The sequence below is a fragment of the Medicago sativa genome, chromosome 6 (assembly GCF_051527215.1).
Source record: "Medicago sativa cultivar Bolivia chromosome 6, Bolivia_mono, whole genome shotgun sequence".
Lineage (NCBI taxonomy): Eukaryota > Viridiplantae > Streptophyta > Magnoliopsida > Fabales > Fabaceae > Medicago > Medicago sativa.
In genome coordinates, this window is record NC_140754.1 from 3,904,305 (window position 1) to 3,976,393 (window position 72,089).

The following is a 72,089-nucleotide window of genomic DNA, read 5'->3' on the forward strand; positions in this document are numbered from 1 at the left end:
GCATCTGGACAAGAAATTAACTTATCAAAGTCTGAGGTGTTTTTTAGTTGCAATATGAGTGAGGCGGCGCAAAAGGATTTGTCACACATTATTGGTGTCCGACATGTGATGGGTACCGGAAAGTATTTGGGGTTACCTTCGATGATTGGTAGAGATAAGAGGTCTGTTTTTTCTTTTATCAAGGATCGTATTTGGAAACGAATAAATGCATGGAGGGGACGAGCATTATCGAAGACGGGAAAGGAAGTTATGATCAAATCTGTGTTACAATCTATTCCTTCATACATAATGAGTATTTATCTTTTGCCGAATTCAATCATAGATGATATTGAAAAGATGATCAATGCATTTGGTGGGGAGGAAGGAGTAACAACCGAGGGATTAAATGGATGGCATGGGAACGTGTGGCATGCCCCAAAGAATTTGGTGGAATGGGGTTTCGGAATTTCAAAGCTTTTAATCTCGCTATGGTAGCTAAGCAAGGATGGAGCTTTCTGTCTAAACCTGAATCTCTGGTTGCTAGAGTCTTTAAATCAAGGTACTTTCCACGTTCCTCGTTTTTGGGTGCTAAACTCGGACATAACCCGAGCTTTGCTTGGCGGAGTATTTGGAATTCGCGTCAGTTACTTTTATACGGATGTAGGTGGACAATTGGAAATGGGCAGCAGGTCAGCGTGATGAATGATCCATGGATTCGAGGTGTTCATGGTAGTTGGATTCAATCCCCACAAAGTCCAGGTGTGCATAGTTTGCGTGTGTCTAATTTGATAGTTGACGAGGAACGAGTTTGGGATATTGATAAGCTTGAATCTCTGTTTCTAGATGATATGGTGCAAGCTATTCTCGATACACCACTCTTTGCAGAAGTTCAGAATGATAAAATAGTGTGGACGATGGAACGTAACGGGAGGTATACTGTTAAGACTCGTTATAAACTTGCTATGATGGAGTTGTTACATACTGATCGGTTTCATGTTGACGGTGAGTGGCATAGAATTTGGAATGTGAATTCCCCTCACAAAGCACGTAATTTGTTATGGAGGATTTGCAGAGGGTGTGTTCCAACCCGTCTCCGACTACAATCACGACATGTACGATGTGAGGTGATATGTCCCTGGTGTGATACGGCTGTCGAGGATGATTGGCATGCTTTTGTGGGTTGTACGGTGGCGCGTGAGAGTTGGTATTGGGCAGGGCTTTCGACTGTGCTGCAACCGCGAGTTGGAACTATGAGCAATTTGGCAGATTTTGTTTTTGATATATGTCGTTCCGAAGGCCGAGACATTGCTGGTCGGGTGGCTTCACTTCTTTGGCAAATTTGGGTTGCACGTAATGATGTCATTTGGAATGCCGCTCATCATACTTCAACAAGCATTGGGAGGACAGTACAAGATGCATGGCAGCAATGGCAGGAGGTTCATAAACATCCCGCACAACCGGTTGTGCAACACGGGCAGAATAGAGTGCAAGGTAGCAGCTCAGTTTGGGAGAAACCACGCGAGACATGGTTGAAGTGCAATGTGGATGCCGCGTTCCATGATCGAAACCATATTACATCTTTTGCGTGTTGTGTTAGAGACTCCCGCGGGCACTTTCTTCGGGCTCAAACGAAATGGCAGCGAGCAAATATGACAGTTTTGGAGGGGGAGGCAGTAGCCTTACTCGAGGCTCTTCACTTTGCTGATGCGAATAGATGGGACCATGTTGTCTTCGAGTCCGACTCATCTACTCTAGTGCAAGCCCTATCGTCTCCGGGTCATGGTGATTCGGAATTCTATGCTATTGTTTCTAGTATTATTTATCAGTTATCTTTACATTCCAACTTCGAGGTGAAGTTTGTTAGGAGACAAGCGAACATGGTTGCTCATAGTTTAGCTAGGGCGGCCTGTTCTTGGGCTAGTCACCGTATTTTTGATTCTTATCCTTCTTGTATTGAACATTGGTTGATTAATGATAATAGTTAACTTTGTTTCGGTCAAAAAAAACAAAGTAAAGTATAATTAATCATCTTTCACCAAATAAAAATATAATTAATCATAATAATCAATAAATTTCATTTAATTGTTTAAAATTATTTAATAATTTATCACAATATATTTTTTTGAGGGACTCACAAGTCACAATATGTCTGATTCTTTTTTTGGTGGTGGTCGGAATTCGAATCCCGAACCATGCATATATTATGCATTGTCTTACAAACTGAGCTAACGTCACGAGGATCAATATGTTTGATTTTAATCATATTCAAAACATTATTGACCATTAAATATGACATTTTCTTTTGGTCGAAATTTAAACATTAGTTTATCATATTGTATGAAGTTATCTCTTTCCGCTGTACTCTTCATATGTCCTATTGCCTTGTTTATTTTATTTTATTTTTTTAATTTTTTTTTGGGTACAATATGGTCTTGTTTATTTAACAACTCTTTTTTTACTTTAGATGAGCATGTTCCAGCTATTTTGCCATACTTTTGTAGATTAGAGAAAGAACCGTATATGTGGACTATTTTATCTAAAAAGGAGATTATATAATAAGAATGATTTGTTTTAGGGAATATATAATAAGAATGATGTATTTATTATCTAAAAGGAGATTATATAATAAGAATGATTTGTTTTAGGGAATATATAAAAAGAATGATGTATTTAATTAGTAATTGCGTGCAAATATTATCATCGTATCTAAAATCATTAATGACTGACTTTTTATGATTATTAATTTTTGGTTCTGATCGTTAGCTTTTCAATGTTAATTCCTTTTGGTAATTGCCCATTTTGATTTGATTACTGATTATTTTGTTAGTTAATATTGTAAAAGAATTTATGCTGGGTACGTAAGAAAATATTCTTTACGGAAAAGGGAAAACAACACAAGTTTATCGAGACGGAGAAATGTGAGAGAGTACATGGATGATTTGAGAGAAAATTTGATTTAAAGTCTAATCTATATCTATATTGTATATAAGGTAAAGGTGAAAGTTTAATGTCGATCACCGGTGGATTAAAAAAAAAAACACATCATTAGATTAATTTAATGATTTATTAGAATTTTTTAGAGCTAGATTTATCAGATAAAAAACCAAAAATATCATTTTTAAAAATAAATTTAATCATATTGGATCGGTTATTATGGATCGATTTTTATTTGAATGAGTTTGGATATTGTTTTGGATCGGCTAGAGCGTAAATCCCATGAAGACACGTGGACCCGAAACCGTTGAAGCAAGACATTACGGCCTGAGTGAGCACACTAGTTCTGGTGCATATTGCACCGTACACGTGGCCTCCAATGGATCCCTGATTAGGCGCCGCATTTCACGAAAGTCGTTGGCGCCTCCTTCTCCTATATAAGGGTGATTTCGAGTCACCCTCAAAGGACGATTCATTTCCCACACATTTTTACACACTCAATCTCATTTCCTACACTAACTTGAGTGTTGGAGTGATAACATATCAGCAGGCACCTTTCGCTCCACCGTGAAGACTGCATCACCACCATGCTGGAACATCGCACTTCGCCATTGTCTTCATCCGTTCATTATTGGACATATCGGATAAATATAAATACATTTATAAGTGTTATTTGAGCTCCAATGTCTTTCCTACCTTGGACTACACACCTCCCTAGCCTTAATTTTATAAGGAGAAAAAATATTTTGCACTTTTATTTATTTTAATGAAGAAGAAAAAAATAAGCACACAGAAAACATAAGTGAAGCAAACCCCTAAAAAACACATAAATGAAGCAAATTGACGGTATTCGTGCAATGAGTGTGAATGGTACATCATACCATATAGCATTGGAATGGTCGTAAAATGATCATTAACGACACTTAATTAATAAAAAATTCGCTCTTCCCTAATTTTTTAAAAGGCCCTGTTTTGTTTTATTTTTTGAACAAGGAAAAATGAAATTTATTAACACCAAAAGATGATTCTCCCTAACACAATGTGTGTCAGAGAGACTCACCAAAATTTACAACAGTAACAATCTGAAAAGAAAAACTAAAAGGAAAATATCAATATATGCCCAAACAAACAAAAGAACATTGCCACCAATAAAGCAAAATTAGCATACTTTGCCTTCAGTCATCAAATGATGTGACTCCCTGACTAGTAAGCAGATGGTACACACCACGAACTGCATACCCTTCACTCGGCTCAGGTTGCCACCTCCACTGACCCACAATATTAACCTGCAAAATCACATCATGAAATAAATTCATACACTTCCTTACCAACTCCTCCTCTCAAACCAACAACTTACGTCTCCACTTCCATGCCTCTCCCCCTCTCACCCCACCCTAACGAAAACATATATGTCACCGTACTCTACCTATACACAAACATATCAAAGAGTCTCCTAAACCACTCACGCAATGTAGTTGCTCCTAACCACGGATATGTCGAGAAAAAAAGTGTATGCCCCATTACCAACCTTTTTCCTTAAATTCTCCTCAAACCAGCTTCCCCAGCTAAACCCACACCATCACGAATTCTCACCAACTCCCTCCACCATGTGGACACATCTCCCCCCCCCCCCCCCCCCCCCCCCCAGTCGTCCACCCTCCACACTGTAACACGCTGACAACACTCGGAACCACAATCCCCTCTATCCACTAACATCCTCTAACACTATTTACCTAAAAGAGCAATATTAAACTCCCTCATCCGCCTAACCCCAAACCGTCATGCTCCTTTCACAAACAAATAGACTTCCGATCAACTCAAGTAATTTTCCTATGTTATAAATAGGACCAAAAATATTTTTGAAATTTTTCCTCATATGTGTATATTTAAGTACTTTACGTGTTCTATTTATTTGTATTTTCACTGTATTAATTTTGTTATATATGTGATGTTAAACTTTAATTTTTTTATTTGATTTATGATTATTATTTTTACTATTAATTTAATCGAAAATAAAAAAAAAAATTTCTTTTATGTTAATGGGTTCCATCTAAAACGAAGATGAAGAAATAATACTCAACGAGAGAAGGAATGAGGACGACAATAAAAAGTATTTTAAATAGCAGAAAAGTATTCTCTACTTCATTCCGCTCCGTCGGTTGACTACCCTATAAATTGTAAGAAGCTAATAACGTAAGGAGGATAAGATTGGTTGTTGTGGGTGAAGGATCTTTGTTTAGAATGGAAGTTGACTCTTTGAACGCTTGATATTAAGAATTCATGTCTTTGTATACCATGAATAGTAGATAGATATAAATACATGAGAACATTTTAGAATGTGTTGTTAATTAATGCATAACTTTGACTTAAAATCCGTTGAGGGATTGAATATGACACATGGCAATGTAGCATGAACTATTGCATGTGAGTACTTGATGTAGGTCAAGACACAGTTCCTTTTTTTGAAGAACTTTATTTAGTTCAAAAATCAAAATATGAAGCTTATGATGATATTTGTTGGTGGTGAATAAATATGGTCATGGTTTTGTAACACCTTAAGCACTACTACAACTACGTTCACTCCACTTTCTCACCTTCTATTTTCCAACATAACACAACATATGAAAACACCAACCAAAAATCTACACCTATAAGTTTTTACCCTTTTTTAAATTAGGGAAATGCTACATATTAATAGTAGTAGGTGAAAATTCAATGCATGATGAGGTGGAGAGTTATAGTTGGTGATCATTTTTATATTTACGTTCTCTACAGATCAGACTGTTGTCACAACTTAAACTGGAACATCATCATCATCATCAATCTGATTATCTCCCTTGCACGAGTAATAAGCATATAATATGAGCTGAACAGCTCCTGAGATTACTCCAATACCATTGCTAAACTGCAATATTCAATACAGATGTATATTAATTGACATCCAATTGAACTAGATACAATTATTAACTCACAAGTCACAACAATAATATGTATTAAATAAATTACCAAAACAAACATGTCCCATGGGAAGAGAAGAGTATATATAGTCCAGCAAAGTCCATTGAGGAAGTTAGCCAAAGCGAGCCAAAATGGCATGTATTTCACACTCTTGGTTCTTACAACCTTTTCCTGTTCATTATTATATACAGTGAAACATTAAATCGGAGTTTAGTGAAAATATTCTATCAAATAAATTTCATATGATCTAAATATATACAAATGGAATAGTATAGTTACTTACCACGATGGTAAGAGGAGAGACATACATCAATATGGTGAAGATATCACAAATAAAATCAATTATTTGAGACCTTTTTAAACTTTCATCTAGTGCCAACATTGTTATGAGAACAACTGCAGCAAAAAAAACGGTCTCACCAAGAAGCCAAATCCCCAACTTTTTCTGAAATTAGAAATAAAAAAAAAAGTAGTGACCAGCAAACGAATATAAATGGTTACATTAACAAGAATCGTATCAATTCTCTTAAGTACAACATAAAACTCGTACGAATGAGCTAACACATCATAGACTAATTACGTAATCGGGAAAAAAAAACATTTGGAAAAATAAAGATTATCGTAAAACATATTAGTAAGATTACATGTATTTGATATTTACAAATTAAATCGGCAAACTTTCATGAATTGATAAATACCATAATCATAGTGTGAAAGCATACGTACCCTTCCTTTCTTGTTGGCATAGATAAAAAATATGGTAAGATAGACAAACTCGAAAACAAGTCCAACACCATTGATGGTGACGATGAAAAGGCTGTTTGGAGTCACAAAAGGCATTCCATAGAAGACCAAAAATGCACAAGTCAGCACAGTTGCTAAGTATGGATGAGGCTTGAACTCCTCCACATCCTTCTTCTTTATAATCTTGTAGAAAGTTGGACTGCAATTCATTATCAAATAATGAATCTATAGTTAACACATTATCCTTTTTAAATTAAAATGACCGATGCCAAAAAAAAACTGTAAACATCAAAATTGTGCACAAAACTTAATCTTGAATTATTTTTTTATGACAGCTACAGGTGATCAAGCCTACACGACACTTGTAATTACGTTAAATTATCTATTTTCTCAAAATTTCATCAGTGTTGACGTATTCGTGTTAGTGTCGTGTGGTGTCGGTGTCAAGTACACTATACATCACTATCAAAGTGCAAAATGCATGAATCACAAAAGTTCAAAACAGAGTAATTATTACTCCTTCTATTTCAAAATACATGTCGCAATTTTACAATGTGCACTATTCATATAACTTACTTTGGCCATAATTTTTAAAATATAAAATTTTATAATTGTTGTACTATATATAAGTAAAGATATTAATGGTTAAAGTTGTTTATTGGCATGTGTGAAGTGGTTGACTGCGACATGTATTTTGGAATGAAGCGAGTATGAGATAAAGAGAGAGTTTGATTACGCTGGTGAGAAGAACAATCCGAGCGAGATAACAGTCCCTGCATTCAAAACATAGAACATTCATCAGCAAGAAACTTTCAAATTATTTTCCATGAATGATTAATCGATTAACATAAATAAGTAAAAATTATTCTTCACGCAAGTAACAACGATTATCAGAATAAGTTAAACTAAAAAAATTATTTCAAAGAGAAAAAAGAAGTGATTAACAAACCTATAATTCCAACAATGTTAGGAACTGATTGGTTCACCATCTTTTCTAGAGAGAGAGATTTTTAGAGAGAGAGAAAGAGAAGAAAATAGAAGAAAATAGAAACCTATAATTCCAACGCTGCGTGAGTGAAGAAGAAGAATGAAACAAGTGAGTGTTATATAGTTTTTTTTCTTTTTCTTTCGGGTTTAGTTTGTTATATACAATTTGTAATTATCTATATTGTTACTTAATTTTCGGTTTAGTTTTTTTTTTTTGTTGTTTTTTAAATTAGGTTAACTTGTTATTATGAAATTGGATTAGCTTAGTACCAGAGTGGATGTATAATCGAGATTGGACGATCTAGATTTTAAACAAATAAGATTATATTATAGAATTAAAAATAAGATTGGATCGTCACATAGACATGCTTTTTTAAACCTTCTTATCTGAGAATAAGTGAAGCTATACTTTATTCACGAATTATTATATCCAAGAATAAATTTTGATCAACCTTATAATAAACATCGGTGTAGTCATTCCCAAACCATAGATTTTCAGAAATGTTATTCTTAGATCTTTTTGGCCTGCTTTTTTCTTGAATTTTCTTCTACTTTAAAGAAGTAGTCGGGCCAACCAATATTTGAGAGAAGCTATTCATAAAACAAGTCACTTCTTTTGTATCAACTCATGCGCTTCATTTACATGTGCTCCCATCTTCGAAACATGCTAAAGACAATTTATTAGTATCTTACTAATTATTCTATTGCAAGAATCACGTTGTTAGGCATATGTCTCCCATCGTCATTTTAGTACGCTATTGTGTATAAATTACGAACAATAAACTTTAACAAAAGATGAAATAAATAAGAATTCTTAAGCGAGTCAAATATAACAATTCATATTTAATTCATGTTTGATTAGAAAATAAAAAATTCTAATTAATCTTGGAAATATTGTTATCATATTCTAAGCATTCACGTAAATCTTATTAAAAAATTTGAAGGTTACATAAATACAAAAAGTGTGAACGGAAATTTTTTGAAGCACGAAGAAATTCTTTTAGGAATCAAAACAAAATGTTGAAATAATCATTAGGATATTTATTTAGAAACTAGTTTAGAAACCCGTGCCAAGCACGGGCTAGAATTACGACTTTTATTTATTTATTTTGTAAAACCTAATTAAATTGCAAATTGATTATTTTATACACAATACATCAATATAACGCATCGTTATTGTATTTTCTATTGCATATTATATAAAAATATCAACGTATATATACTTATTTGGATTTTTGTATCAATAAACGGAAATGATTTAACGGATGTAAAACCGAAATATTAGTATGTAATGTCGGTCTGGTACACGTGGCTCTGGGATAACCAATTGGTTTTGTATCAATAAACGGAAATATTTGGATTTTTGTACCTAATATATACATATTTTTCAAACACAACTTGTTGTAAAACTATTTCTAATTACTCATAGTTTTACAAACTTAGACGATGCATTTAAAATGAAAATAAAGATAATAAGCTTAGTGCATTTAATAATAAAATATAACGTCGTCTGAAAGTAAAAACAACGAAAGCCTAAGCAGGCTTACACAGTCAAAAACACAAAATACTAAATAATCCAGACTTTGTTACGAAAATGAAACGAAACAATGCAAAGTGCTCAATGAGTAGTTGAACACTTGGTTATTGAAGCAAATTAAAAAGGTTCTTGGAAGCCATAAAAACAATCACGATCATCCATATACATTATCTCCACGGCGCTTCAGATACCTTCTAACAATCTCAGCATCACATGTGATTTTCCTAACTTGGTAGGACCTATTGTCATCATCATTAAAAACAGCTCTGGGGATCACTTTGAAGAGAAATCTTTTTCCACTCGTTGCAGCAATTTCTCTGGGTACATGTGAAGCAACAGGATTCTACAATTTAAATCATCAGAAGTTAGTTCCATTTCATAAATATAGTTCACTAACAGAGGCAATCCAAAAGTAAAAAGCAAAAGTATATTTGCATTAATGTAATTGACTCACGAAACCATTGGTCTGGATGACATCCTCACAGGACTTTCTAAAAAAAATCAGAAGCAACATGATCAAACAAAATAAAAGATACATAAATAAAATCGTACACACCTGCGTCATTAGGAACGACGGGTTAAACGTTCCGAAAAACACCACGGTACGCAACATTAGTGGTCTCAGTACACACGCGGTTTTCTTCATCCAGTTTAAGCATTTTCAATCAATTTTTGGAAGTGACTCTCGACACAGCGACGTACAACTGTCCATGAGTAAAAACTGGTTTGGAAAGATAGATTCCAACATGAGACAATGACTAACCCTGACTTTTATTTATTGTCATTGCAAAACACAAAGCCAACGGGAACTGTCTCTTAGTAAATTTGAAAGGCAGCCCAGGATCACTCGGAACTAAGTTCATTCCTGGAATAATTACCTTTTCACCAGCATTTTTTTCCGGTAATAACAGTTGCACCAATAAAGTTCTTTCCAAGATTGTCTACGATCAACCTAGTCCCATTGCACAATCCAGTTGCTTGGTCAATGTTCCTCATCAACATAACTGGACATCCAACTTTAAATCTCAATTTATGGTTTGGAATACCGGAACACTTGATATCGTTTAGGAATTCAGTGGTAAACCATTCGCTTTGTACCTCACTATTCTCATCTGATTTGCAAGCCGAATCAGAACTGATATATTCCTTTTCGTCTCCTGGAACCAATGACAAAAGGAATTCGTTTACGTGGTCAACAGCTTCCAATGTGGGAGCAAGTATCCCTCGCGCTTGGAAAAAAGATGAGATCTTCATGTTCTGCAAAAAATCCGGATATACAAAATCAACCAGAGAACGCAATGGATCAGAGGAATCTTTTATCAGCAACTCATCAGGAATGGGTACGTTGATTTCTCCACCCTCGTTGGCGGATCCTATTCCATCTCCAATCGAAAGTATCCACTCGGCAAACTTTCTAATCTCATCTTGTTCAGCACGAACAGTTGAAGAACGTAAACGCATATTTGCTGTAAGTGTGAGAACCTTACAGTGACTCCACAACTTTGATGAGTTGATGGACAAAGTAAGTATGTCCTCTCTGTTACATCTTCTGATCACTGGAAAAATTTGGATTGTATGGAACAACGTACCAGCTATCAATGGTAGCACCATTCTTCTCAAACGACACTCCGTTGTCACGCCGCTTGTACTTGGGGTAGCCATCTTAATCGACTGTAGTTGTTGACTGAAATCCTTTTGGGTGGTACTTGGTACATTTACCAGCGTTTATACATGGCGATCATTGATTAATATCCCCGCAAGGTCCATGGATCATGAAGGAAGTGATTGCCTCAAACAATTTCGGATAAAGCTTTCGATCAAAAAGTTCAGGGGATATTATCTTATCGATATCAATGCATGTACGCAGTTTACGATCTCCACTTAACCACAACAAAATATGAGCATGAGGAAGCTCTCTTTTCTGAAATTTAACTGTGTACATACCTAAACATAAGATCAAACTGTCATTAAAATTAATAAAAATGTTCATTTTGCCTTTTTTATTGATGCAAAGCCGATAATATTTAAAAATAAAAACTATATTATATTTTCTTTCAAAGAAAAACTTAAACTATTATTAATAAAAAACTCCAGTCATGCGTTTATCAACGCTTCGATACGATTACATATTTTTTGTCCACAGCACAAAAACTCGTCCAATCTCTTCTGAACATCACATTTGGTATGGGGTCGTATGTATATTTGAGTCTCACAGGAATGATATTGTCATAAGGTCCGCACAACATGACGTAATCATGATGTTTCACTCTAAGGAATTTGCCAAAAGTATCAGATAGTTCCTAAAAAAAAAAAATCAGAATAATATACAAAAATATTTCGTAAAATAGCATATATACACCTCAAATTGAATAGCATTAAAAAAACAATAAACAACCTTCGATGATTTTGTCGATCCACATCCAGCGATAGGAACTTCAAAGGTACCATAACATGATGCTGTCGCACTCATGGAATGATATGGTGGATAATCAGCCGGAGTAATGTTATGAGCAAAAACAAAGATTTGAAATCTACTTCCACCAAGGTACTGGAAAGCAATAATCTTACTTCCACTAAATTCGTAGAATAATCTCAATGCACTTCAACCATCTGTCAACAACGGGCGACAAACTGATTTGTTGAACATGACATTATGAGTATTCTCATCACCATCTAGCAATTGCCAATGCTCCGGTAGCTCGTAGAAATATTGAGCAACGAATGCAGGGCATAGTCATAGTCATAATTATTATAAGAACCATGAAGTTCCTTCGTCAAAAAATAGAAGAAATGTGAACCTTATTCTTTGACAAAAGAATTTAGAACTTCATGCTAGAAAATTACAACAATATAAATTTGTATCAGTTATAGTCACAATACCGGCATATATATATTTGATATACACAACGTTTGTCAAACGAATTATTAGTACGATTTAAAATAATGAAATTTGAAGCTATTTGATAAGTATGCAAAAACCGTTGAATAAAAAAGTTGTCTCCTCGTAACTTAATTTGAGGTAACACTTTTTGACCTTTATATTGTCTTCGATTCAAGTCCAATATTTTATGCAAACAAATAAGGAGATTATGAGATTGTAATATACACGTTTAAAGTAATTTTAAAGGAAATAATGTAACACTCAGAAACCCATCCACATTTAGCCATACAACTTCCACAAACAATCATTATTTAGGTAGCAATAAATAATTAACACCGCATAAATTAGAATTGATTTGTCGGTTAAAATGAAATCTTAACACCGCAGAAATAATTCTCAGACACAGGTAACAAATTATAAAGCTGCATTCAAATGCAAATTGACATTAAAATCAAATGTGAATTATCCAAAGGTCACGCAATCAGGAGCACGAGGAAACATAACAAAGCAACGCATTAAAAAAAGCTGAGAGGTTCACTGACGAAATTCAAAACAACCAAGGCATGAAAACAAAATAAAAATAAAACTTCTAGTCCTTCTCCACTTTGATGTTCTTCAACAACTTGACCGGTCCGCTGCCACCGCTGCCTTCAACATCAAATGGGCATGAACGCTTCTCATGAGTCACATCAACCTCATCATTGGTAAGATCAACAACCTTTTTAGTCCCAACCACTTCAGAATCACCGAACTTCTTGAGCAGGTTCTATTAAAAAAAATGGCGTAGACCAATAGTTAATTATGTTTGTAAACTAATTAGAATATAAGGTTGGGAACATATCATGCAAATGAATTATGTTACCTTATTGACAGAGGAATCATTTTCAGCATTGTCAACCGCTTCAAAAGAGCCTTCACCCCCTGCAGCATCCTGCAAAAAAAAATTGCCAAAAATTAATTTAGGACAAAGACACCATAATAAAAAAAGCAGTAGTGCAAATCAAATGAAATTATAAATAACTTCAACCATAATAATGCACATACAGTGGGAACCCCAGTGAATTTTTTCAGCAATTCTACATTGTTAGATATCCTGCGAACCCGATAAGATTTTTCAAACCTTGCATCGGTGCTTATGTTAGTTTCCACCTTAAACAGAAAGGTGGAATCAACCAAGGAGCTAATTTCTCTAGGCAGCGTTCCGCTCTCATCAGACTGGTCATACAAACAATAATTACATAAGATATAAAAAAAATATGATACATATAATTAAAATATTAATAAGTAAAAAAATACAAAGCAAACTAATGTTTTTAAAATAATGAATGTAATTTACCCCCATGCTCTCAATTATATCAACTGCAGTTTTTTTCAGCAAAAGAGCAGCATCACGATCAAAGATGACAGATGTAGCAGAGTCAGTCTCATCGATGACGCGGACTTTGATCATGTACCTACTCAAATAAAAAAAATAAAAATAAATATACGCACATATATGTCAAAAGAATATGAAAACCGTGTTACGCACCTAGGAGAAACATGCATAACATGCTTATTACACTTGCCGCAAAAGTACATTTTCTCATCCGACAATACTTTCTTGTTACAAACACATGCAGTGTACCACCACTCATCCGTATCTATAACAAATTTTACCGTAGCCTTCACAACAAAGCAAGACTCCTGCAAAGAATAACGTATAACCATATGAGTAAATTTAATAAAAATTACATCCAAATAAAAAAATAAATCAAAAATGATTAAACAAAAAAAGTAACAAACCATGGTACATTCCTTCAAGTCCTCGACAGTCTTTTTCGGCGTGATCTTAAGAAAATCCTCCTCTTCGCTAATCCTCGACGGATCCTGAAGGATAGCTATTCCAGGAGATGGAACACTGTTCTTCTCAACCATCCTAATATTATCGGTACATATAAAAATTATTAACCCTAGGATCGTTGTAAATTACAAAATTAAAGTTGCATATAATCACCTTTTCTTTAGATCATGAGCAGCAATCAAATCAGGGTTAAAAATCAGCTTAGTAGAGTAGATTGTGTTCTGGACAGTAGCAGCTCCTGTACAAATAATTTCAAACATTGTCAGGTGAAATAATTGACGTGTTACCAACAATTAATATTAATAAATAATAAACCTACATAAAAAATAAAAAATAAATAGAACGACGGTGGATGTTTAATTTCTAAAGGTATCCAAGCTTATTTATTTTGAAAGAAAGGTATCCAAGATTATGTTTTACGTTCTTAAAAATAAAATAAAAAACACTATGTATTACGTATTTCGCTTAATCTCAAATCTATACTCGATAGGCATAATTGAATAAAATCATTGATAAGTAACCATTGATAAGTTTTTTTTTGTTTTTTTGTTGAAGGGAAGTAATCATTGATAAGTTTAAATTATATTGACGATCTAAAATAATAACTAATCAGTGATGAAAAAAATAATATTGTACAAAATTAGCCCATACATACTAAAATAACTCATTCATCTGCCAATGATTACGGGTTGACTCATTAAATCAATTCTATAGTATTATTAAATCAATTCTATAGTATTAAAATGAAAATTAATGACATTAGTGACTTATTTAAAAAATTAATTACGACGAAAAAGAGGATTATAGTATCAATAAAGAAGGTTATACGAAGAAAAAAAAAGGTTTTACATATCAAAGTACTGTAACAGTTTATAGATTCGCACATATTTATTAAGGAGAAAAAAAAGGAAATTTAGGGTGACAAAAAAAATTGTTACCTTCCCAGATCTTAACTTTGGCCAGCAGGACAACCACAACGACCTTATCGGTCTCCCTAGCAGTAACAAAAGCATTAAGTTCCTCAGCATATTGTCCAAATAGAGTGACCTTAAATTTAAACCTAATAAAAAAAACCAAAACAAATTAACCCTTAAAATTAAATATAAACGATAAAACCAATAACACATTTACAAAAAATTATGAAAAACACCAACCCATCGTAATTCAATTCCGTAGCCACCATCTTAGTTTTGGCTCCATTTCGCTCATATTCCCTTTGCGTACCAACACCGGTCAACATACCCATGACATCTACGTACAAATGAAATGGAATCAATTAATAAACAATATATATTAAAAAAATTAATTACCGACAATTAAATTTTAATTTCCATACCGACTAAGTAATCGGTGTCGTATTCAGAATTGAAAACGTCAATAGGATTGGATATCGGATAGATATCGGAAGGCACGCCATTTTTGCCACACAATTTCACTTTGGTGTTAAACTGAAAATTGAGTTTGTACTCGTGCCTTGTAGTGCGATAAGATCCAAGATTCGCAGCAACACCAAAGCCACTCATAGAGTAAACCTTTCCCTCCTACAGGTCCTTCTCATATTTGTAGATCAGAGTTCTTCGTACAATGGCGTGAATCTTGTTTCCCTGAAAACTCAAAGAATAAAACAATCAATATATAATCAATAACACTACACAAAACGTTAATAATAATAAAAAAGCAATGTAATATGATGCATCCATGAGAACCATGTCAAGAGAAAACAAATGTGCGTCGCGCGATTGACGTCACGAACAAACCAAGTACGGACAATCCGTACAACTATGCTCCAAGATTCCTTCATCGAACTGATCTCAGATATGTTATCTGATCTTGGAGCCATACGAATATACCTATTTTTCTAGGTTGAGAGGGAAGAGAAGTAGACAGATGATTTAACAGAAGGAAACATTGGTATAAATAGACTAATTGCACAAATAAAATATTAGTGGAAGCAATGTGAAAATAAAAAATAACATCAAATAGTTGCAACATGATTAGTTTAAAAGAATGACATTGACACAAGTCAATGTAATATTGGACGAATATTTACAAATGACACGAATTAATTTTAATAATTTTTTTAGCGACAGACGTGTTAGGCGATATGTACTATTAGGAAATTAGGAAATTAGCACTATATGCATAACATACTCCTATAAAATTATGTTAAGGAAACAACAATAATCCTCTTTTTTCATTATTTCCGTAAAATCCTGTTAATTTTTTCCGTAAAATTCTGATCACTTTTGATTGAAATCATGTGCATTAAATACTCTTATAAAATAGAGATAACATTTTAGGATAATTTATCAAATTATGATTGTTGTTTCTATTATAAACTTTTTCATATTTATTGTGTACATAAAAGAAAACATTGGTGCATTAAACAACAATTTCAAATTCTGACTTTTTGTACAAAATTTTCGGTTACCTAATTTGGATTCCAATTTTGTTTGTTTTTTTCTATTATAAACTCCATCATATCTTGTGTGTACATGAGAAATAACATTAAATGAGTCTTTCACTAATAGGTTGCCACATGTACTTTAAAAAAATAGTGCAAATATATATAATAGAGATGAAAACAAAAACTAGAAATAATTGATAGGATAAAAACAATAAAAAAATAAAAACCACGGAATTTGTGTGAGAAACAAGTTTAATCTACACTGAACTCAGCTCAACTTGTCGGGAAACGTTGTTGGAGTTGTTCATCGACCTCCAGAAACAATGACAGATTCCATCGATCGGAGTAGCAGTGAACTCATCTCAACGGAAAGATTTTCCTCTTTTACTTAGGAATTCGGTATATAATAGTTTAATTGAGAGTGTTTTTTTCATAGTCACATAATTTGTAATTCGCTTCGGTACGTGGTACAAGTTCGAGCATGCGTTACGCAACTCTTAAAGAATTAGGTACGTGTGGGTATACATAGTTGGTACCCTATTTCGGTTCACAGTACGTTCTAATATACTAATTGGTACACTATGAATAAAAAATATTTAAATAAAAAACAACAAAATAAAAGATTAAAATGTTAATATTATAAATAAAAATCAATTTTAACAAACATAATTTTGTAAGAACAAAAATAAAAGGATTGAATAGGCTTTTTGTCCTCAAATTTGTATGCACCGGTCAATTTCATCCCCTAAATTTTTCAAATAGTCCACACGTCCTTGAATTAAATAAATGCCAATAAAAATAGTCCCTTTGTCGAGTTTCGTCATTAATAGTGCTGACGTGTCACTTTAACCGTTGACGTGGAGTTCAAGACAACTTCCACACATACAAGAACGAATTTGATGGAAAAAAAATTGATTTCTTCTTTGGACTTTTTTTTTAATATGAAAGTCTTTAACCGTCAGAACAATCCCTGAATTATGTTACTCTCTATCAAATCGATCCCTGAATTATTGATCTTATCTATTAAATTGGTCTCTGATACTTTCAAATAAATGTTAAAAACTAAAAGAATGTGAAGAATCCCCAAGAAAAAAGTTAGGAATAACAGTTAAACATTATTGTTTCAACACCTTGTAATAAATAACAGTTAAACTTATTGTTTAATTCTATGAGGAATCAGAATTTATTCTAAAGTCTAAAATTTGGTTTTGATATGTCGGAGTAAAATTTATTTTGCTTGATGTTCACTTTTGTTTATGACTTCCTTTTCTTATTGTTCATGTTTTTTTTTTGTATTGTTTAATTAGTAGCGGAGTGTTGATATATCTTTACTAAGTAATATACTTGGTGAGCCTCAGCTATGTGGGATTGATCGCATAATCCAAAACACGAGGCAACCCCCGGAATGAATTGTCGATTATATCCCTCCTAAATCTTAAGTTCACTCAGCCCGGGTGTAGGACTTTTGATATTCTCACCCCACACGTTTGCAAGAAATTAAACATTTATTCACATAAGAAAACAAGTAAAGGAAGCAAGTGAAAATACAAGTGCAAGCGTGGAAATAAAGACTAGGCGTAACTCTCGAATCTCCCCAGTGAAGTCGCCGGCTGTTTTATCTTGGTTTTTCGGGTGTCAAACATTGATTAAGTTTGAACCTTTTAACCGGTGATATCTTATTTTTTCTTGGGAAGGGAAAAAGTAAGCAAAACCCTTGAGAATCGAGGTCCGGGAGTTGTTTTCGCTACGGGAAGGTGTTAGGCACCCATAACGACTATAGTAACCTATAGGAACCGTCTTTACTTTCTACGCGCGCGCTTTATTTTTAAATGCTATTTGGAAAATGATATTTATTTAAACCTAAGAGTTTCTAAGTGAAGAATTGGAGGGAGAAGAAAGTGTTTGAATTTTTATTTTATTTGAATTGAAGGAATTTTGATTCCTTGCCTACGTACCCTTTTAAGGGATCAAATCCACCGTAGTTCTCTTCCAAAAATGTTTTTGTTTTTGTTGGTTGATTTTAAGTTTGAAAATTGGAATTTGAAGAATGAGAGAGAGGCCTCAAGGGCATAAGATTGTGAAAAAGGTGGGGTTTGATTAGTTATTTTGAGAAAGGAAGTCAAAGTATGATTAAAATTCGTTGAAATTTTGATTAAGAAAATAAAAGAGAAAATCAATGGGATTTTGGATCCCAAAGTTTATTAGGAAAAAGATTTTGAGTAATGCTATTCATATTTTTGAGAAAAGGATTTTTCTAAGTGTAAATCCTAAGCATACATCTAAAGCATTCAATCAAAAACATACATCTAAACATGCATTATTCTAGCCATACATCTAAAGATATCTATGTGATGTGTGTGCATGTGTCGGTGCTTGTGTCGGTGTACATCATTAGAGTCCATTGTCCTTATTACATCATGCCCTAGTTTACATTCTATGGTCTTGCAAGAAATTAAAGGCATAAAGTAAAATACAAAATTCCTAAGTCTTTACATCCTAAGTATTGCATGAAAATTAAAGTGCAAGAAATGAAACTAAAATGGAAGAATGAAGTATGCTTATGAAACAATGAACAAATGGTTAGTAATGATAGGCATAGGATAGTAGAAAGATTGGCAAGGAAATAAGGCATATCAACATGGTATAAAACAACAAAAAGTGGCAAAAATGCACTTAATAAAACACCAAAATTCCTAAGCAAACAAGAGATCCATAACTCTCACATTTTGGTATTTTCAAAGGGCTTTTTAGGTTCAGCCCCAATGTGAAAGTCATAAGAGAATCATAAGCCGAGGAATCATGGTATGAAATTAAGCCTATTTTTGCACTAATTACACATTAAAAATAACAAGTAACTTGCTAACTAAGCAACCAATTATCACACATTCAAAACAGCACCAAACACTATATATTATGCAACAAACAATATTCCAAGATCATTCAACAAGCAACAACTATTATACACCAAAGCAAATAGAACCAAAACATGTAAAGAATTCCCTAAAATTGGACAAACCAATACAAAAATTCAAGCAACTCCATATGCATATTTTCTCTAACAATTTTCAGCATGCAAAATTAGCAAGAAACAGTCCTAAATCATTTAACAAAAATACAATAAGGACTCACCAAATTTTTTACGAGTTTTTTAACAAGGTTTTTCAACAAAAATTAAAAGAAAACAAGTAAGCAAGGCAAAATAATTCTCTAACATTTCTCTGATCAAAATTTACATGCAATATGCCAAGATTGATCAAAAAAATGCAAGAAAATTAATAGCAATTTTTTTAGAATTTTTTGACAAAGCTTTGAGGCACGCAGAGGTGTAAAAAGTGAAAGCAGGGTGTAAAATAGCAATAAAACTGCAAAAAACGAAAAATAATAATCAGAGGCCCAAGCCCAGTGTCTGAGTTGGATCTGGATAATCCAACTGCTTTACAGCCGTCAGATTGATCCAGTTCCTCTCAAACCCTAGATCCAAGGGTTATAGGCGCATAGGGAGCATGGGGAATAACGTACGCGCGCACGTGGGGGAACAGAGGGTATAAAAGCAGGGCAACCACACACAGCATCACAATTCACACTTCTTTCTCTCTCTAAGTCATTTCTAGAGAGAGAGACTCTGAGAATGGACGATCGGAGAAGACGAACGGAATTTGCTCCGGTGCGGTGGTTCGCCGACGGCGCCACCGTGCCGGAGCATTTTTTTTTGTGTTTCAAAAATCTTTTTACACCAAAACGTTCGTCTCATCCTCCTCATTCTACTTCTGGCCTTGATTTTTGCATATTAAGGCTTAATAACCCTAGATCTACGAGGATATAATCGAACCAAAATTTGTATTCGAACAAAGTAAGAAGGGGAACGAGCTTACCGGTGAGTTCGATTTGGAGATTTGAGATGAATTACAAAGAAGCTTCAGAGATTCTTCGAATCTTTGTGAAGTATGAATCAATATTTCCCTTCGTTCGTATTTTCTGACCTTCGTGTTCTTTCTTTTTATGCTACTGGCTTCTTTGTGTTCTTCAATCCATTTTCGGCTTGATGTATGTGTTGTTGTGTGAATCTGCGCTTGTGCTCATGCTGTGATGTTGTTACGAGCCTGGATCTTGAATGTTAGGGTTTGAGGAATTCGCTTCTTGGTGAATTTCGATTTTGAAGGAAACAATTTGTGATAATTTGAGGTGAAATTGTGTTGATTTGAAACGAATTAGCTTCTGGAACTTGAAGAATTCGTATGAATGTTCATGGAGATTCATGCAACATTCATACTGTTCTTGAGTTTTTAGCTTCTTTGATCCGTTTTTTGGTGGAGAGAGAAGGAAAATTCTGTTTTGATGATGTGTACTGTAATGATTGCTCCTCTTGACCCTTGACCATGACTGGGCTATTTATAGGCTGCCATGTGTAGCCCTGGACCAATAGGACACTGCCACGTGGACACAAACTTGTAACAACCTTCTGGACCAATCTGCAATTATTAAAAATTGAAGGACTAAAAAGAACACATGACAACAAGGACTAAAAATGCAACTATTGGGAATTTTAGGACTAAAAAATGAAAATTAAAATAAAACGAATTAAAATTGGTAAACGGAAAATAACGTAAAGTGAAACGATTAAAAATGACAAAACGGACTAAAATGAACCAATTACTTAAATGAGGTACTTTAAAGTAACCTCTCTCTGTCGAAATTTCGTGTGAAATGACCAAAATGCCCCTGGGGACTAAAACGACTCAAAACGTCTCAGATGCAATTTCTAAAATGATTTTTAACAGAGAATTAAAGCAAAAATCCATACAAGTAAATTAAAAGACTCAGAGACAATTTTTAAGGGATTCAACAGGGCTTTAACACATGAAAAGACTAAAATGCCCCTAAGGGCTAAACTGACTCAAAATGACTTCAAATGCAATTTTTAAAATGGATTTTGACATAGAATTGAAATGAAGACTTATTCAAACCAATTGAAAAGACTCACACAATTTTTCAAAGATTGAAAGAAATTTTAACATAGGAAATGACTAAAATGCCCTTTTTTCATGAATTTTGCAAATAACATTGAAATAAGATGCAGAGAAAGATGCAATTGATCAAAGACATATCAAATGACTTAGAATGCAAGAAAGATGTTTTGGATGACTTGAAATGCAAGAAAACATGGACAAATACCCAGTTAAAAATATTTGTAAAGCTAAGCAGAGTGAAATGTCAGTGTAAACAATAGCAAATTGGCAATTCTTCAAAAGTAATAGACATATATCAAAGGTGAAAGAAAATTTTGAACAAGTATTTTTAGGTCCAAAATTAGAGTATAACAATGGGTAATTGTCTGATGTTCAATGATTTATCGATGATATTTTGTGTATTGCATGTTGTAAGACAACCTCTTTTCTTTAGGAGACTAATCCTCAACCTAGAAAGCACACATTGTGACAATCAATGGCATATTTTACCGATGGACAGGCCATCGTACATAGGTATATTCTTCTTACAGTTGTCCACTCATATGTTGACGTGTGCTCAAATTTTATTCATTCATATAGATTTAAAAATGTTTTGTTGGTTTGAGATAAATTAAGGCTTTGTTTGCGAGTTTGGAGGAAAAGGGATGGGAGGGTTTGGAAAAAAAAAAAAAAGGAATGATCAAGTGGAAGAAATAGAAGAAAATGGGAGGGGAGGGTGTTGGGGTTAACTTTTCTTCATAATACAAAACTCTCCTCATTTGAGGGAACTCAAAAATTGTATTGAAGGAGGGTTTTTGGGGGGGTTTGGAGGGTTTATATGAATTATTTAAATTTAATCTATGTTGTTATAATACTTTTAAAATTAAAAATATATCATATGCATTAATTTATCATTCTCTAAAAAACTACTCTTTTAAAACTTTTGAAATTTTTTTCCATTTTCCCTCATATTTTCCAACCCTAAAGTCTTCCCTTCCCCTCCCCTCCAAACTCCAAAACTTTTTTTTTTGATCAAATTTGTCCTGTACACGTAGAAATTGACTTGAAACTCCATATTAGCACTTAATGTGACACGTCGGCACTATTGTCGGCCACTATTAACGGCGAGACTTGATGAAGAGACCAAATTGATTGACATTTATAAAATACAGAGACGTAATTAACTATTTAGAAAATTTGAGGGATGAAATTGATCTATACAGGCCAACCCGGTGCACTGAAGCTCTCGCATACGCGGGATCCTGGAAGGGGTCCCACCATTTGGTGTATTGTATGCAGTCTTACCCTGTTTTTGCACAAGAGGCTGTTTCCAGGACTTGAACTCGTGACCTTACAGTCACATGACAACAACTTTACCAGTTGTGCCAAGGTTACCCCTCTAGATTGATCTATACATGCGCACAAAAAATCTTTAATCCTATTCACTCAAAATAAAAGCTTAATTATTATCTCTTCTCTTAATAAATAATGTGTTGTAAAGATTAATCGTGAGAGGCATGATGAAAATAGTTATGTGATTTAAAGTGCTTCCTCAATGGTGTATTAGACTTTGGCACTCAAACTCAATAACCAGATTGTAACATTTGCTAAATCCAAAATCTTTTTACACTAATATGTTGATATTGTTTATGCACAGATACATACATCCACAAAGCTAACATTAAAGCATCAAATTACTAGACTTTGGCACTCAAAGTAACCAAATTGCAGAACATTTAAAAGGAAGAGAGGAAATCCATAGTGCTAATTCATATTATATGGATTGTAATGCTTCTGACTTGCATGAAAGGAAAATCCCGTACGGCACTTTGTGACATTAAAAGAAGGTGGTGATGATGAGTTACCATTAGAAGTCAAAAAAAGACTCAAAGGACTGCAGTGCACAGTTGGTGGATGGAAGCGACCACTCTTATAAAATCCAAATTTATCAGTGATTGTAAAATCCAAATTAATAGCCAAGTGATGATAGATCCCTAAACGTGTCTCTTCATTATACTCACCAAGTTGTTTAGGGTTGAGTTTGATCACACTCTTGCCTTCAAACTCTAGATTAATAAAAGTGGTATTCTTGTGCCCTTGATTAAAAGATGTCAAATTCAAGCTACCAAAGTACCTCTGTACGTGGCATATGCAATGATGACCAGATAATGCACAGTGACTTTCTTGTTAGGGTTTCTTGATGCAATCTTGGCTTCTAACTTGTAAGATAAGGTGTTGTTTCTTGTGAGGTTGAACTTTGTGAGAGAAGCTTCAGTTACATGGAAGTTCAGATTAGATGGACCATATCTGATGACTGCAAAGTAGATAAACCAGCAAGCAAATGAAAGAAGTATCAAAATCACAATGAGCTTCACGTTGAAGGGTGGAGGGTTGCAGTTGATGGCCATGACTTTTCTTGCTATGATCTGAGAGGCTATGAAATCTTATAACAACTCTTTCAAATTTTCATTCATATGATTCTAAGGTGAAAGTTTAATTAAGTCGATCACCGATAGATAAAAAAAATATAAAACCAAAAATATCTATATGTGCTCGTCGATAATTAGATTCATCAAAATAAATTTTAGTCATATATAACTTAGAGTTTAATTATAGTGGGTTGACGGTCCAAAACAATTTTACACATACAATCAATAAAAATATTTTAAATTGTCGCGTCAATTCAATTAAAAACAGAGCAATTGTAACACCTTAAACACTACTACTACTACAACTACGTTCCCTCCACTTTCACACCTTCCATTTTCCAACATAACACAAGAACATATGAAAACACCAACCAAAAATCTACACCTATCAGTTTTAACCCTTATTTAAATTAGGAAAATGTTAAAGAGTACCCTTATAACATTGGATAAGAGGATAAAAATAAAAATATTGTATTGAAAAATGGTGAAAAATGATGAATTTAACTTTTTAAAAGTCAAAATGTTGTTGAATCCAATGCAAATATGCTATTTTTTGTATCCTTAACAAGTGCACTTAGGGCACTTGTTAGCATAACCCTTTAAATTATTATGAAGGTGAAAATTCATTACATGATGAGGTGGAGAGTTATAGTTTGTGATCATTTTTATCTTTACTCCCTCCGATCCTTATTATAAGAAATAATTGATTTTTTATGTTCATTATGTAAGTGATATATCTAGTCTATATTTATAGCAAGATACATTAATTATTCAATGAATCTAAAAAGTAAATTGTTTTTTATAATAAGGATCGGAGGGAGTATTATCTCTAGATATGAATATATGCATCAAAACTAAAGAATTATTACTCTAATAAAATACGGGTCTTGTTTCTCTCAAAAAAAAAAAAAATACGGGTCTTATTAGTGCCCCCGATGGTTAAGGAATCTAAAAGTAGATAAATTGTTTTGGAAATATAAACTGTTACTTTTGGCTAACTAATTATTACACAATTTTTTAATAAAATTTTATCTCTTTTAACTATTTAACTAATATCTGGGGCACTGGTTAACATTATCCATAAAATAATTAATATTAATTTGACTGGAATTGTTTATCCATAAAGAATGTTGGCTGAAAATCTCTGAGCTCATTTTTATAAAGAAAAAGGCCTGCAAAGTGCAAACTGTTGCCCATGTTGTCAGTACTTATAACTAGAAGATGGTGACAGACACCAAAGATATCGGTCAGAAGTCAAAAAGCACCCTAGCTAGTACCTATGTTGTTGTGTCCAAAACTATAAATTTTTCATAAAAAAAAAAAAAACTTTGACTTTGAAGTGTTGAATAAAGTTGAATGCATAACTTTTAAAACTTTTATTTCTACTTTAAATTCCTTAGCATATATCCTTGGGGTACATGTTACTCCTTTCTTTCCGTCCCGCAATAAATGACTCATTCGAAAATTTTCAATTTTGACCTAATTTACTTTGATCGTATTTTTCTACTAAGATGTTGTTGGATTCGTCTCGATGAGTATTTTCAAAATATTAAATTTTCATAATTTTTTCTAATAGAAAATTAAAGATATTAAAGATAAAAAGTATGCATTGATATTTATGTCATAGTCAACTGTGTCAAGTAATATGGGATGGAGGGAGTAGCATTTGCCTTAAAAATTAAGCAAAAAATAGTCTTATTTTTAAGTTTTATTTAAATTTCCTTAAAGTTTACTCTTCCTATTAAATTATTTGGCAAACTTTATTTGTAAAAATATGAGTAATAAATTATGAAAAGTTGAGAGTTGTTAGTGAATGGAAAGAGACAGAAGGGCTTCGTTGAAAGAATAATAAAGTTACTTGGAAATAATTTTTCTATCATTTTTATTTATCACTACATATAAACAGAAACAAATAAACATTATTACAAAAATATATAAAATAAATAATGATAGCTAGGCCATGCAATAGCAATAGAACTATAGTTATAGGTTGAAGTCTAAATGTTAATTTACTCTAATATTCTCGTAATTGTTGGTAATACTTAAGTTTATTTGTAAGAGTTTTGTCTTTGTAATCTTAAAAAAAAAAAAAAAAAACATTCAAATTTTACAAGAATAGTTGTAAAACGGTCATTGGTGTTGTTGTTATTAATATATCTTTTTAAACAAAATACGTATGTTTAATTTTATGTATGTCATATGAATTAATTCTTTTAACTAGCATATTGATATAAGGTTCGAGTCAAATTGTGCTTGCGCAATTCAATTTTTATTAAAAAAGTTCTAAATGATTGTTCTTCCCCATTCTCATATGCTTAAATCTTTTGTCCTCATGAGCTTAACTCAGTTGGTATGGACAATGCATAATTTATGCAAGGTTCGGGGTCGAACCCCGACCACCACCAAAAAAAGAATTCTTTAAATCTATCGAAAGTTTATTTCTGGTAAAACTATTGCATTTTAGGGCGTTTGAAGAGCAAAACAAGGCCAAATACCTTAGCGCTAAGCCTAATTGTTTCTTCAGTTGAACTTGTGACTACACCTCCCTCTCCCTCGTGCACCCCCTTGCTTCACTATGTTGATGACTTGCAGTCAATAACGAACACTTAAGTGAAAAGTTGAAAAGTTGAAAATCTCCCTATATTTTTTTTATATCATGTGATTAATTGACAAATTTAAAAGTTGAATAATCGTTTTACTTAAGAGAATTTTTCGCTTATGTCAGAGACACAACATGTGAATTTTGAAATAAAAAGAGTAGATCGGATCAAGATCGGAGTTAAATCACTGGAGATTAGGGAAGACTTTGATAAAACTATAGGAGAAACTATTCAGAAACATCTAAAGATTAATGAGTTGGACAAAGACATGATTTTTTATATAACATTATGGTATCGTTTGATTCATGTACCAATCCCACTTAGTGGGATAAGACTTGGTTGTTGTTGAATTTTTTGTTTTTGTGACATGATGGCATCGAGTATATTAAGTTTTTGCATTGTATAAGAATTTGACTCATTTCACTCAATATTATCCTTTGATGATTGTCACACCTCTGCATCTTAGATGTTGTCACACCTTATCATTTTATGCAACTCTGCTTGCAAGGCACAACCCTCCTTCAAGCCCTCTTCTCCAAGTAGTGTTGAAGCTTAATTTTAAATTTTAAAGCACACTACCTCCAATATAATCAAAGCTCCTCTTGTCTCTAAACATTGAACTACCATTACAAGTGAAAGGAGAAATCTACTGTTTTACGAGATAAATGTAAATTGTTAGATCTTGTTTATCATGTGAAAACATGTGTTTGTTTTAACTTAATAATAGGAATATGTGAGACTCTTGAAATAAAAAGAGAAGATGAAATGTTAGCTAGAGATTATGTACTTTTACAAATAATGAAAACTTCTCTCTCTCTTTTTTTTTTTTTGCCATTTTCATTACACGCAATTGTCCACTTCAAGAATATAATATTTTCTTGTTAACATGTAAAATTCTAATAAATTTCAGAAAATGAAAAATAGAAAACACTTTCAAAAAGTAAACGAGGCATTATTATTTTCTCTTGTGTCTTGGCTTTTTTTTTAAAGATTATGATATGAGCCAACCAAGAAAAACATGATTTATTCGAACCTAAACTTACAGATGGTACAAAAAAATACCACCCTATTTTCAAGCTCCCCAAAGAGTTATTCAAGGTTGATAAAATGTTTAAAATGGCATGCAACCAATGATAAAGAATCAACGGACATGGCTGGCTCTATTGTAAACCAAGAACATACAAACACCTCAACAACAAGCAGATACCCCTTTTCATTTCTCCAAGTTTCACTGGTTCATCGTTTTCAACAGCAATTTCTCTACGATCCCCCCGTGTTGCTCAAAATGCAGGAAAACACCCACCGGAAGATAGATTCTGGTAGGTTTTGTGAGTAAAAAATGCCCCATGAGTGAGAGCTACCAGAGCAATATCATGTTTTAAACAATATGACAACAAGAATATCGTGTTTGGAAAGAGCATATCAACGCCAACGCATTACAACTGACATGCTTTATTGCACAACATTATTTTAATCCAAACACGTTAAGCACTTCTCACAACAGAAAGTTCATAAAGGAGTAACAAACATGAAAATGACCGATAAAAGGCCCCTAATAACCATACTTGGGCATGTATTGAATTAACGCATTAAACTTGCCATATCACTCCTAATGTGCTCATGTGGTAACTGCATTTATGTTAAAATTTGATTAACCAATAAAGGGCCCCTAATAAATATCTACCAAATCTAATTAACCAAATTTAAACTCCATTAACTCGTATATTTATTGTCAAAATTTGATGCCAACTTTACGGCAATATAACAACTCTTGATAAATACATCCTCAAAATGCTTCACATGATACACGAGGTTGGTTGATAAAATGTTGGGAAAAAACATGCAACCAACAACAAACAATTAATAACAGCACGCAGACATTACTGGTCGTTTCTCAAAGGTGATACTGATTCATCTTTTCAAACAAAATATGACAAGGATGACTTAATGTCACTCTTCGCTAACGAGAAAGTCGCACTTGGAAATAGCATATCACTGCCAACGTACTCACAAGCTTTTATAATATAACAATCATTAGCATCCAAACACGCTGAACATAAGAGGATCCAAACACAAAAAACATGAGACCAATGCTATTTCTCGAGATAAAAAAAGTTCGCATATGCATTACATACACAAATTGACCGGTGGGCGTTATTAAATTAACAATATCTGCATTAAACTTGTCATATCACCAGTGACGCGTATATCTGGTTGACAAACTCACTAGAAACAGTTTAACTTTAACACAGCGAGGCCCTATAACAGGACGGATTCAAAGAAATTCCATACCAATTCCAATTATGATACCAAAATTAAAAATGATGCAAGAGCACAGCCATGTAATAACATTAAGGGGAAGAAGTGACAAATTGTACATGGTGGCGCTAACCTGTGCATAACCAGAATGTGATACTGATAAGTAACAAAATTCGGAAGTCATGACTACAGCAATAACTATATATGTAACAAAAGTTGAAAAAAAAAAATGATTTAAAGAAGCCAAACTGGCCTCAACCAGTTCATACATCCAATCCTCTCATTCCAAATGTTCGAGAATGGATTGGGCACAGTGCTGTTGCAGAAAAGTAACAGTCAAAACACTTCGATGCCAATTTCTCTGATTCTAGGCCGGCATATTATCACACCTGCTGTTTCGGTTAGATATCTACACAGGAAAAACAAAACTCATCTGCAAGAGGCTATCTGTGAGACCAGATTTGCACAAAACAACCGCAACGGAAGATCTGCTCACTTTACGACCCATCAGCAGCACGAGTAGCATCACTCATAGTTTCCCCAATTTTTCTGACATTTTCCATAAAAGCTGCATATTGACAGAAGAGTTACGGCTTCAATACATCAAAACCTTTAAACTTTGCGTAACCAAAACAGAAACAAATCAGAAACATACAAACAAATCTGATGCATTAAAAAGGACTATTTTTTAACAAAAGTGACAGAAAGAGAAGCTTCTCGAATACAAGATTGCTTGTTCATGTAAGAAATATGTTTAGTACATAAAAAAATCCCTAAATCGGAAATACATGCAAACTGTATATAATTGGAATCAAGGTGTTGAAAATACATTGAAAAGAGTTGACATAGTCAGAGTGCTTACAAGGAGCTGACCTCTTAAAAAATTGCTTCGAAGAGCTATTATCCTACTGCCATGAGGGGGGATGTTTGTAACTGAATCTATCAGTTCCATCCCAACCGCCATCAGGTTCCTTCCTTTTTAATGCACCGGCCATCTGAAACATCTTCAAGTGATCCTCCATCAAGGCTTGTGGACTGGGGACAGGCATCTGCCTCAACCCTGAAGGCAATCTGTCGTCTCTGCGCTCGACGTCTGTACCACCAGGGCCTGAATTAAGATCCAAACTCTGACTTCCCCATTTTCTGCTGTCGGGAATTACGTTACTTGTACTGCCTGGAAGACTCATAACATAAGGACGGGGATATGTAGATGAAACAATGCCTCCAGGACCAACTGGCTGCGAGGGCATAGTAGGAAAGCAAAGTCCACCAACAGTTGATGAATCCATAAATGGTGTTGAACAACCAGAAAAGGCGTTTGAAGATAATGGAAAATTGGTTTCAAATGGAAATCCCGGATATGGAAAGGGGGTTGTAGGAGGATATGCAACAGCAGGAGAGGATGAAAGTACTGGCCCTCTGTACATTTCAGGACTAAAGGGTGAGCTACCTGTCGAACCTATGATCCGCTGTGGTCCAGAAGCACCAACATAGCTCTGTTCCCCTCTACCAGGCAGAAGTGGTGGGACAGTAATTGCAGAATACGAATTACCTGGAGGAAACCATGAAGAATAGTTCCCAAATTCAGCGTTATTTGTTCTGGTGCCATGAACAGAATTTGAAAATGGCACAGCACCTTTCATCTGCAGACTACGAGCAGGGACTTCAGTGCTAACTTCGTCAAGGCCTGGCCCATTATTTAAATCAAAGTCTCTTGAGACACTTCCGCCATTAGATAACCCACTGGATAATGAAGGCTGTTTACTTGGTAAAGAAGGAATATCCATTTTACCCATAGAGAAAGATCCAGCTTCAGGAGTCTCATCTAACCTGTTAAGATCAAGATCAAGTCCCACAGCACTGCGGTCATGTGCTCCAGACTCTAAGGAACCCCGGTAAGCAACGTCCTCAAAACCTATTTCATCTGCCACATTTAAATCAAAATCTAAAGGAGCACGGCCTTGTTTGACTGATGTTGTTTCAACGGAAGGAATATCACCAGTATTTGATGGCATCTCAGCATTTTTCCTAGGTTCAGCTGGCCGGAATGCACTTGTAGCAGCTGAACCTTTCCATCCAAGTTCCCCCTTACTCCGCAATGGATTTTCTGGTAGAACAACTGGTCCTTTGGTAGCAGAAGCCACTGTAATAGAAGCATGGAAGGCCCCAGAGAGGGATGGAATAGGAAAAGGCAATGGGCAAGGAACATGAACTGCAGATGAACTGGTAGGATCTTCCTGTCTAACAATATCCCCTTGGCCTGCATCTTCAACTGGGTATCCCTCATTTAAATCAAAGTCCAGTTTTACAGCTGCATCAGAACCACTAGCAATTGTGGATGGATTAGTGTTGACCGCATTCAACTCTGCAGAAACTACAGATTTCTTTCCTTCTATATTAGAATCACATGTTTCGGGCACGTCGCTCTCCTTTTCAGAAGTAATTGGTATATCTGAGGGAACAGATGAACCGCCAATGAACTCTTTTTTAACAGAATTCCCTTCACAACGCTCATCAACACCATCTGCAACTGCTGAATCCAGATCCATTTGTTTCTCAGCAGGCTTGATCTCAACTGCCATAACATTATTAGCAACATCCTCCCTTTTCAAAGCACTACCAGAAGCGGGTAACATAACATCCTCCCTTTTCACATCTATGGACTCACAGGTATCAGCAACTGGAGAGCCTTTTTGCATTGGCACACTACCCATCATTTTCTCCGCACTAAACTGGCTCTTACTATCTACACCTGAAGATAACTCGGGGGATTTTTTACCTGGTTCATTTTCAATCATACCACTTGCAACGGTTTCTGAAACTAACATTTTCCCGTGCTCTGTGAGACCGCCATCCATGTTATCAGTCTTCTGATCATCATCAAAAGAGGAAGTCCTCGATTTTTTAGAGCCTGGACTACTGCTGCTTTTAGGCCATTGAGTTCCCAGTTCCCTCCTCTCGTGAAAACCCTCTGCGCCTCCCGCCTCTGCATGAGACTCCTTTCTGCCTGGAAATACAGTTTCAGACGTATCCTCTTTGGTGTCAGGCCGTAAGCATGGACCTCCAGCATTCTGTATCGTGTCCGTAGTAGAGAAATTTAATTGAGTTTTACCATCACCAGTTTTCTCCACACAGCTAGATGAAACGGCTTCACCATCTGAAAAATCACGCGATACTGAAGTCACCAGATGCCTAGAATTATTTTTGAATTGCAAAGTATTCACAGGATGCTCTCCGGTAGCCCCACCATCAGACTGTCTCTGCGTGCGACCAGCTGCTTCAAAAGAATGTCGATCATTCCCTGAGCTTGATTCATCAGCTGCAGGAGACTTCCTCTCGGGTGAAGGCAGAGGTGAGACATTTTCACATCTAGACATTTCTCCAGCAGCCACAGAAGCAAGCAGATTCATACCATCATCTCCAGGGGACACAGAGGAACTTGCTTCGGAAAATTTCACACAGCTCTCAACTAATGCATTCATGGGGCTTAAAGAAGCATCATAAGTCTGCCCTGATCTGGAAACAAATCCAGTTGAAGAACTGGTTGTTTTTGACGTTTCTGCTACTTTATCACCATCTTCATTAGCCCTGCACCGTTCATCCACTCGTGGAGAGCACTTAGCTTCATCACAACCAGTAATTTCCTTAGCATTGGATGCATCATTCATCACATTCGACACATGGGTTTGCAAACAATCAGTTTTGGCTTTAACTCTCCTATCCTGATTATCATTCTTGTCGGTAGGAGGTGATGTTTTGCCACATGTAATAGCAGGTTCTTCAAAAGTGCCCCCACTAGCTCCCCTGGAAGGACTGCGCCCAGTGTTCGGCAACCTCACAATCAATCGCTGATTATGCCCTTGATCAGTAAGGGGCTGATCAGATGGTTTTTCATGGGACATTCTGGTCGGTGAAACTTTATCAGAAGATGAATTTCTTGTTGAATTCTTGGCAGAGCTATGATCCTTCAGAATTACAGCAACGCCAGCTGCATGTATACCATTACTCGACTTTCGAGATCGGGATGCACTACCAGGAACTTTGCTCCCACTTATTGACCCAGCAGTGGAGCTCTTCGCATGTTCACTAGAACAAGATCTGCTGTTGTTTTGAGATTGACTAGAACTGCTGCTCCTCTCCTCCTTGATAGGTGTCAGAGGTAGATCTGATGTCGTTGCACCAACAATGAGTTTAACATTTTGATCTTTTGTGTTGCTGCCTACTGAGGCAGTCATTGATTTAGTTGAGCCAGGGGATGAAGAGAACTTGGATAGTACTTCTCCAGAATTATGTTTAGATTGGGAATTTTTGGATGCTGAAGGTTGAATAGGAGAGCTCTTCGCAACATTCTCAGAGGATCCTCCGGTTCTCCTATTTCCAGAGTGAGAAACATCTGACGGTGATGGCTTTGTGGGCCAAGAAACAGCACGGGTTGAACCAGGTTTTGAATCAGTCATATTCATTTCAGCTTCAACACGCTTTTTCCATGTGTCTACCAAACTCCTGGCTTTCCTCTGAATTTCAGAATTTTTGTGGCTGCGTAAATTATTAACAGATTTTCCAACATTGCAGGTTTGTAGTGCATGAAGGTTCACAGGAAGCTTATCCAATGCACGGAGTAAAGCTAACAAAAACTCTTCAGACTTATCAACATTACCATCGCCAATTTTCCCCTTATGGACCTCTTGTAGCCATTCATCTAACACAGGCAAACCACGAAGCTGTACAAACCAGCCAAGACAGTCATAATGTTCCGTGAGCGATATGACGTCAACAAGCATCGTTCTCCCAGCCAAATCAATTTTCTTATCAGCACTATCAGGTTGCATGAGCTGTACAAATTTTTCAACTCCTTCAAAGTCCACAAGCCCGCCTTTTTCAGTGATTCTAGCAATCTCGGTCCTTAGCATCTCCAGTCTAAACTGACCAGAATCTCCAACTTCTACCTTAAATAATCGCTCTTTTTTAGATGAATCAGATCCCTGATCTCCTCGCTCTCTCTTTTTTCCCTTACCCTGTACACCAAAGGAAGAACTATTTTGAATGTTATCAGAACTAGATTTCAATGACTGTGTTGATGTTGGACCATTCAAGGGTTTTGGAGAACGGCCTCCTGACTGCACAGCCCCATGCATTTCTAGTTTTGTCTTGTCTAATAGTTGGTCAACTTCTTCCTGCTGATCCTGAATCAACGGAAAATCACAAACTTATCAACATACAATTATACACAAAATAGTGATAGAAAATAAAATATATACAAAGACTTACATTAACGAAGTCCTTATCAGTTAGCCACCGTAAACAATTGTTGTCAATGTCGTACACTCGTCTACAAACAAATGCGGATATCCCTGAAGGAAGTTCAACACCTTTACGGAGAAATGCGACTTTACAAGGATGGAGTAATGATGCAGCATGTGTCTCATCCTTGTGAAAGGAGTAGAAGACTTCGTTTGGTGCAGCTTCCACTGCAATCCCTTTAGAGAGCTTCAAATCAGCAGGTCGGTAAAACCAATTCACTTCTAAACTTGGACTTTCTTCTTTATTAAATATTAACTTGCGAATTATTCCAATAAAAGGAGGCGAGTCCTGGGGAGGTTTGAATAGGGCACAGTCACCAACACGAATCTTGCGTCCATCCTACAACGAGTAACAATGGGAACTAATTAGATCAAAAGATATTCAGGAAGACAACAAGGATATAAAATGAATCTCAGAGCAGTTAAAGCAACTAAAACTAATTGGCAAAAACAGTAACGGAGAATTAGATACTAATCTGATAAACATAGAAAAATATAGATAAACCAATAACGAAAGGGATGAAAAGAAGATACACCAAATGCAAAGTTCAACCAAAAAAAAAACGTAAATGAAGACAAAACTTTTGAATAAAGATTCAAATATGATAGATTTACAAAAAATTGATTTAAAAGCAAATTGAAGCTCAAAAGGCAATCAATCCAACCATCAAAATGCAATAATGATAGAGCTCAAAAACCAAGGTTTGTTTTAACCATAACTTGGTCATGTCATCGATATTTAACAAAATTTAGAATAAAATGACATCCATAAATTATTTAAGATTATCCAGAAGTAAATTTAAGCTCAAAATGCAATCAATTCAACCATCAGAACACAGTTTCAATAAAGATAGATCTCAACAGAAACAATGAATCATTAAGAAAAATTTAATCACTTTAAAAAACAATCTGCAACAGCGATTTTGGCAACACTATCAAAACATGAATACAACAGGTTTGGAATAAGATGTCAAGCATAAATGATTTGCAAAATACAGAAAACAGTGATTAAAAACATCAAAAACCGAGATTACGGCGAGGCTTTTTACATAAATACAACGGCAATGCAGTTACAATTGCCGCTAATAAACACAAAATCAGACACATTTGACAAAATTTTCCCGCGATATCAACTGTAATTTAAAAAACAAAAGTACCCATTTTGTTCACACAAACACGGATAAACCCAAATAACATCCAAAGAAAACCAAATCTCAAGAACATTCACCCAACCCCCAGACCACCTCAAAACAATTATAAAAAAAAAAATTCCAAATTCCCATTTTTTTTCCCCTTAAAATCAAAATAATAACCCCTTTAAACAAATTAATAAACAGATCAAAAAAACTTCTCATCCAGATTAAGGTAATCAAACACAAAAACCATGAATCTCAAAAAACCAAAAAACATAAAATCAGCTCAAAAACCAAAAATCATAAATCATGAATCATAAACCAACACCAAATCCAGCTCAAAAAACTGATAGATAAGCAAATTAATTCATTTCAATATCAATTAAATTTAACATCAAAAAAGGAAGAAAAAATAAAAAAATACAAAATCTTATGAAAATTGAATCAATCAACAATAAAAAACAAAACTTTAGATGAAAATAATAGAATTGATGATATATACTTTGCATATAAATTTTGACGGTGAAGAAACGGTGACTACAGTGGTCGGGTTAGAAGGTACAGGCCACATGTGCCGATTGTGTTTCCACTTCTTCTCACCACCAAACCCATACATAATCCTCCATCATCTTCTTCCCTGAAAAGAAACATCAATTCCCAAATTCGAAACCCTAGATTCCAAAATCAATTTCCAATAAAACCCTAGATCAAGCTAAGATCTCATAATACAACACACCATGATTGAAAATTCGAAAGAAAATCGATCGAATTGAAATGAATTAGGGATTAATTAAGGTTTGGTGGAATTTTCTAGGGTTTTGTGTGGCGAAAAAAAGGGGATTTTTTTGAGGGATTTTTGGTGTGAAATTGATGGTTGTGGATTGAATCTATAGATAGATCGATGAGGGAATTTTGATTGTTGTGAAAATAGAGAAAATCTGAGAGATTTTCTGCGAATGAATCGCGATGGTGATGAGAGAGAAAGAGGAGAGAGAAACTTGTGAGAGAGAGAAGAGTGAGAATCGCGAAACGGTGAAGATTTTGAGACAATAATAATATTTTGTTTGTGACAAAATTTTCGGTTTTTTTTTTTTTGTGTAGTTATATATAAATGTAGGATTTTTTTTCGGTTTTTTTTTTTTTTGTGTAGTTATATATAAATGTAGGATTTTATTTAGGTTAATTGCAATGTTGGTCGTGTATTATGTTTGATTTACAATTTTGGTTTCTTGTTTTTAAGATGGAATGATTTTTTTTTTACATTATGGATTTTAAAGATGTTGTAGATGATTTATGTGACAACTCAAGTACGATGATGATGTTGTGTTTTAAGTAAGTAGATGGATTCTTTTGAATAAATTCTCATCTAACAACTCGTTTTTATATGAAGGAATCCTCTCTTGTTAAATTTTTCTTGAGTAAAATCATTTTTTTTAAAGATCTTGAGTAAAATGATGATCACCTATTTTTTTTAGTAACGTAGAGTTTAAAATATTAAAAAAAAATGAACACAAGGTTTATGACATGGACTTTTCTCTAGTGAAAATTTCACGGATTGAACACTATTTTCATGAAATCAAAATATATATCGCAAAATCATGGGGTCATTTTAATATTTTTTTTATTACAAAGAAAATTGAAACTCGACGTAGTTTTGATATTAGTTAACCCAAAGGCAGATAAAATATGTTATATTTTAGACATATGCATTTGTAAGATGTCAATAATGAAATTTTTATGTGTTAATTACGTTGATGGTGATATTCTTGGTAAATAGATTCTCACCCAACAACTTATTTTTATGTTATTAAAATATGCATCAAAATGTATCATTGAACAATCACAATTAAGGTTTGAATCCATAAGACAAAACTACGATGTTTTAGGTTTGAATTCGAGTGAAGATATCTAGTCAGTCTGATAATTTTGACATTATCAATTGAGTTAAATTTCATCAATAATAAAACATGGGCCTGCTAAACGATGTCGTTTGATGCTTTCGTAAGATTCACGTGGCTCATTTGTGTATTACGTGCGTGCTTTTTACCTCCTAGTCGTGCCTACGCAATGCCCAACCCCGTTTTATATTATAGTACTACTAAATGTGATGTACTCCATTTTGTTTTGACAAAAAGAAATAGTAGTAAATACACTTTTTTAAGGAAATTAAATTACCCTTAACCTGTTGCTTTTTACTAAGAACCTCTCAGTGTGTTTTTTTAGAGGGGTTACTTATTGTATTTGTTGATGTTTAGATTATTTTTTGAAATAAATTGTACTAATAATTTTTTTAAGAAACAAATGAAACCAAAACTCCTCAGCACAAGATGTGTTAGAAAAAAAAAAACTAAAAAAATTATTACAATGTCACGCATACGATATTGCAAGGGTATGATTATGAAGAGAAGATTATTTAGTTCTTCTAAAAAAAGTGTTTAATCTAATATTTTGGCTTACTTTTAGAGTGCCGTCTATAATTTTAGATTTTTATAGAATAAAAGGATTAATTAATTTTTTGTAATATGTAGATATTTTTTGTAAAACATTAGCATTGTAATTGGTCTTCTTAATTTTTATTATCATAAAAGGTGCAATGATTTAGCTCTTGACAAATGTTGATTGTAGAGAAATATGAATAAATGGATATTTCTTTGTATTGAATTCACTAAAACACAATACAAGATAAATGAATTGAATGCAATGAAAAATGATCATTGAAATACAACACAAGACAAATGAATTGAATACAATGAAAAATGATAAATTGTGGAACTAGTCCAAAGATAGAAGGTCAGGTACAAAACACAACTATTAGTCTACAAGAGTGTATTAAAGGAAAAGAAAGTAGTAAGTGAGGAACTTCTTTGATCTTCTTTATACTCTTCTTGCCAATCAAAGCTCCTTTTTATAGAAGAAGATTAAGAGAATATTTTCTTGTTATCTTTATTCTCTTAATTGTTAGATAAAATCATGCATGTTTCTTTTCTCTTACCAATTTTATTGATTCCACTTATTCTAAAAGGTTGAATTTGATTTTTCTATAAAGAATATAGTTGTAGATTTTCTAATTAGTTTTCAAGTCATATAAAGAACATCTTATTTTAATAGATCTACTAGTTATTATTAACTTGTAATAAATTTAACCACTATGATTTGATATAACACATTATCCTTGAAAATTCACCCTTCTTAACAAGGTATGAAATATTCATCATCGTTTAACAACAAATATTTTTTATACAACATGTTGATTAATCATTTCCTCAGTATTTTTTTTTTCATTCATCAGAGTTCACATTTCATGCGACTTTAAAGTGTGTGAATCCTTTAACATTCAAACCATCCATTTTTTTTTTCTATTCACCCTTGTTTGAGTGATCTATCACCCTCAACTATTCCTATCATTTAATGAATATGTTATAAAATGAGGTGTTGCTGAGTTCAATATCAACCCAAGTGTCTAGTATTTTAATTTTAACTTAATTGTGTTGATTATTAGATAGATGTTTGGATGCTTACATCAATATAAGATAGTTAGAAAAAGTTAGTTTTTTTTTTTCTTATGAAAAGAAAAAATCAATTTGTGGGGCATAAAAATTGATATATGTGAAGTTCTCCCCCAATCGTCTTCTAATTACAACTATTTTTATTTTATGTTCACCTTTTATATGTATTGTCTATCTATTCATCTTTCTTTTTTCTTTGACCATTTTGTAGGTATGAAATATTCATTGTCGTTTAATAATAGCTTATAATATTCTTTATGCACAAGAGGTAGTTCACAAATCTTTTAGCACTAAGAACAATCACTTGTTGGTTTGTTTGTTCACCTTTGTTTGAATAATTTATCACTCGCCTCGACTACTTTTCTTATAACTTAGATTGGATGCTTTTTTAGGGGTTCTTATAACTTAGATACTTCTTCATATATTTAAATTGCAAGGTATGTTAACAACTTGTTTTTATTATTTGGTATTCATATCTCTTCAAAAAAATTATTTGGTATTCATAAAATATTAATTTTGAAATAATATCAATTTAGAACAAATATGTTATCTAAATAAGTACTATCATTTATTTTATTATGAAAATACTTTAAAAGTAAATGGATATAGTGTTTTCTATTCTCCTTACTATATACACCCCTTGTTTCTTTGTATTATCTTTTACTTATGGACCCTTTGTTTTATTAGGCCATACCTCCTTTCCTTGTCCTCTATTCGGTTTACTTGCAGCACCTCTGTTGTCTAGCTTGCTGCACCTCCACTTTCTTACTCAAAGACTTGATATTTGCACCCTGTTTCTCCTCTATTGCTATTTGCGCACCCCCATATTTTCTCACCATATTAATTATACATATCTAATATTCTATTCTCCTTCCTCAACCATTTTGGTTTTCATTATTCTCCTCTGCAAAGTTGGTGCTTCTTTTTCCATATCTCCCTTTATTTTGTTTCTCTTGCTCACCACATGAACCATTCCTTAATCTTGTTTCTACTCTCCACTTTCTTTGAATTTCTTGACATGATTCTCATCATATTCCTTTTCATGCATCTTCTTAATTTCTCATAGTTTTCTTTTTCCTCCTCTTCTTCTTTCTCAATCTCCTCTTCCTCTTCTTTTCTCTCATGCCTCTCTTCTATCTCTCTATTTTTTTCTTCATTTTCCATCATCAATGAATAATGATAATTCTTCTTTAAGAATCTACAACATGAGTGAAATTAGTTTTATTAGTTATTAAAGTTCATTTTTAAGGACACTTCAATCTATTTAAAAGATCTAATTTGACTCATGTTTGAGAACTTCTTAGATACTTACAACATGAGTGAAATTAGTTTTATTAGTTATTAAAGTTCATTTTTAAGGACACTTCAATCTATTTAAAAGATCTAATTTGACTCATGTTTGAGAACTTCTTAGATACTTACAACATGAGTGAAATTAGTTTTATTAGTTATTAAAGTTCATTTTTAAGGACACTTCAATCTATTTAAAAGATCTAATTTGACTCATGTTTGAGAACTTCTTAGATACTAAAGTAGCATTGGTTTAGATATTTCTCTATAATTAAAGTACAAGATATAATACGTGAATTGATGTTTTAATTATTTTTACCCTTTTTTTTAATATTCTTTTGGCTGTACATAAGTAAAAAATATAACATCATAAGATAGTGAGTGTTCTAAGATTCTTCTATGCTTCTTCTATAGAACAACATCCACAAAATAAGCAAACCTGTATTTCACTTTTGGCCAAGCAAAAAGCCTTCATAGTGTGCAGTGAAATTTATTAATTTTTTTGGTAATGTGATTCCTGCAACTGCAGACCAGAACATATACCTCTTTAACACACAAACCAAAACAACCATATTATAGTACAAAGAAAATCCAATTACATGTCACCACCACTTGGTCCACCACAACAATTTTGGAATGCCCTTATGTCATGTACGGTTTGATAGTGAAAACACACATAACATGTGCATCAAGAACATATGCACCATGCAGCCAGCTCAGCTAATCAAAAGGGTATCCATGTGTGAATTTCAATTTTAAAAAACATGCATAATCTTAGGCCTAATTATCTATTTTAGGACAGAATTGGACCATAACAGAATTAAGGTCTATATTGACACAATAATATCATCATATTTTTTAGGTAAACCAGATATTCCAAGTCCAGAGAGAATAATTATTTGAAGTATTGCTATTTATTTAAATGGTTTAGGTTGATCTCTTCTATACACATCAATCCGAGATTGAATTTGTGGTAATATATTAACTTTTTTTTTAAGGATGATAATATATTAACTTGTTCCTTATTTAAGTTTATTCAATTATATTTTTACATATATTAAAAGAATAATTGTGCATTTAATGTGTCTATTTTTTTATGATTTTCTCTAAAGTATTTTTTTTTTTATATTTTTTTTAACTTCTTTTGCATTTTTTTGTAATATCTTTTACAATTTTCACATATACTCAAAAATAAGTTGTGTATTTAATGTGTTCATTTATTGTATAATTTTTTCTAAATTATTTTTAAAAGTAATAATAATAAATATCCAATAAATTTCAATATAATTAAAGAGAATTTATATTTTGGAATAAATATGACACTTAATAAACTTGAATATCACTTTTAGTAAAAAAAATAAATAAACACTTGAATATCTCTTGACTATGTCACCCCATATTGATGCAAGATTACCTCTTAATTCTGTTGCACTATATTGGTTAAACATCACCCTACATATGGTTAATTGATTTTGTGACATTAGATTTTCATATATGTGATCTATGATATGTCACATTCCAAACCCATTTTAGAAATGGAATAGCATACACTATAGTCAAGATCATCACTCCTCACATGGTTTGTCTTTTCCTACTTTGGTGTTTATGATATATGTTTGAAAGATTTGTTTGTGTATTGAGCTTTTGATAAAACCCATAAGGATTAGAAACCGTCCAAACCACACGGGTCTTAGATGTTGATGGAGGAAAGTGATTGATTATTTATTTTGTTGTTTTCTTTTGAGATGTTTATTTAAATAATTTTCTACTATTTGTGACCGTTGAAAGCAACATTTGGGAACGTATCTAAAATACTGTTCTCTATTTCTTTATTTTGATTAAGACATGCTAGTAGTAATTGTTTTTTATTTAGCTTAAAATAATTATTTAAGAGGAGTGGACAAGCATTACATGTTCTTTCGTGAGGTGAGGGGAAGCTGAGCTTATGATGGCCACATATGCATGTGGGATACCTGTTATGATTATGACTCATGTAAATCATAGTCCATTCATTTAAGATGATAACAAATTGCATCGATCATTCTACTAACAACTAATTCATAAACAAATAAATAGGGCTATGTTGAAATATTCAAAAACATAAATTATTTGGTTGTAAATTATTATTAGTTAAATATTATTTGATTTATTGAAATTATTTTATTATAGAATTATGGTTTATTAATATAAATATTATTCCATGTTTAGATTCATAAAAAATCAAAAAAAAAAAAACATTCATAAAAAGAATATTATATATAATTTTTTTTCTCTTTAAAAAAATATTATTTGGCACAGTTGCGCTTGTGCCTTAAAGGAATTTTTTTCCGTTACAAGGCTAAAAAAAAGGAGAGAGAAAAAAAAGCTACACTCCATCGAATTAAGTTCTTACATAGTCGACTGAGAGTTCAGGAGAAGGGGAGGAATGGACCATGAAGCCAATATTAGATGAAGTACAAAAATTAGCTAGAAAGTCAATAATATTGTTTCTTTTCCAAAGGGTGTGAGCGATGTGGGCATTCCAATATTGATAGAAAATATCTATGATGTCTTAGATCAATGTAGTATACTTGTGAATTCTTGAAGTTTGACCTTCAAAGAGATCAACACAGATAAGAGAGCTATGAAACAAAAAACACCATGGTGATTCAACTACATATCCAATGAAAGTCTCTCGTGAATAACATGAACCTCAACATCAAGAATCTCATAGGATTTTGGGATGAACCTCAAGAAGCTTGAGATCCAAGAACCATAAGGGTGAAAAAGTAAATCACTAAAACCGACTCTAATAGGGTTGTCAAGGCAACCAACATCAACATTGAGAACAATATAATCTTGATTGGAGGATTTCTATTTTACCCATCTGTCATGTCTCTCAAGCGGCTATCACGAAAAGACTCATATTTACGATGTTTGAAAGAGATGAAAGAAGAAGTAATATTGCATGCTTATAAGATAATCTGATAGTGAGGGATAATTGTATTTGAGAAACAAGTTGTGTTACATTTTTGCCAAGACCACCAAATTTAGAAAGTAAAAATGTGTCTGCTTATAACAGATAACCCCTGCTTAAGCCAAATGATAGGGTTCAGATTGGAAAAGAACCTAATAAAGGAGAAATTGAATGTAAATGAGTTACTTTTAGATGTTGGGCGGTCTATAATGCAATGGAGAAAATACTGCAATGTGGACATAGTCCATTTGGAGCCAAATTGCAACATTGTAGCAAAAACAAGGTTGGGATAAAATTGTTACATGTCAATCACACAATAAACTTGTTCTTTTATAGAACGTGAGAGCACCAGGTCCAAAACTAAGATAAAAAGGTTACATTAACATTTTTCTGATTCAAAAGTCAGGTGTAACCAACCTTGGTAGTAAAATAATCATTAATGTTATCTTCGATGTTAGGATTAAAGTGTGTAACGCCTGAGGCTGACGAGGACGAGGAGTGGTCGCTGATGCACAATGCATGACAATGAGCGACTCCTGAAAGCTTCTAGGCAAACCGAATCACATCAGATAGTTATGTGACAATGACCAAACAATCGGTATGATAATGCTTAACTAGATTTTCATTTAAACACTAATTTTTTGTTTCATCAAAATATACATTAACTTATATCACAAAAACAATCAAATTTATTATAAGACTGTTGTCAAAGTAAATTCTCACTAACAACTCACTTCCATGTCATCAACTTGTATTTTTTATGTCAAATGGTCTAGTGGTTTTTTTTTTTTAATCAAAACAAAGTTAAATATTAACATTAATCAACCAATGTTCAATACAAGAAGAATAAAAATAAAAAGGACAAAACTTAAGTACAGTACCCTAAGTCCTGTTCCTATTGTTCCCAATTAAATAATTACACGTGTACTCTATTCTTAGTTTACATCTCTTTTTACGCTAAAATTATCAAAGGCAGAAGAAAGCCTTTTTCCAAATTGGTCTATGAGTGTTCGAGAACAAGGACAGTTTCTTCCAATCTTAAATTATGCTAGACTCTCATCATGATCCAAAAACCGACAAAGTTGTACTGTCGGAAAATGTTCACCGCACCTGTGAACACCATGGTTTCCAATGGAGGTTGTTAATGGGTTATGCAGATTTCTTTCGGCAAATCTATGGTTATCATTAATTTATGGATGGTTCCAAACATGACAAATATATTATAAAGTTGTCTGTGAATTTTACTTGGCCTGTTCATAGAGTTTGATGTGGAATTGATAGAATAATTAGGTGTATGCCACCTATTCTTATTTGTTTATGTCTTCCACCTACTCTTAGTAGGTTTATGTCTGCCACATTATTTGTTTATGTCTTCCACCTACTCTTAGTAGGTTTATGTATATTCTTATTGTATATTGTAAACTAATGTCCTTGCCGTTCCATTTGTTACAAGAAGATATATATATACAATAAGAATATACATAAACCTACTAAGAGTAGGTGGAAGACATAAACAAATAATGTGGCAGACATAAACCTACTAAGAGTAGGTGGAAGACATAAACAAATAAGAATAGGTGGCATACACCTAATTATTCTATCAGGAATGAATAGGGGTATTCGAAGGGTATGGGGTGTTAATGGTGGTGAGTTTCCATCTCATGGCTAAAACTTAAAAGTGTTGCTTCAGTTAAGAACCTGTGGATGGTAATGGTATTGATTTAATTTAAGATGGATAGATGGTGGAATCCAAGTCCATTCGCAGCGCAGGAAAGGAACACGAGGACACTATGTGGTAGGTGGTGGTTTTGGGTGGAGATAAACCGTGTTATTTTTTGGTGAATAAGAGATGATGAGTACACGTGTAATTATTTAATTGGGAACAGTAGGAACAGGACTTAGGGTACTGTACCTAAGTTTTGTCCAAATAAAAATACGGTGACTAGACCAAGAAATGGTTAAAAATTCACCTCTTAAGTTAAACACGTGATGTGTTTGGGGTTGAACTCCACCTCCTGTATATATAATACAACTATCAACTGAGCTTAGCTCACAAACATAACTTAATTGCCACTTAAGTATCTCACTTGTCAAATTAAAAATTAACATCAAATGCATATGTGCAAATAAAATCAAACATTTTAAGAATTAAGGGATGCGTCCATGAATGAGACAAAATATGGGGATTAAAATTATATTCAATCTTTTTTTTGTTAACCTAAGACGTGTATGATGGTTTAAGGTGTATATCAATTGTCACTATCATTTATCTTTTTCTGAAAACTTAACTTAATGGTATAATCCTCCCTTCAGTCACAATCTACTAGTAATATATATGATGCATCATCATGGCCAGCATTTTCAGTAAATTTCAAAGTCTCTAATTAACAATCTAAGAAGACAAAATGGAATGAAATTCAGGCTTGACATCAAAATACATGTCTCTTTCTTTCTTTTGCTAGTATTTTTTAGGGGAAAAATGTACATTGATCTATCATCATGTAAACAAAAACGTGAACATCACAATTTTTTATATATCCTTGAAATGGTGATCCTTGGACTAGTTTAAATTATACTCTAGCTGGCTAAATCAAGTAAAGAGGATCTATCAATAGCTCAAGGTGAGAAAAATAATCAAAAGTGACACAAAATAAGATTGACAATTTTATGTGTAGACTTGAAAATTGTTTCCTTAAGCATTAAGAGTCAAATCATTTATATTAAAATTCAAATTAAGACAAGGACAACATGATTTGAGCAACTAAAGTCCATAGTATTACATCTTTTAGACGTTAGTGTAGGGGACATCAAATTACAATTAAGTGGGTTATTCCATAATTTATATATCAATTTCCAATCTAAGCAAGAATTCAATTTTATTGAATAGCTACTATTTTGATTATGAATCATGTGGAAGTATTTTAAAATGAGATAGTTTTAGTTTAACTTTAAAAAATAGTAAATAACAATTAAGTTTCTTTTGTAAAAATAAAATAAAATAAAATAGTTTCTTGAAATTATAGAAAACAATACACAATTTATATTTTGAAATTAACGAAATTTCAAAATATTGTATTGTATTTGTTCATCTCAAATACTCCCTCCGGTCCTTATTATAAGAAAAAATTGATTTTTTAGGTTCATAGAATAATTAATGTATCTTATTGTAAATATAGACTAGATACATCACTTATACAATGAACCAAAAAAGTCAATTGTTTCTTATAATAAGGTTCGGAGGGAGTAATTTGTAAGATAGAATTTATTTTTTGGCAAATTATGAATTCTTTTGGATCAGTCAATTCTAATTTGTGTTAACTTTCCTGTCCGCACAAAATATGAATCTTGGTAATTCAGATTTCAAAGAAAGGTAAGTAAAATCAGATAAAAAATTGTTTCGTCCAGTCTTTGGCGGGGTTCATTAATCACTTTAGTTAAATTGATTGATTACAATATTAATTCTCCGGTTAAGTTATGAACCTTGATATTCTAGAGGTGTAAGTAAATTCAAACAAAAAATTGTTTCACTCAAAGTCAAACTTCGATTCTTCTAAATAATTCGTCTTTGGTGTAAATCATTAGTCACTTGAAACAAATTGATTAGTTACAATACTAATTTATTTATATGCATTAGACAAAGTCAAGTTGATTTAACAAAATTGGAGTTGATGGGGGGTGCGTGTTTGAGTTAGCAAAGAATAGAGAAAAGTGAGGTGGTGGATATTGAAAACGAAAGATATTGACTAGTTATAGCAAGTGACAAATCATGATGATAATAATTATTATTGTGGACACGGAACTGCTTTTGATGCTTCTCTTTATCACTTACTATATGCAATATATTGATGCATGTCTCTATCAATAACTTGGCTTTCGTTATTAGAGATTGTTCCTTAAGTCAGTTCTTGCTCCCCAAGGCATGGTGGCTCATCACTTTGGAGCTCACTTGTGGGCCAACAACATGAAGAGTTCAATTTACACTTGTCTCTTTTTATACAAGCCCATTGGGCCACATGGTTTTCCATATTCAACAATATTTCCTTTGAAAATTAAGCTTCTGATCTATTGTATCGTTCATTTTTGGATAATGACTTTCTCGAAAGCTGACTTCTAGTAAGGTTTGTTGGCAAAAGAAACCTTACTAGAAGATGAATTCCGATGGCTAGGGTGGGGAAGCAAAGCAACAAAAGGATGGGGATTAGTCGGACCCATTTTCTTTTAGATATAATGCATGTTTGTATCCCACAAAGACATGAGCAGAATCGAGTCACAATAATTTTGTAAAACCTAATCCATCGTGATTTTAAACCAACACCTAGTACATCTCATTAATCTTTATTTATATTACAATCAATTGTAATTGTTGGATTATCTAAATATTTGACTTTATTCATAACTACTTTGCGACCACAAATACGATTGATTATGATGTATTGACAACAATTTCTTTTTGCTCTGACAATGTATTAGAATTATACTTTTTAATTTTTTTATTGCCTTTTTATCCCATACCTTAGACTTTGTAAGACACATAAATAAATATATACACATAGCACAATCATGATAATGTTAGCTTTTGTCACTTTTTTGGAATGTGTCCCCATTTGCTATGGTGTTTTCATTTAACACATTCTATATTGCATGATTGATAGTGGGCCCCAAAAAGTGAATAAAGTAAAATAAGATGACTCAAAACCATGAACATGATTGATGATAAATGATAACAAGATATGTGCTGACAACATAAGCAAATGCATGTGTGCCACTTACCACTTTTTATGAGTACAGAAGGAGTAACAAACTTTCCTTTTGGTTAACAAATTGAACAACTTTCAAGACATACTCAACATTTGAGGTCAGTGTCATGGTCATTTTTTTATTCATTATTATTTTCAAAAAGTTGGTCCTATTCTTGTAGATTTGTTTGGCCATAACGTCATATGAATAAATGGTCTTAACTATATTGGTTTTGATAGTGAACATTTGTGTGTGAAGAGCAGAATTTCTATGGTAAGGAAAAGAATTTTGTGTTCACTTTGATCCGCGATACGAGACTGACAAGAAGGACGCATTCACACAGTTAAACGATCTCAGCCGATTGAGTAAGTGACATAGTTAAGAGATTTTTCTTGACAAGTTTGGATTTGATTTATATTGACTACATTATTACAATTGATTGAGAAAATGAATTTGGTTATGTTTGTTTTTCTACTTTCCTTGTTTAATAGTGTTACAATTGTAAATGGCACATGAATATGACTTCATAGATTACTTGTTTCTATTTGGAAAATTGATATGGTTAAGACATAAATTAGAATGACTTTATAGAACACACATTTCTTCAAAATTCATACATAATTTTGATCTATTTTGGTGAATAAAAGCACTAGTAATAATTAAAACATTTCACAAAAGTCTTTACTTCAATTTTGTACAAAAAAGTCACCAAACTGACAAAGCTTTATTCAATGTACACATTACTGACAAAGTTTCATACATTTCATAAACTAACAATTGAACCATCTATTGCACAGTTCACTTGACTCAACATGATATTCTGTGTAAAGCTATTGATACGGCTACCATGCTTTTTTGGTTTTGGATTTTATGGTTTTTGAGTTAGCTTTTTATGAATCAATCATGTTTGAATTTCATGTTTCAACACTGACTTAGTTAAAACATCATTGAATCACTTCTTTTTGAAGACATGGAAGAGCCATAAGTGCAAAACATGAATTCCTATTTGGCTTGTTTCTCTGTATGTTAACTCAACATCATAGGATCCAAATCTGTGTAGGTTTTTTTTTTTTTTTTTTAAGGATCTTCATTGTGTAACTTAAGTGAAAAATCTTTCAACGTCTAACAAGTAATGTTTTAGAAACCGAATCGAACATTGAACAGGTACTTAGATCTTTGAGTCATGGTTCAATGACAATAAATCACTCGAATCACGACGAAATTGCGGCTAACCGCTCAAATAACGAAACGGTAGATAGTGTCGGTTTAACCTTCCAGTCCAGTTTTTTAAACTTTCCTAACAAGTATATTTCATGAGGGGAATGGTTAATGTCTTAATAAACCTAATCCGAATTATAGAGCTACGACACAATCAAACCCAAATGAACAAAATGTTGAATTGAATCGTACCAGTCTCTACTGGGGTTTATTACTCATTTTTGTACTTGCTGTTTTATTTTCAAATTATTTCTTCAATTAATAGAAGAAAAGGGAATATATATATATATATATATATATTAGGAATTCTCTTATCCCATTCGGAAGGATATCATTTCATAATTATCTATGACTGTTTAGGTCTCTAGCATGACTGACTACTTGATCAAATGTGGAGGAAAGTGGGATAAATGGCCGATAATGAATGTTAATGTCTTTGGTTTCAGTCAAGGCTGAGGAGCATTGGGATTTTGGACTTCAGAGAGACTAGAAGACCATTGATGATGCAACAAAAAATTTGAAATGTGTTGTCTATTAAGCTTATAGGTCTAAAACTCAACTAAAATTGGCCTTAGGTTTAATGTACATTTTATTGTATCAGTAGAATTAAGAATTCATTTATATTTGTAAATTGAAATTATACATGTTGACATGAGTGAAAATAATGCCATTTATACTGAAAAATATGCAACTTATGCAAGTACATCTTGTTTATTGGATAATGCAATTGCACTATAAATAAGCATATATAGTAACATATTTATATTTATGTGAATATCTTGTTGCTAAATGAATTTGAGAATGCCATCATGTTCTATAAAAAATCAAATCATCAAATAGGCCATTTGATTTAAATCATTTTTTAATGATTTCATAATCATAATACTATATACTAAGCTGAAAAAGGTTATTGGCCTAAGAGAATCATAATCTATAATAGGGTAAGGTAGCAGGTAACCTTGCTTTTTAAATTTTTACACTAGTCCTACTATTACCAAGGTTTTCATGTCTAGTAGTAGTTCTATTCACATTACTGGTTATGAAGACTAGGAAATAGTTGTGACATTAGCATGAAAGGTCACTGCAAATTCAAAGCTTTATATCAAGAAATAGACATATCAAGGGATAGATAACTCAACCAGTATTTGAGTGAAGGAACCATTCATAATCCTTGGCCAAATTTATTGCATAACTCAACCAGTATTTGAGTGAAGGAACCATTCATAATCCTTGGCCAAATTTATTGCATTGGAATGCAGATTTTTTTATCGTATGTGTTTAATAAATTGAGTCAAAAAGGTTGTATAGTTATGTGATACCTATCGTGTGTGTGATAGCTATGACTTTTTTTTATTCACCACATCAAATTTCAAAATAAGTATTATTTTTTTTTTTAAACAAAGGTATTCCCATGTTCAATTGTGAAGACTAATCATTTGAGATAACTCCATTAAAAAGACTGATATCTTGCAACATATGTTTTTCCATACGTATCACCAGCGCGAGCTCATGACCAAAAATAGTTAAGGGACCCAAGCATCTACCACTTGTGTCACACATTGGCGGCTAAAATAAACATTTAATTAACACAAAAATGTTCCAAAATATAGTAACAGTGGGACACTAATCCCATTAACACAAGCCAAGTTAACACAGCCCAACTGGAATTTGTAACGAAGGGAGGTCAAATTTTGTAAATCCACCCAATAATTAGGAGAGGTTTCTCCTCCACCCCCATATGTTCTTAAAAACTTCTGCATGGAATTTGTCCATTTGTATCATTATTAAAATTTTGCTGGGAATAAATGCAATGCAAATATTAAAATTTTGCTGGGAATGATCGCCTGTTCAATGGCATAGTGGAGACCATGAGGCAAGTGGTAGAAAAGATTAAGGTTTTAGCATGGCGACAGTTTTTGAGTAGGGCGGCAAAATCGTCTTGCCTCTACTATGAATGGTGTTGAGATCCTTGAGACTGTTTCATACGGTGATTTTCCTGCTTGGGGGAGTCGTTTGTGTTCTCCTATCTTGGCCTACTTGTGGACAGTTTTGTTCTACTGTTCTATAAAATGATTTTCCTTATTAAAATTGCAGGTCTTTTTTTTTTTTTTTTTTTTTCTGGTTTGTGTTGCTACTGCCGCGGCTGTTTTGTTGTACTTGTTGCGCGTTCCGGGTAGTTGTTGTGCTCGGAGATGCGGTTATTCAATAAAATTAGAAGATTGAAACTTTTTACAGCCAGATTTTTCAAGGTGTTCGCCATAGTATAGTGACATTTTCAATATATATTTTTGGTCAAGATGTCATTGAATATGTCCCAAGCGAAATGCCAAATACTCCATCCACTGTACCTTATCAATTGTATTCAAGTTAAGTAAACATCATTTTATTACAATATTTTTCCTATAAAGATATAAAATAGAAGGTTAAAAGTTCGTGATTTAGAGTCTTAAAACACTGGACTCTTCTACTTAAACTTCATTGTTCGTGATTTAGAGTTCTAATTTGCTTGTCGTGGTTGTACGGGGCTCAGAGCCACCATTGATAGATCACAGAACATTTCATTGTCCGACATTAGCGATAAGGTTCCTAAGAATATAGGAAAGGTTGTATAGATGTTTATCTAGCTAGGTATCAGCTCATCAAAGTTAATCCCACCCCTCCTGATTTTCCAATCTAGACGGAGAAAAAACAATTTTTTTCCTCACATGCGAACGTGTAAATCTGGGAAAACACTTTTCCCCCAAGCCCAGATGGGTTAATCCGGATCAGAACGGTTTATAAGAATCACGAAGAGTGGGAAAAGAAACTGTCTTTTTCTATTATGTTTATGCTAGGAAATATGGAGTTGAGACTAAGAACTAGAGAGTTGAAACTCAACAAAGTATCGTTCGCCTCCTTTGCAAATAGATTGTCATTTAGGATTTTTAGATGCAAATGTGGAGTCAAGCACTAAAATTGAGATCAGAGTTTTATGCACTATTAATTGAATTGTTCTCAACCAGTATCATTTTAGGTATGCTAATAACCGTTATTCTCAGAGTAAACCGGAATTTGACAACCATGCTTGTTTCATCAGATGATGTTCGATTCTTTTTTTGCTCTTCCAAAAGTTACCATTTATCTTTGGGTGCAAGTGAGTTGAAGTAAAGCATAGAAATTGCTTTACATGTTTTTGACACCAAAATTTATGTACTTGTGTTGTAAATTCACAGCCAAAGTTACAATATTTGTAACCATTGTACACATTGTATATTTCTGTATCCAGTTTCTATCCATGAAATTATGTTAAACAAATAACAATATTCCATGTAATGCCAACCAATTTCTTCACCTGAAGCGATGACTTTGATAACAAGACTACTACATGCAATTACATTATCCTCAAATATATATTTATGTATCCAGTTTCTATCCATGAAGTTATGTTAACAAGATTTCATACAATGCAACCAATTGCTTCAAACCGTCTCCCTATAGTTATCCTCAAATCCTGTATCTAGTTTCTATCCATGCAATTCTGTTAACAAGGTTCCATTCAATGCAGCCAATTTTTCACCTGAAGTGATGGCTTTGATAAAAGCTACTTGAAAAACTTCATCATTTCGAGTTCACAATAGGAGTCGATAGTTACATGCTAACAAGGATGGACCTAAACAAATTACAATCATCAGAAGAAAACTGCTTACATAGTAATGGTAACATGAGCAGTACTGCACAGTTATGTGCTCTTCCGAAGAACTAAATTCAAAAGGTAGCTGAGAGCCGAATCAACAGATGCTAACGCAACAAGAAGAAATGCAACAATAACAAGAGTCAGTGTTGCAGTCCTCAGCTGCCAAGAATTGATAAAGATATATAAGTAACCATTCAGCACATTGTTATTACAAATTCAACACATTATGATTAGTAACAAAATATCAATAAACTAATGAGACATACCGTATTACTAAAGCTTGGCCACTCTATGTACTTCAGCTGGCTAGGTTGCTCAATCAAAAATGCAAATAAAGATTTTAAACCCCTGAAAAGAAACATCAGATTGATGTTTGTAAATATGATTGATTTTTTCTGTAAAATGCAATAAAAGCAATAGAGAGATTTACTGATTTGGGCAAATTCCTCGGTGGTTTATCATAGAGCGGTACTTAAAAACCACTCAGAACACTAATGACAATCGACGATACCTCTCAATAGGAGAAACTCGGGGTTTTCCTTGTTCTCGCAACTAAGACGGTAACTTGACCAGTGTCAGTTCAACAAAAACATAGGTAAACCAATATGCATGTCTCAAAATTAAACTCATGTTTCTCCTTGTTTTATTGAGGAGGTTCTCCTCGCCCTCACAACTGAGAGGGTCACCGTCTCTGTTGTATGTATGAGGAAGACTGTCTGCTTCTACTTTCTAGAGGCATCATCGATCGTCGTTAGAGTTTTGGGACCAAGTTATTTGTATCTTTTTCATGATATTCAATAAATAAGGAACAAGTGAGTGATTAACTAAACTATTGCATTTTGAGGACAAACTGAAGTTTCACAAATACCATAAGGATTCTTTCATCAATGCTAGCAAAAAGGGCTCCTCAGGCGAATCATCATAGCTTATATTATAATGGTCATTTCTTGAAGCAGACGTCGAAAATTTGGTGCTGATATGGTTTGAGTATTTTTGTTTTATCTTCGCTCTACAAATCTGCCAATACAACGTATGTAATCTCAAATGATAAATAAGCACTAGAAAGTAGAAACACATTCACAGACCCATAAAGTGAAGGAGGGACAAATACAGATGATGAGGAAATAATTACTGTTTGTGGTGTAAGAGAACCATCTCTGTGATAACCAACTCTCGCTGAAAACTTCGATTGCAGAAGAGGAGTACATTGATGAAGGAAACCTACAATATATCAAGAAAAAACAAGTTAAACAGGAAGCAAAATTAACATTCATGTGTAGAACAAACAAATATAGTTAGAAAAAAACCTGAATAGTTTGTTGGCAACAAAGAAAGAACCGTCATTTGAGATTCAAATTTTTGCTAGTCTATCATAACCAATTCAAACCTGCCAAATTTTATATAAATACATCAGCAATTTGTTTCAAAATGAAAAACCTTTTCTCTTTATGCTTCTTCTTATGATACTCCAGAACATTGACATGTATGGTTTTAAATTGTGGTTCTGGTTACACTGCGGAACGATATATTTCGGTAAAATGCAAGCAGATACTGCTGATGCGGCTGCAACTGCCGTTGCGGAGACCTCTAACATCGTTATATTGTGGCAGCAACTACAGTTGCAGACTGCAATTTAGCACTACATTTTGATAGAAAAGAAGAAAGGGTAATTTATAAAGACACACTTTCATCAACACAGCGAGGCGGACGAAACCGTGAAGGCTTAAATAAGACACAAAGCGGACAATACTTCATAAAAACAGTGCATCGGACTTGAGGTTGAAACAAATTCTATTTGATAATGCAAGAAACATAAGCAGCAGAGGGTTATAGAAAGTTTGTTATTATCAGCCAAAATAAAACAAAGAATATGCATGTTGAGCAACATGACGCCCACTATCAATCAATCCATGAATCATAGAAGCATGCATTGAATAATCATTTTATTTAACTAAATTGATAATTTTTCTTCAAAAAAAAATTAAATTGATAATTGATTACTAGCTCCACAGTTTATAATCAAGCCAGTGTTTGAAGGCTATTAATAAAAAAACAAACTTGACTTGGTTATCAAAACGTTTTTATATATACATCATCAACATCAATTTGTTTCAAAATGAATAACTTTTGTCTTTATGCTATTATACTTAAAGAACATTGACATTTGACAGAAAATTAGCCATTGGATACAAATATAAACGTATCAGAAAAGAAGAAAATAAAACAAGGCTTTAATGAGTTGAACTTGTATCTATTAATAGCTCATGAGATTGATTGTCATCAATCAAAGTACATACACCTTAAATATTCTACAATATCTTGCAATGAAACTTGTCAATTTACCATTGATTAACCAGTATATCAAAAAAATCTCAATTTGTTTTTTTTTTTTTAACAAGCCAAAATGAATTATATTAACAAACAAAAAAAAAAAAAAAACGCAAATTGTTTGAGAATCAAGGCTAATGATAGCTTATAAATACACACCCTCCTCAACTCACCGAGGCAGACAAAATCTATGTAGCACCGACACATTAGATTGAAGGTGTGTCCAATGTCTCACACGTGTGGTGTTACCATCACATGTAGTTGCATTCAATCATTCCATTCTCAAATTATTACGGGTGTCAACTATTCAATGTCAGCGTCGTGTATGTGTTTCACATGACAAAACCGTGAAGACTTACACAAATCACAAAACAGACAATAACTCAAAAAAACGACACAGCGGACAAAGGTCAGAACAAATTCTGCTAGATAATGCAAAAAAACATGAGAAGGAGAGGCTTCTAGAATGTCTGTTATCAACTAAAAAATTTAAAAACAATTAAATTGCAGATTGAGCAACATTATAACAAGTATCAATATAAGAATCATAGAAGCATGCCTCACATTTGCTGGAAATCAAGAATAAAACCCTGTTTGGATAACTAACTTAATTAAACACCTTAGTTAAGTGCTTATCACATAAGTGCATAACCTATTTCTATAACAAAAGATAAAATAAAGTCTACCTGATTTCATATAAGCTATAAGCTATTTTCATACGATATCCTAGAAACCTTATGGAAATAAGTTGAAAAACAACTTAATAACATACCATACATACATTGTTTTCATAAACAAGTGTTTACATCAGTAGATAAACTCAAATAAGTCAATTCAAACAAACGCTAAAGGTAATTTATAAACATACACTCTCCTCAACCGAGTGAGTCTGACAAAACCGTATAAATGTGGATTCATACCAAATTCTATTTGATAATGCAAGAAAAATGAACAAAAGAGTGTTCTATAAGAAAATTTGTTATTATCAACAAAAATAAAAACAATAACTATGCATAATGTGCAAAATAACATCAATTTTTAATAAATCCATTATTATTCATAGAAGCACGCATCAAAATGCGTAATCAATTTACTTAACTAAATTGATAATCAACTACTAATAACCTCAAAATGTATAATCAAGCTATGAATCCATATAACGCTATGTTTTCAATCGCACAGAAGAGAGGAAGGATTACCTGGCCGGAATATTTCAGTGTTTACGGCGGCTGATAACCAACTCCGGTTGCCTTTTCCGGCAAATTTCTCTTTTAACGGCGGGCAGTTGAGTTCAAAAAGACTCCGGCAGCGGTGGCACTTTGTTATCCGCTGAATATTTACAACGAAAAGCAGATAGATGCTTTGGGTGTAGTTTTTTTATTCAATTGTTGGGGGTGTATTGGATTAGGATTTTAAAATATTATTTTAATAAAAAAAGTCTTTAAGATTTTAAAAGACTGTGTGAGATTGTATTGATTCTGTGAGATTTTAAAAGACTTTTTATGTAAAAGACTTTATGCACTCAAGATTTTAATGGATTTATCACATTGACTTTTAAGGATTTCAAAGGATTTTATGGGATTTTAAAATTTTAAAGGATTCAATGAATTTTAGGGAAAAAAAGAACAAACTTACAAGTGTGAATGATAAAAATAATGAACAAATAAATTCTAGCGTTTGAATAAAGAAAAATAAAACCAATAAAAAATTCTTTTAATATTGATTTTAAAATTTTAAGGATTTTATGGATTTTATAAGATTTTAAGGGACTAAAAAACACTCTTAACACATTATTCTCCATACCCATTTTTTATTTGTTAAAAATGTTATTCCCACAAAATTCAATTGTACATATTTAAAATTATGACAGCCCTTACAAATCTTTCAAAAAAAAAATATTGTGTCAGCCCTCATTTTGTGTTTGAAATTAGAGAAGTCGTTTGAGTTTTTCTAAGAGAGGTGAGAGAGAGAGAGAATAGAGGAGGGAGGGAGGGAGAGAGAGAGAGAGAGAGAGAGAGAGAGAGAGAATGGAGAGATAGAGAGACGAAGAGAGAAAGGAGAGAGGGGGGAGGGGAGAGAGAGAGAAGGGAGAAGAAAGAGATAGTAACTTTTAAATGAAAAACAATCCCAAGAAATCTCATCTTTTCATGAAAGACTTTTTCTTGTTAAAATTACACTACAAAATCCCACAAAATCCATCAAAATCCAATTTATTAAACAATCCTTCGAAATTTGAATGATTTTGAATACCATGAGACTTTTTTTAAGGGATGAAAAGTCTTGATTGAATACCTCAAGACTTTTTTAAAATGACAGAGTCTTGATTGAATACCACAAGACTTTTTTTAAGTTGCAAAAAGTCTTGATTGAATACCACAAGACTTTTTCATAATTAAAAAGTCTTTTAAAATTCCATAGAATCCTAATCCAATACATCCCCCGTAGTTTTGATGTTTTAATTTTACCAATTTGCATAATGGGTCTCTCTGATATAGTAATTTTTTTTTTGTCAATTTTGGTATTTGGTCTAAAATGTGTTTGTATGACATGTTTTAAATAAAGTTTTTAAATACTTTAAAAAAAAATAAAGTTTTTAAATAACGCTAAATATTCTCTAAAAAAAAACGTTAATATTGATAATACTAATAAGGAACAAAACAATGACAAGTAAAGTGATGCATATAAGAAAATATCTAGTCATTTTGAAAGTATTAATAAATATTCTGAGAATGATGTGAAAATTATGAATGAAAGTGAAATATTTATACACATGATTTTGAGTAAACCCGAGTTTGACAACCATGCTTGTATAGGCAGTCAGTGTTCAGTTCTAACTTTTGCCCTTCCAAAGTTGCAATATTTTATACCCTATATATGTATACACATTGTATATGTATATTTATGTATCATTCTAATCAATTTTAGCTCGAGGGAACCCCTTTTGTAATTGTAAACTAACCCAAGTTGGATATGGGTTTCTTTTGATAAAATCTGTTTTTATTAAAAAAAAAAAAAAGAGTGATATAGTTGCTAGAAACCTAAAGATCTCAACATAATATCAAAAGAAGATTGACGTGGCTTTCTAAAATATAAATTCTGAAGGGTACCCTATCTGGTACATGGGTTCAATGATGCATCAGTTGTTCCTTATTAATTATTTTCAGCAATTAGTATACGTGCTGTTAAGCTAGCAATATTATTTTATTTTCCTTTTAATACTATTATAATTGTAAGTATCATGTTACCTCTGTCTTTTGATGATTTATACACTTAGTTATGAATGAGACACAACGTGTTAAGAACATAGGAATCATGTTAGGGATATCAGTGCAATCCGGAAGCACATGATCGATGCAATTGGGAATTAAAGAGAAGTAAGTAAAATAACAAGAGAAATAACACACAAGATTTACGTGGAAAACTCCTCAATATGTGAAATAAAAAACCACGGGCGATCACGAGCAAAGTTCCACTATATAAAAGAAAAGAGTATAACAAGTCCTCTTATAGTGATAAGGACAAAGGACAATATTTTCTCTCAATATCTCCTAAAATACTCTCTAAAATGGAACAAGAATTCTCACCAAAAATACAATCAAGTGTATACAAAGTGTGTTCAAATTGTTTTGTGATAACTCACTATATCAAGCCTTTCACGTTGCTTCCATATATATATATATATATATATATATATATATATATATATATATATATGTCTTAATCTCATACTTAAGAGTGAAGGAATCAAAGTTGGAACATCCACCTAGAGTAGGAGCTTGGGAGAAAATCATGATTTCTCTTGGTCAAAGATTGTAGGCACATATTGGAAGGAAATTATGATTTCTCTTGGTCAAAGATTGTAGGCACATTAAATCCAAGAGTAACCTACCTCATAAGTAAGTCAAACATAATGGCTTGTAAAAGTGGAGAATTAGAGCCACATAATCTAACAAATCATATAATTGATTTTTATAGAATCGGGTAAGGGAGGCTCAACAAGTTTAGAGTAAACCTCAAGATTTAGAGAGCACCTAACTAACAAGATTTCAACGTTGGCAGACGAAGTTGAACTCTCACTCGTAAGGTATGAGCCAACTCCTTACCAACCAACATACATGTAGAGATTGTCTTAAATAATTTGAAGACCCTGCTCTAATCTTAAAATTTAGACCCTATTAGAAAAAACATAAAAAAGAATCGCTTTTTAGTCAATAACATCAAAATATAACTTCATGTTAAATTGTTAATATCAATTTTCTAGCTATTTAAAGAGTCATTTTTCAAGCAAATTCATCAATATTAGAAAACAAGAAAAACTGAGCAACTAAATATTTTGCAATTAAAACTTCTAAACCCATTGATGTTTTTCAAGTTCAACTCACCTGATTCATTAATTAAATAAAATTAGCAACTGGAGTAAACACTTAAAACTTCTAATTTAATCTATAAATTTGTCAGATAATGAAAGAGAACTCAATACAGTCAAAATTTATGGAATTTACAACATCTAATTTGCATCCTCAAAAGCAAACTAGTTTGGAATCTTGAGAAATTCAAAAGGCCTTTGGTTGATTTCTTGATACACCAAAAGAGAAAGAAATTGTAGCACGGCTTCAGAGGAATAGCATGCATATTGGGTCGGTTCACTGGGGTTGGGGCTGAAGTCCTGCTTCGGCGTCTGTGCCGCCATATTCTTCAGCTTTCAGATTCGGTTCGTTGTTTGGTATCCAAAATGTGAGAACAGTTGAGGCTGCAGCAAACATGGCTCGGCGAGGAGCCCATTTCAAGCATGAAGGCACACCAATATGGCTGCTCCAACATGCTACCTCGTGATTCCTGTCAATACTCCAAGCGTGCATGGTCCCGCCTCCTGAGCCTGCCACTACATACTTCCCGTCTGGGGTAAATGTAGCCTCTATTGAGGTACCATGAGATGGTTCCAAACTAAATCCGCAGCGCTTATCTCCTCCATATGCATCAAGAACATATATGTTGTTATTAGTTGTAGACAGAAGCATTGATTTGCCATCATTGCTGAATTTAATATCACAAACCTCAGCAGTATCACCACCGACAAGAAAAGTGTCGAAGGGACCTTTGTCATATGAACGTGAATCAAACAACTTAATAGCTCCCCCTTCCATTGCTACGGCAAAGACAAGGCCTTGTTGGTCATAGGCAACAGTAGGTCTACCGCGTACATGTAAGATTCCCTGGCATGCATTTACACGTAGATCCCATAACCTTACACTGTGGTCAACAGAACCAGACATGAAGCTATCATTGATAGGAGACATGCAGAGTGAAACAACTCTTTGTTTATGCCCCTTGAAGTATCGTAGGCAGCGGTTATCATACATCGATAAATACCTCAACGATTCTCCGGTAGACTCCAAATTGTACCTTGAAGAGCATATGACAGAACTTGGGTGATGAGTAAAGCATATTTGATCAGTACCATGTTTCTTATGATAAGTGGTCTTCAACAACTTAGCATTAACAATGTCATAGAGTCGCACTGAGTCATCCTCACCAGCTGTGACCAATAAATCATCCTTACGATGGAAATCAATCGAATATATCTTCCCAACATAGTCGGAAAAAACGGCTCCTATGGACATGGTGCGGACAATGTCGTCATCAAGCTCCGTAAGTGATGCTGTCATCCTCCCCAGGACCGGCCCAATCAAATTGGAGATATGTACAAATAGTAAAAATGAACCCCTAATTAAAAAAAAACACAATTTTTTTTTTAAAAAGAGTCACCCAATATTTAAACTGTAAATAACATCAATAACATAAAAAAAATAGTCATCCTTGTAACTAAGGCAAAAAAGAGTCATATTCTAATCAGTAACATCAAAATACAACTTCAAGCTCTTTTAAAAAAAAAAAAACATAGTTAACCATTTTTTATAATAATCATTCACAATTCTTGTAAATCTTTGATTTATAATGTTTGAGTGTATTTGAGGAGCAATTTGTTAGGAGTCAAGCTTTAGTCCAATGCTTTTAAGTAGATTTTAGTTTCATGTTTCAGTGTACATGTATGTGATGCGAATGATAATATCCAGCACCAGCACTACAGCTGGGTGGTATATGCTTATGGCTAATGAATGTCATAACCTAGGTTTGATCCCCATTTTCCTTCTTTATACGATTTCGGGAATCGAACACGGGAGCGCACGCATGCTAACAAAGTACATTCTTCCATTGAACCATCGCGACAAACATGAAAATTTATGAGCATTAAAATTATATAACTTATAAGTATAATTTTGGATCCTAATTTTTTTTGAAGCCTTGAGCCACGGACCTGGTTGCAGTCTATGAAGCACAGATACGGACATGGACATCAGACACGACACAGACACGCCAACAGAACTAAAATTTTGAGAAAATCACATAATTCAGCGTAATTATGTGTCAATGTCGTATCGGTGTCGGACACGACACGTGTCCGACACAGGGACACGCCTAATCCAAAAACTGTCTGTGCTTCATAGGTTGCAGATGGTCAGGGTCGGTCCTGATCCTCCTGACCCGACAACAACAGGTAAAATCTCTCTACTTCTCACTACACTGAAACATTAAACTAAAATCTACCTAGCTTCAAGTAGAATTGATTATGGAGGCAAAATCAATTCTACTCGAAAGCAACCAAACATGTGAGAATCAATTCTACTCGAAAGCAACCAAACATGTGAGAATCAATTCTACACCTCCAAAATCAATTCAACTTGAAAGCAACCAATCCAAACATGCCAGAATCAATTCTACACCTCCAAAATCAATTCTACTCGAAAGCAACCAAACATGTCATAAACAATTCTACACCTCGAAAATAAATTCCGGTCCGGCAGCTCTAGACGTAAAACATTAAACTAGAATTTACTTAAAAGCATTAATCTAAAGCTTATTCCAAACAAATTACTCCTCAAATACACTAAAACATTATAAATCAAAGATTTGCAAGAACTATCAATGATTATTATAAAAAAAATGGTTAACATAAGGAAAATAACAAGAAGAGAAGAGAAATTACCTGAAATTGAGCAGGGACGGTGGTAGTGGGTGGTGGGCGGTGGACGGGAACAGAGCAACGCCGTCGACGGAGAGAGATGATTAGATGAAGCAGAGAGGAGAGAGCGATGAATGGATCCTTTGTTGTGCGATTGATTATTGGGCTGGGCCTGTAAAAGTAGCCATTTTTTTCTTATAATTGTTAAATGTGCCCCATAAATTGCTTTATCGATGCGTTCCGATCTAAATAATGTTTATCGGACTGTAGCTCATGATAGATTTTATACGATTAAGAGTTATGATCCAATAAATTCAATGGACTTTTGAGAAATCCACAAGGTGCATAGATCATTTTTGTCTGCATATTAAAAAAGATTTGATTATAGTTTTGGTCCCTCTAATTTCACTTATTCATGTAATTAATCCTCTATTTTAAAATCACAAAGATTTACTTTTATTTTGATCAAGTTAAAATTAAATATACTAATCCAACATCCTTGTCATCCAGCACAAGTGTCAGAGAAATATAATAATCATATTTTTGTATTTAAAATGGTGATTTGATATCTTTTAAATGGTGAATCATACCAACCAATGATATGGAGTTATCAGTAATCATGAAATTATAAAAGAATCATTAAAATGTTTAATTTCAACTACAAGGGTTATAATTTAAACACAAGGGAAAAGGAAGATATATTAATATGATATTAAAACAAAGGCTACAAGTTGAAGATCAAATTTACAATGGTGGCACACGGTGGGATAGTTTACATGTGTTTGAGATGATATAAAATTACACCTTAATTAATCACGATACATGTACTAAGGAATCTAAGTTAAGTATCCATTATCCAGGGGTCAACACATAAGATAGCACATGGATCTTGGGGATGTCGTACTCAAATCACATATAATTTGTGGGATGAGAGGTTAGATTCACTAGATTATACTGTACTTGATTAGAAACTATGTGATTTTATTAGCAATATACTAAGTCTCAATCAATTCAATTGATTTTATGTGGGTACAGAATCCAAATATTTTACCATAACTTTCTTATAAGAAAAATTGAACGTATCATGAATATATTACACGATTTTTCTAATATATGTTTTCATACGCACCCGTGAATGATTGAACTTTAGACTAAATGGTTAAGCCAATATTTGATATAATGTTGGTGTGAATGCAGCCGTGCGTTTAGTGTGAAGCTCAAATATGTAGTTTATTAAATTGCGGTGAAATCGACTTGGAGATCGGTAATTTGGACCCATGACCAAACATGCTACAAGAGGTTTAAGTATTTATTACTTGTGTTACAATATATTCATTGCAATATATTTTTTCTATTTTCATCACATAAAAAGGTAGACACTTTTAATTAATAGGAGAAAAACTAATATATAATTAATCGTAAACAATATTTTTTTTTTTGGTGTGTCTGATCGATCCGTAATCAAAAATCAGATACTAATCATTCCAGGTACATAAATCCAATAAAAAAATGGTCTCTTTTAACAAGTGTTCTTCCATACACATTGATCATGAATCAAATACGTGACATCACACTTAAGAGACTCAAGTATGCGTCAATTGTGCTACACTCTATTGGTAATTGAATACAAAATGTTGCAGACATTATTGATGTAGACAGCCATAACCAGGGTAGCTTACCACATGGGGTACCAATGAAGGGATTCTAACATCACATGACATTGTCTCAACTCAATCACAAGAAAAATCTCATATTGAGATATACATTAAGTGCCCATATCCCATGTTTGTTTTGCTATCCAATTCTTGTGGGGTTTGATCGCTGGACGAAGGTGTGATTTGATACATGCTAGGTTACAAAACAACCGAACCAAATAACACTTTCAGCCCATAATTGTGTTTCTTTCTGATCATGTTTGTTTCAGTTGAGAAAAATTCAAATAATATTGCTCAAAAAAAAAAATCAAATTGTAAGTAGTGCCTAGAGTACTTTTTTCAAATGAATGTTTTGTTCTTATTTGTGTCCTGAATCAAATTGACTTGTGTCATGTCCCCATGCAACAATAAAATCACCAAAATCTTAATTTGGATAAGAATATCATTATTATGCTATGATAATAGAAATTGAACTTAAGTTAGTAAATCCAAGAATTTTAAGTTGTGTGAGGGCAAAAAGTTTAACATCTTTGAAATTTTAGTTTTAAAAAGTAGTCATATTAGCATTTTCAAACTAGAAAAATATTAAAATTGATGTTTTTGGAAATTGCAAGGATAAAAAGTATGAAAAAAAGGTTACATCAACAAAAATTAGAGTTCTCTATATTTACATGACCAACAAACAACATATTTAATCCTAAAATTAATTAGTGGGGGCTATTAGAAAGCTTTGAAGAAAATTTAGGTACAGTAACATGAATACTTATGGTGTTGTCTCCAATCCAACATGAGATGTTGACTATGTGCTCACAATTATTTATTACCATTTTTTTATAAGAATGTCTACATGTTATGTTATAAATGGATAATAGCAGCAATGCTCATAGTACTGTAGTCAAGTTTCATGTTGAACTTACTTGTGTGGGTTGAAGTCTAAACTAGAGGATTAGTGTTCTCTACTTTTGATAGTCTAAGGTCTATTTGGATAAACAACTTAATTAAGTGTTTGCAGCATAAACACTTGTCGTGTGTGTTTATGTATAAGCTAATTTATATAACAAAAACTAAAATCAAGTCAAAATATTTGCATATGATATAAACTGATTTTATAAGATAAATTACGGAGAGCTTATGAAAATAAACCTAAACATAGTTTCATTACAAAGAAAAAATTAAATTAAGACGAAATTTTGTGACGAAAATATTTTCCGTCTCAAAATAATTAAATTGGGATGAAATTTGCGATTATATTCTGTCACGAATATTTATATTCTTTCAAACTAAATGGTTTTGTCAAAGTCACACTATCACAAAGAGGCAAAGTACAAAAACAAAGTTTTCCACACTAGGTTACTCCATAGTTGCAGTCTTATAGTAAACCATAAAATGGAAGAACACAACATATGAACATCCTGAACACCTTCAACACGCGCCCCATTGACAATAAAGGAAGAAATTAAGTTACCTCGACACCTACTAGACATTTAGCCATGAAATAATTTTGTATTAGCGTCCCCTTCTCCCAACCAATGTAACCGGGATTGATGTTAACAAATACTAGTATGGACTCTAGAAAGAGAACGAAATTCAGCGGATAAACCACATAACTCCTCAACCTCCATATCTAAAAGAGTTCCACACTTCCATCCTCCCTTTTGCAATCTAGTAAGGAAATACTATCCTTCATAAAAGAAATTTTGGTCGGTAAATTACTCGTATATGTTACTGATGCCACTCTTTCAATGTTGTCTTCAATAACTTTAATTTCTCCTTCAAAACAAAGCCGCCCCACCCTTCAACCTTGAAGGACCTCCACTACCTAGGAACATCAGCCCAACATTTGAGCATCCGAAAAGGCTTAGGACCCAAATTCTCTTCATTCACAGATAAAACAAGCGGACAGTGATCCGACAAACCTTTAAACGGAGCCACCTGAATACAATTAGGTCAAGTAACAAACCACATATCTAATAACAAGAATCAATCCAATCTTCTCATAGACTTGCCACCACCCCCTCTACCACGTAAAACTTCAACCAATGAGCGGAAGGTTTATCAAAGAATGTTCCTCAATTAACCGGTTAAATACATCACTCCCCGACAATCGAAGACTGGACCCTGCACTTCTTCTTTCTCCTACGTTCCGAACCACATTAAATTCCCCACATACAAAGAAATTTTTGCCTACATAATGACCAATCCGCAAAGATAACCTATCCCATAACGCATGTTGAGCCGCCACCTCACAAGGAAAATACAATATGAGTATAAGAGAGAATTATCCCAAAAGTTGTCGTATGATTGTATAATTATCATTTCTTTTTTAATTAATATGTAGATGTGTATTATGGACTTTCTCTTTTCTTCAAATATGCTCTCTAGCATCTATCATTTTTTTCCCTCAAAAAAAAAAAGCATCTATCATTTTATTAAGCGAAACAAATGTAGATCATACTCATTAGAAATGAATTCTACGTATGGTTACAAGACATTCATCTAATAAAAAAGGCTTAAATGCAGTTTTCACCCCCCATGTTTCAAAAAGTTGCGATTTTGGCCCCCTATTAAAAAAAACCACTTTTCAGCCCCCCAACTTTACCCCCTTTTGCAACTCATAGGCCCCCTCTGATTTTGACTTGGTCAAAGCACAGGTGGCCAATAGATGGCCGCCACGTGGCATTTAATTAATTAAAAAAATAAAAAAACAAAAAATAATTAAAAACGAATTTCGGTAAAAAAAAAAGAATTAAAAAGAATTAAAAAAGTATTTTAGTCCTTCCCAAAAGGGCAATATGGGAAATACGCCTTGGAAGTCCAAAATCACAAAATCATTTCTCCTCCTCCCTTTCTCTGTTCTTCCAGCCGAGAGTTTTCTCTCTTCCTCACCCATAAACTTCTCCACCGCCGCCAAAGTCTAGTTCAAATCAAATCTACCAGCCATGGACACCACCGTGTTCCCTCTCCTCAGCTGCGTGTACGTTATCACCGCCAATCCCATCACATGATGCATTGGCACCAAACAAAGGAACAAAGTTTGAAGAAGATTGAGACAAGGTTGTTGTGTTGTGCTGTGGAGTTTTCGGGTAAGCCGCAAGCTTCTTGTGCTGTGATGGTGTGTAGAAAGAGCTTTTTTTTTTTTTGGTAGGGAAGAGAGAAACGGTGCGGCGGCGATTTCATCTTCTGCTTCGACTGGACCGTCGTCTATGGAAGGTGGTGGAATGAAGCCTTCCGGGATTTCTGGTGGGTTGAAGGGAAGGTCTTCTTCTGGGATGATATTGTCGAATTCATCGGAGGTGGGAATTGCTTTGACGGTGAAGGAGATAGTGGAGAGAGAGAATGAGGTTTTGGTGAGAGGGAATGTAAGTTTGTGAGTTGTGGGGAGGAGAGAAAAACAAGAGGAGGAAGAAGAGGAACAGAAAGAGAGAGAATTAAGAGGAAAAATTATTTTTAATTCCTTTTTAATTGGCCAAAATTCCTTTTTAATTATTTTTAATTATTTTTTGTTTTTTTATTTTTTTAATTAATTAAATGCCACGTGGCGGCCATCTATTGGCCACCTGTGCTTTGACCAAGTCAAAATCATAGGGGGCCTATGAGTTGCAAAAGGGGGTAAAGTTGGGGGGTTGAAAAGTGGTTTTTTTTAATAGGGGGTCAAAATCGCAACTTTTTAAAACATAGGGGGTGAAAAGTGCATTTAAGCCAATAAAAAATCGATGGTCAGAAAGTGAGTCTTACTAACAATTTTATAATATGCATCATATGGCTAACCGACTATGCGAAAGAGAAAGAAAAGCTCCATTTGTCAACTGACAGAAAAAAACTATAGTTTCTTCTTAAAATATCTAAGTAATTTTTTATTTTGGTGCAAAAATCAAAGATAATTTTATTGGGTGTCGTTTTGATAGTTGTTATGAACTTTAACTTTAACATAACGATGATTAATTAGTTCGGGAGTCTCCTTCTGTATGCTATTTCTTTACCACCTTTGGTTGTCATTGTCATTACAGTGTTTACAAATATATAGACCTTTGTTCAATGAATAAATCTGACGAGTTTCATTTTCTTAACACTTCTAATACTTAAACAGACATTACCCTTTTAAGAAAATAAAGATATTGTTGAAAAAAATATAGGTGTGTGAGTTGCGTACCAAACAAAAAAAAAAACATGAGTTGTGTTGTGGAAAAAACCACATGAATTGGTCTGATTGTATCGGCTTAAAACCTTAAAGTAAACTAATTTCAAAGTTTTAGGTTTGATTTCTTGATGTGTTAATTTTTGTGAGCTAGTCAATAGTTCGACTTTAAATAAAATTTCTGCAAATAAACGAGTTAGATTGATATCCCGAATTAGTTGATCCTTAGCCTCGGACATCGAACATAAATTCTATCAAAAATAATATATGAAACCAAAAAATAACCAACAATGGAGATACTTTCTTAAGCCAATAAAGATCAGATAGTGGTTATGCATATTTTGAAGAAAAATGCCTGTAAGTATCAAGGCTCAGTTCAGTTGAAAAAGACGGTGAGGATGATATCTATAGACTTATCTGAAGAAGCGTCTTCTTCAAGCTCGGTTAATAATGATTGGAAGCAGTGGGTGGTCATGCGTGGGAGTGAGAAGGTGGTCAGGGAGGATGCGAGGAGTATAGATCAAGCGATTGGTGTTCAGTTTAGTGGGAATAATAACATGTTTGGGGTGTTGGCAAGAATGGGGAAGGGGAGGCGGAAGGTGTCGGTTGAGGGTGAGGGAGGGTCAGGGGGTTCGGTTGGGGGAGGCTGCTAGGTGTCGGGGTCGGTGGTGATGGGGGTGAGGGTGTGGGAGATGAAGTTGTTGTCTTGGAATCTATGAAGCCTGGATACGGATACAGGTACGGGTACGATACGGCTACGCGGATACACGAATTTTTCAAAATTTAGGATACGATACGGTTAAGATACGGCAACAAAAAATTTATACTAAAACTTATATGTATGTAAAATACTTGAAGAAAATAAACATTAATTAAAAGAACTCACCACAAATTTTATCTAATGTTGATTAACTGAATCACCTTTCTCTAGTTACCTTCATCCACAAGAAGTATAATTTTAAGTGGTCCATTGAGAAACAATTCTAGTTATGCATATCTAAAATTGAATCATATATATCTTTATTGAATGTTTACAACATTGTCTCACTTTTTTACTTTTTATCTTTTTGTAGGATACGTATATGTGAAGTATCTTATAAGTATCCTTGTGTATCTGCAGAGTATCGTATAAGTATCCGTTAAAATATTTTTTAAAAATTTAAATAATTAATTTTGATACTTCGTGGGTGCGTATCCACGAGTATCCGTGAGTATCGGTATCTGATACGTATCCGATACAGGTACGTCTCTGTTTTGGAGTATCCAGGCTTCATAGCTTGGAATGTTAGGGGGTTGGGTGGGTTGGTAAAGGATAATCATCCTTTTATTTTGTGCCTGCAAGAAACTAAGTTACAAATGTTTGATGATGTGTTATGTTCATCGGTGTGGGACAACCAGTCGGTTGCGTTCTCTTTTTGTCCTTCACAACGGGCGTCAGGGGGTTTGTTGTCTGTTTGGGATATTTCGGAGGTGGAGGTGTGGTCTACTGGTAGTTTCAAGCATGTTTTGAGTATTCATGGCCGGTTTATTAAATTCAATGAGGAGTTTCATTTTTTCGAGGGATTAAAACGAAAAGTTGACATATTTATAGAGATCAAAATCATATTTAACCATATATATATATATATATATATGTTTTGCTAGAAGACACCCTTTAGTTTTTATGAAGATGTCTTTTAACGGGTTTTGCTAGAATGTGTCTTTTAGCAAGTCACACCTCAAGGTGTGATTTTCACTTTTTAGTTATAACTTTGCTAAAAGACACATTCATAAAAATTAGTTGGTGTCTTTTAGCAAATGCTCATTGAATAACTTGCTAAAAGACACCTTCATAAAATGTGTTTTCTAGCAAAACCCATATATATATATATATATATATATATATATATATATAATATAAGTCCCGTGAGCATAACTCACTTGGTAGGACAATGCATTATTATATGCAGGGACCGGGGTTCGAACCCTGGACACCCCACTTATTCACCTTATTTATAAGGTGAATTCTAGCCATTAGACTAACCAAAAAAATTTCAATATAATAATAATAATATAAATCTATGGATGGTAGTAAAAAAAAAACCTTTACGGATAGAATAATAACAATATATAATATAAATCTATGGATGGTAGTCAAAAAAAACCTTTACGGATAGAATAATAACAAACGTGTTACTTTCTTATTACTTGTTCCCACCTTAATTTCTAACCAATTGACATAACATTATCTTTGTGAATTTTAACACCGCGTTACAACCTAATCCCACCGACACATCCTATGATACCAAACCATAGCCAGAAGACATCAAGTGGGACTACACTACACTATGCATTATGAATATTGTTTCATAAAAAAAGTATAGCAGTAGAATAAAATAATATCTTATGATGATTTTGATTAAAAATGTTAAAAAATACAACTATATATGGAATATGCTATGTTCCTTCCTGATGCATGAGATCCACAACTATAAGCATCACGTTGGTGCATAATGATCATAGCTTTAATGTTTGAGAGATCCACCATATTTGGCTATGTTGTCCACTGTCCAACTTGGCATGAAAAGCCTAAACAAAGTCAATGGTTATTTTGACTATGGAAAAATTAATTAACATCAAAACATTTCTACACCTAAAACAAATACAAACTTGATTTAGATTGGACTTCTCTAAAATTTTGGTTTGAATTCTTAAATAAACTTTTATTAAAAATTTGACTTCATGCCTGATTTTTTCAGCTACCTTTAAACACGGCTTCAATGAAGGCACTAATTTTAGATTCAATTTGTCATCTAATGTCTACTATGAGACAATGTTGCTTGACTTTTTTTGTTAAATTTATTAGGCAAATGTTAACTTGTGCCCTAAGAGCACATGTTAAGAAACTCATTAAGGAAATATACGCATCAAAAGTCGTGTAGTCAACTTCTAAAAAGTTAAAATATCATGTTTTCCAATGCAAAGTTTCTTTTTTTGGATTCCTTAACATGTGCCCTAAGGACACAAGTTAACATGACCCAATTTATTAATATGATAAATGTTAACATGTATAAATATGGTTCTGTTCTTTGTTTTTTTTTATGTAGATAAAGTGGTAAACATAACTTAAAACACACACATAAATTGTATTTTTTACTCACCATAAACAAAATTCCTTGTTGCATTTACTTTGATCTCTCTTGTTTCTTTTACTAAAAAACAAATAACATAAGGGATTCACCTTATCTCCCAAGTATATCCTTGGTAAAAAAGTAAGGTTTCAAAGTGACTCAATAATTTTGGATGACAAGTTCAAAGGGAACGTCAAAATTAATGGCAAGTCACACCAACCTTGGCGTTTGTATTCAAGAGCTTTTAAAGCAGGTGCAATTCAACCATACTTGACGGAAGGAAAATAAAATTGTTGATTGACTAGTTAATTTTAACTTCTCTTTAAATTCTTTAGACATTCATGTCATGGAGACTCCTCATAGTGACGTTTCGAGTCTTTTTTTTTATATAGTTTTTTATGACATTTTCGGGGATTACATGTCTAGAGATATTCGTGTAATTATGTAGTTTCTTTTTCTTCTGCATAGGGCTTTAGAGCTCTTTTTCCACTAAAAAAATCGGATAACCAATTTTTTTTGTACGCAGGACATCGTTTAAGTGTTAATGTCGACATTACTATGTTGAATATCTTCACACTTCACCTGAGTTTGAATCTGAAATTTACATCTATGTGTGTGAGTTTGAGATGGTATTTGCTATTTTGAAAAAAAAAAATGCAATCTTTACTTTTTTCGGTAAATATTTTTTCTAGTCTTTTTTTTGCTAGTAATTCGTCTTTTTAAGGTGAATAGGTAGATTTTTCTAGTTATTATTATAAACAAATATATTTGGACTCCCCTAAAAAAATATTTGGACTATATTATAAATCAAAATCCGATACATCAATTATTCAATAAACTTTTTCTGTTGTTGAGAGAATTATTCAATAAATTTAAAAACATAATATTTGCTTATAATAATTACCGAAAGAAATAAATTAGGCAATCTTTTTATCATTGGAAAAATATTAAATCACCTTCAAAACATCATCTTTAAATGAAAAATATGTCATATGCCAATTCCCTAAATTACATTGCATTAACAATTTCTCTTAAATTTGATTAATGACAAATCAATCAATTAAATAATTATACTTATAACAAAATCAAGATTAGTCACCCATCTTTGGTGGACCGAAAACCGGTGCAAAAGAAAGAAAAAATCAATTAAATAAATGCAAACTACAATGCACCGAGTGTATTTCATTGAATTGAATTTTTTTTGGAGAGATTTTATTGAATTGAATGTTAATGCGAGATCATTGGCAATAGTTAATAAACTATCCCCTTTTCTTTTTATCAAAATGATATAATAATCTTCTATGTAAAGAATGAAATAAATTTATCATATTATTACAAGGGTCATGCTAACCGGTGCTCCGGGGGCCCGGGGCATTGGTTAAGTATACAAAAAAATGAAATTCTTACCATAAATGGATGCTTTGTTGACTTATTTATGGATTAATTAAACAATTTTCAATGCAATAATTAATATATAATTTTTTTTTGGTATCCTTAACCAGTGCCCCGGGGGCACCGGTTAACAT

At 33.3% G+C, this 72,089-nt stretch overlaps 5 protein-coding genes, 1 long non-coding RNA gene and 2 pseudogenes across 8 annotated transcripts; 1 reads left to right on the forward strand and 7 right to left on the reverse strand.

Moving 5' to 3' along the window:
- Window positions 1-5,556: 5,556 nt before the first annotated feature.
- Window positions 5,557-7,896, reverse strand: LOC146912142 (bidirectional sugar transporter SWEET4-like). Its single transcript, XM_085719393.1, has 6 exons — window positions 7,565-7,896; window positions 7,352-7,388; window positions 6,598-6,814; window positions 6,155-6,316; window positions 5,920-6,042; window positions 5,557-5,818 (listed from the first exon to the last, which is right to left on the reverse strand). The coding sequence occupies exons 1-6, from the start codon at window positions 7,602-7,604 to the stop codon at window positions 5,708-5,710; spliced, it is 690 nt and encodes a 229-aa protein (XP_085575519.1). The 5' UTR covers window positions 7,605-7,896; the 3' UTR covers window positions 5,557-5,707.
- Window positions 7,897-9,300: 1,404 nt separating this feature from the next.
- On the reverse strand, window positions 9,301-10,801 carry LOC146912143 (uncharacterized; annotated as a pseudogene).
- Window positions 10,802-12,434: 1,633 nt separating this feature from the next.
- LOC146912144 (replication factor A protein 1-like) lies at window positions 12,435-14,987 on the reverse strand. Its single transcript, XM_085720694.1, has 9 exons — window positions 14,977-14,987; window positions 14,799-14,920; window positions 14,014-14,098; window positions 13,803-13,935; window positions 13,549-13,703; window positions 13,357-13,474; window positions 13,065-13,235; window positions 12,883-12,951; window positions 12,435-12,786 (listed from the first exon to the last, which is right to left on the reverse strand). The coding sequence occupies exons 1-9, from the start codon at window positions 14,985-14,987 to the stop codon at window positions 12,610-12,612; spliced, it is 1,041 nt and encodes a 346-aa protein (XP_085576820.1). The 3' UTR covers window positions 12,435-12,609.
- A 7,920-nt stretch (window positions 14,988-22,907) lies between these two features.
- LOC146912145 (NDR1/HIN1-like protein 10) lies at window positions 22,908-24,038 on the reverse strand (annotated as a pseudogene).
- A 4,519-nt stretch (window positions 24,039-28,557) lies between these two features.
- LOC146912146 (uncharacterized) lies at window positions 28,558-35,968 on the reverse strand. Of its 2 annotated transcripts, none has more exons than XM_085719394.1 (4): window positions 35,437-35,968; window positions 33,770-34,141; window positions 29,375-33,684; window positions 28,558-29,069 (listed from the first exon to the last, which is right to left on the reverse strand). In XM_085719394.1, exons 1-3 carry the CDS (start codon window positions 35,548-35,550, stop codon window positions 29,407-29,409), a joined length of 4,764 nt encoding a protein of 1,587 aa, XP_085575520.1. In that variant the 5' UTR covers window positions 35,551-35,968; the 3' UTR covers window positions 28,558-29,069; window positions 29,375-29,406. The 2 variants fall into 2 exon arrangements, with proteins under 2 accessions (XP_085575520.1, XP_085575521.1); XM_085719395.1 differs by having other exon boundaries at window positions 29,364-33,684.
- An 11,579-nt stretch (window positions 35,969-47,547) lies between these two features.
- Window positions 47,548-49,325, forward strand: LOC146912147 (uncharacterized). Of its 2 annotated transcripts, none has more exons than XR_015015731.1 (2): window positions 47,548-47,788; window positions 49,002-49,325. It is a non-coding gene; the product is annotated as an uncharacterized LOC146912147 (long non-coding RNA). The 2 variants fall into 2 exon arrangements; XR_015015730.1 differs by having other exon boundaries at window positions 49,088-49,325.
- Window positions 49,326-51,963: 2,638 nt separating this feature from the next.
- LOC146912148 (uncharacterized) lies at window positions 51,964-56,031 on the reverse strand. The gene is made up of 6 exons (XM_085719375.1): window positions 55,842-56,031; window positions 53,622-53,701; window positions 53,447-53,535; window positions 53,183-53,331; window positions 52,581-52,662; window positions 51,964-52,473 (listed from the first exon to the last, which is right to left on the reverse strand). The coding sequence occupies exons 2-6, from the start codon at window positions 53,656-53,658 to the stop codon at window positions 52,360-52,362; spliced, it is 471 nt and encodes a 156-aa protein (XP_085575501.1). The 5' UTR covers window positions 53,659-53,701; window positions 55,842-56,031; the 3' UTR covers window positions 51,964-52,359.
- Window positions 56,032-59,054: 3,023 nt separating this feature from the next.
- On the reverse strand, window positions 59,055-61,778 carry LOC146912149 (Transducin/WD40 repeat-like superfamily protein). The gene is made up of 2 exons (XM_085719376.1): window positions 61,688-61,778; window positions 59,055-60,366 (listed from the first exon to the last, which is right to left on the reverse strand). The coding sequence occupies exon 2, from the start codon at window positions 60,306-60,308 to the stop codon at window positions 59,286-59,288; it is 1,023 nt and encodes a 340-aa protein (XP_085575502.1). The 5' UTR covers window positions 60,309-60,366; window positions 61,688-61,778; the 3' UTR covers window positions 59,055-59,285.
- Between the last annotated feature and the right edge of the window lie 10,311 nt (window positions 61,779-72,089).

What these genes read in the sequence shown, in the direction of transcription:
- LOC146912144 (XM_085720694.1), bottom strand. An exon ending in GCTCATGATCTAAAGAAAAG is followed by an intron (nt 13,936 to 14,013) that starts GTGATTATATGC and finishes CGATAATATTAG; the next exon opens with GATGGTTGAGAAGAACAGTG. An exon ending in ATGATTCCTCTGTCAATAAG is followed by an intron (nt 12,787 to 12,882) that starts GTAACATAATTC and finishes TTTTTTTAATAG; the next exon opens with AACCTGCTCAAGAAGTTCGG.
- LOC146912149 (XM_085719376.1), bottom strand. Translation starts at nt 60,308, where the DNA reads ATGACAGCATCACTTACGGAGCTTGATGACGACATTGTCCGCACCATG.
- LOC146912148 (XM_085719375.1), bottom strand. Translation starts at nt 53,658, where the DNA reads ATGACGGTTCTTTCTTTGTTGCCAACAAACTATTCAG. An exon ending in TTGATGAAAGAATCCTTATG is followed by an intron (nt 52,663 to 53,182) that starts GTATTTGTGAAA and finishes GTTTCTTTTCAG; the next exon opens with GGGTTTAAAATCTTTATTTG. An exon ending in GGCCAAGCTTTAGTAATACG is followed by an intron (nt 52,474 to 52,580) that starts GTATGTCTCATT and finishes AATTCTTGGCAG; the next exon opens with CTGAGGACTGCAACACTGAC.
- LOC146912142 (XM_085719393.1), bottom strand. Translation starts at nt 7,604, where the DNA reads ATGGTGAACCAATCAGTTCCTAACATTGTTGGAATTATAG. An exon ending in TAACATTGTTGGAATTATAG is followed by an intron (nt 7,389 to 7,564) that starts GTTTGTTAATCA and finishes TTTTGAATGCAG; the next exon opens with GGACTGTTATCTCGCTCGGA. An exon ending in ATGCCAACAAGAAAGGAAGG is followed by an intron (nt 6,317 to 6,597) that starts GTACGTATGCTT and finishes TTCTAATTTCAG; the next exon opens with AAAAAGTTGGGGATTTGGCT.
- LOC146912146 (XM_085719394.1), bottom strand. Translation starts at nt 35,550, where the DNA reads ATGTATGGGTTTGGTGGTGAGAAGAAGTGGAAACACAATCGGCACATG. An exon ending in CGTCAAAATTTATATGCAAA is followed by an intron (nt 34,142 to 35,436) that starts GTATATATCATC and finishes TACTCGTTGTAG; the next exon opens with GATGGACGCAAGATTCGTGT. An exon ending in CTGATAAGGACTTCGTTAAT is followed by an intron (nt 33,685 to 33,769) that starts GTAAGTCTTTGT and finishes CCGTTGATTCAG; the next exon opens with GATCAGCAGGAAGAAGTTGA.